Source organism: Eublepharis macularius, chromosome 4 (genome assembly GCF_028583425.1).
Source record: "Eublepharis macularius isolate TG4126 chromosome 4, MPM_Emac_v1.0, whole genome shotgun sequence".
NCBI lineage: Eukaryota > Metazoa > Chordata > Lepidosauria > Squamata > Eublepharidae > Eublepharis > Eublepharis macularius.
In genome coordinates this window covers 27,282,463-27,343,410 of record NC_072793.1, presented here as the reverse complement: position 1 = coordinate 27,343,410, position 60,948 = coordinate 27,282,463, and the positions used below count along the sequence as shown (strand labels likewise).

The following is a 60,948-nucleotide window of genomic DNA, read 5'->3' as shown; positions in this document are numbered from 1 at the left end:
AAACAGCAGTAAAAATAACAAAAGGAAGTTAGAGACCAGGGTCGAATCCACATTACTCATTCTAAGTCGCATGTTCCCCGCATTCCCCACGCAATCCCGAGTGCAGGTCACATTACCTCATTAAACAGATGCATTTCATTCGCATTTCTCCCGAATATGTGGTCACAGGTTTTCAACGGGAGTTTCACGGTGGCCGTGAACGGGCCAATGCACAATTTACGCGGTTTTTTTAAAAACCACCCCCCTTCCTGTCTCTCCGGCCGTTCCGAGAGTTCCTATTGGCTGATTCAACTTGCAAGTGCTCCGTAGTCTGCAAAAGACTGTTTTTGACTTCATAGCATTGGATTTATTGATTATGCTGTTTCTGAATCAAATCTGGTAGTTTGAAAAATCATTTTGGGGTGAATCCATCCTCAGAACGGACTCGCGAAACTTCCTTTTTAACTGTTTTTTATTTTTTTTATTTTATATTACTGTAATATCGAAATTACGAAATATTGAAATAATGACACTCCAAGGAAGTGAAACTTCAGTAAAATTCAGGCACTGAACTGTCCTGCATAGGAAATGCCCACGAAAGCTTCCCACATGCTTCCAAATTTCCAAAAAAGAAACGGAAGAGCCATCAGTGCTGTCAGTGGGGGAAAGAGAGGCATCATTATCTTCAATGATGTTTCTTTATAAGGCAAGATTGAAATAATGAAAAAGTGCGCTCAAAAATTTTTTTAAAAAAATGGGCGGGAAGAAAAGGTCCCGCCCAAAAAAGCGGTTTTCGAGCGGCCGTGTGACCGGAGGGACGCGCGAGAAAGATGGATCGGAAGCAGGAATGTGAACGAAGAGGAAAAAATTGCGGATTGGAGGCAAACGGAAGATATCCAATAAACATGCGGGTAATGGGTGAATGTGGATTCGACCCAGCTCATCCCCTACCACAAATTTTGTTAGTCTTATAGGTGCTATTGGACTCTTGCTCTTTTCTATTTCTACAGACAGACAAACAGGGCTGCCCAATGTTCCCTCTAAGCGGTGCAGTGTTGTGAGTCAGAAATCCAATTTGTGAGCAGCAACTTGTAAGTTGTGAGTGCGCCTTTTCGAAAACCAGAATCCATTTGATTAAAAGACTTTTGATTTAGGTTGTCTGAGGCGTTGGTATTGGGTGCCATCAATATGTTGATGACACCCACTTAGGCATGTGGTTCTCAAAAGCTTATGCCTCAATAAAGTTGGTTAGTCTTAAAGATGCTACTGGATTCTTTACTATTTTGTAACTACAGACTAACACGGCTAACTCCTCTGGATCTATGGAGAAGAAGAATTGTGCATCATCCAGCCCTGCAATGCACTCACTCTCTGGCTATTCCCTTCTATGTTTTATATAAAAAGGTGTTGTGAAGCATGCCTGCAAATGGCTCAGACACCATTTCTTTCCATGTGCATCAGTCTATTGCCAGTTTTCTTTGCATTTTGGGCAACATCAGGCAGATGAGCTTCAGTAAGGGTTCCTCTTTGCCCACAAGCAAATCCTAAACACAATGTGATGTGCAGTCATCCCTCCCTCTACCTCTGCTCTGTTGATTGGCATTTCCTGTCTCTTCTGTGGCCAGGTCTGCAGAAAGAAGAAGGAAGCTGGCTGAAGTTGCAGGGGGAGCACCTATTTAGCTTCCAGCTGAGAGCTGCTCATTGGAACAGCCTAGAACTGGCCTTTAGTCAGGCTTCATGGCTTTAAAACTCTTTCCCTTTCTCTTTGTGAGTTATGGTCATGGAATCTTTGAAATGAAATTAAGTCATAAAGCATAAAGTCAGCATTGAAGTCCTGCCTTCTCCTTGCTTGCCATTCTGTTTTATTACACTGTATTGCAATGATCTATTCTCCCCTGAAGATATAAGCAGAATGCCATTGATGTACAAAAATACTGGTAAAACTGAGGCCGCAGCTCCCCACTCCCCATGGAGTAATTTAACTAGAGGACAGCCTGTCTTACCAGCACGTGTAAAATTTCCAGATTCAGACCCTAGCTCTGTCATGAATTTCCCTTTCCATGCAAGTCTTTGTGACTGGGAAGTCAATTTTTTGTGTGCATGTAAAATAGATTTCCTTAGTCATGAATTTACACACACACAAAAAGGGTATTTCCCTACCTGGAGCTGGCAACCCTAGGAGTGTGAAACACCACCGCCATCTCCTCCTCCTCCTCCTCCAGCACCCGCGCTGGGCCAGAGAGGCTGCTCGGTGGGCTGGTGAGAAATAGCATGGGTGCCTGCCGCTGCCGCCGCCACCTTTTCCTACAGCACTGGGCCAGAGAGGATGCTTAGCGGGCTGGCAAAAGGCCTTGGGGATGCCCACCGTGGCTCCTCTTCCACACCCGGCAACGGGCCTGGGTAAGGCCACGCGGATGCCTGCCGCAGCTCTTTCCTCCGAGGGCCTGGGGAAAGGCCGTGTGGGCAGCTACCGCTGCGTCTCCTCCGGAGCCCAACGAGGGGCCTGGGAAAGGCCACGCAGGCACCTGCCATGGCTCTTCCCCCAGAGCCCAGCAAGGGGCTGGGGAAAGGCCGTGCGGGTGCCCGCCATGGCTCTTCTTCCAGACCCCGGCAAAGGGCCTGGGAAAGGCCACATGGGCACCTGCCATGGCTTTTCCTCCAGAGCGTGGCAAGGGGCCAGGGAAAGGCCATACGGGTGCCCACCATGGCTCTTCTTCCAGAGCCTGGCAATGGGCCTGGGAAAGGCCGCATGGGCACCTGCCGTGGCTCTTCCCCCAGAGCATGGCGAGGGGCTGGTGAAAGGCTGCACGGGCACCTGCTGTGGTGCTTCCTCCAGAGCCCGACGAGGGTTCAGGGAAAGGCTGCCTGGGTGCCTGCCGTGGCTCCACTTCCAGAGCCCAGTGAGGGGCCAGGGAAAGGCCGCGCGGGCGCCTGACACGGCTCTCCCCCCCCAGCCTGGCGAGGGGTTGGGGAAAGGCTGCCTGCTGCGGCTCTTTCCCCCCCAAGCCTGGTGAGGGGCCGGGGAAAGGCCGTGCAGGTGCCTGCTGCAGTGCCTCCTCCAGAGCCCAGCGAGGGGCTGGGGAAAGGCCACACCGGCGCCTGCAGCAGCTCTTCCCACAGAGCCTAGCGTTGGGCTGGGGAAAGGCTGCACGGGCGCCTGCCATGGCTCTTCTCCCCCCCCCCCCCCGCCAAGACTGACGAGGGGCCGGGGAAAGGCTGTGCAGGTGCCTGCTGCGGTGCCTCCTCCAGAGCCTAGCGAGGGGCTGGGGAAAGGCTGCACGGGTGCCTGCCGCAGCTCTTTCCCGAGCCTGGCAAGGGGCTAGGGAAAGGCAGCGTGGGTGCCTGCTGCGGTGCCTCCTCCAGAGCCCAGCAAGGGGCCGGGGAAAGGCTGCACGGGCGCCTGCCATGGCTCCTCTTCCAGAGCCCAGTGAGGGGCCAGGGAAAGGCCACGGGGGCACCTGACACGGCTCTTTCCCCCCCCCCCGCCTGGCGAGGGGCCAGGAAAGGCTGTGCGGGCAGCTGCTGCAGTGCCCGAGGGGCCGGGGAAAGGCTGCACGGGCGTACGGGCGCCTGCCACGGCTCTTTCCCCGAGCCTGGCAAGGGGCTAGGGAAAGGCAGCGTGGGCGCCTGCTGCGGTGCCTCCTCCAGAGCCCGGCGAGGGGCTCAGGAAAGGCTGCTGGGGCGCCTGTAGTGGCTCCTCCTCCAGCACGTAGCGCTCCGCACCTTCCCGGGAACCCTGCTGCCCATCCTGATCTAGCTCCTCGAAAAAGGAAGTTAAAAGCAGAACAGACGTTAAAGGTTGTAAAACAGGTGCAATCAGGATCTAGAATGAAAACCAGAAAGGCAATTGAAAGATACGTCTTCAAAAACCACTCCGAAATAAAGAAGTGTTCATTTCCTCCGGAAAGCACCGAGACGGTGGTATTAGCCCTACCGCAAGGGGAAGAAAACGGAACAAAAGAGTGGGGGGGGGCGCACCAACGAAAAGTACCGCGCAATTCAAGAGAGTTACAGCCAAGCCCAATGGGTATAAAAGGGATGTAACTGATTAGGAGAGCGTTAGTGTTCAGTAGTTAGGTGAAGCCTAACTAGGAGAGCGCCAGCTTGGTTTTGCCACCTGTCACTGAGAGGAAGGGTTGCTACAGCGAGGCGCAGGCAAAAAGCCGCCACACCTGTCCGGCCCAGAAACCTCGCCTCAGCCTCGGGAGGGCGCACGAGCTCTCCTCGCTTGCCCTCGGGGGAGGCCTCCTCCCTGGAGGCGGGACTTGCGGGCGCGCAGGCACAAGTCTGGGCGAGGCGGCCCCGGCGAGTTCCGGGCTCTCGAGAGCAACGTCAGCTTCATGGAGGGCGGCGGGGGCGCCTATGGAGCCGAGAAGGCTGGCGGCACCTTTGACCCGTGGCGCTTCTTGCAGCAGCCGCAGGTGGTGGTGCGCGTTCTTAGCGCGGTGAGTGGGGCGGGGGCTCAGCTTGAGTTGAGCGGCGGGAATGTGAGCACGAAGACCCCGCGGCCGCCCCGCTCTTCCCCCTTTCTCGGGTGGGGTTTGGTGCGCTTGCCTTTGCGCTTGGTGGGGGGGGGGGGGGAGAGCACAAGCTGGCTAAACTGGTTCAGGAACAGCGAAGTGGGACCATTTTGCTTGAGGGGCGCGCCGCTGAGTCAGGCACCTGTGCCGTAGCCCGCACACGGGCAAGGGGCGGGGAATGAGGTGGAAGAGCTCAGCGTCCTGCAGAGCCGTCTGTGGCCGGGCGGCTGAGGCAGGAGAAACTCGCAGCCTTGGGAGGCGTTGACTTGCTAGACGTCCGTCCCCAGCCAATGCTAGGAGGAGCTCACAGGTGCTTGGAAAGGGACCTGCGGCTAAGCGCGTCGGAAAGGGTCCAGCCAAGGGCGTGGGGACTCCCTCGGCGCGCCTCCCAACTAGCCGGTTGCGCGCCTTTCCGGAGCTGGGCTTGGTGAGCGCTGCGCCCTGCGAGCGAAAGCGCCTTCGCGCTCTGGCGGGCGGGCGGGCGGTGAAACCGAGCAAAGGCCGCGGCTTTCCGTGAGGGTTGAAGAGCGACCTGGTCATGTGGATGTCAGCTGATGGGCAGGGGGCGAAGGAGGCGGAGGGGGCGGGTTTCACCGCCTGTTTACTAGCTGGTGACAGACATGTGAGTCTGCTTTAGGCTTCAAGTTACTCTTACCGCCAGGCGCTTTCGTTTTTTAGTACACTTGGGGAAAATCGCTCCATGCCTGTTAACTTGGTTTCTTTAGTCTCTTCTCATTTTTCCTTGTCATAGGAATCATTTGTGATTGTGCCTTCAGTGTCTCACTTTTAAGAAGCTCCCTTAAGTATCTGACCATGGGATTCTACCCAGCATAACTTTAAGTTTGTTAAAATTTGTTTTCCTGAAGTCCATCCTATATGTCTGACTGTGTATACAACTTTTCCCTTCCCCAAGACTGTACATTCCAAAGCCACATAGTCACTGCCACCCAGTGTGCCCGCCACTAGACAGTGAGCAAGATGGAATGGGGTAGCTGCTAAGCTGTGCCTGCAATTTCTGTTTCCCCGAACGCCTTCTGAGGGCAGGGGATTTCTGTGCCCAATGTGTTTACGCTTCTGTTTCTGCTTATACTGGATCTGTCTAAGCACGACTTTTTTCACAACAGGGAGGAAGTATGCCTGGTTGTTGAACTGTAGCTAGGGCAGCAGTGACTATTTTGGGAGCTACTTTGTGTTCTGGGAGCCATTACATAAACATGGAGGATTTTTTTTTCCAGAAAGGGAAATTTGAATAAGGTTGCCCTTGCCTTGAAGTGGGCAGTGGTGCATCCTAAAGAAACCTATTTTGGATCCAGGGGAACTGAATCAGTGCTGTCCAGTCTCAAATGTACTTTTCTTGAGCAAGGTGATTGAACCAGTGGTGGCTGGGCGACTTCTGGGTTTCTTGAATGAAACAGATTATTTGGATCTGTTCCAATCTGATTTTCAGGCCTGGTTATAAGACTGAAGCAATCTTGGTCACCCTAGTGGATGACGTGCTGGGGAAGGGACAGGGGGAGATCAACCCTGTTAATTCTCCTGGATCTCTTGGCAGCTTTTGATACCATCAATCATGCTATCCTCCCAAAGACAATTGCGAGAATCACTAAGGGTTATTGTGGACTTTGTTGGAAATGTCACAGCATGGATGCAACATTCTATCATATGTGGTGGACCTGCAAGGAAACACGAAAATATTGGATAAATATATATGAAGAGATGCAAAAGATTCTTACACTTAGATTTGAATTAAATCCAAAAAGTATGCTCTTAAATATCTTACCAATTAATGTTAAAAAAGAACAGGGAGAGCTTTTTTGTTACATGGTGATGGCAACAAGAGTACTATTGGCAGCAAAATGGAAAACAGATTATTTGCCCTGATATGCTAGAGTGGAGTGGAGATCTATGAATATGCATCAGTGGCTAAACTGACTGCCTATTTACACAACAGAACGGTAGCCGAATTTTGGGGGAAATGGAAGGACCTTTATTATTTAGGCAAAAATTAACTAACATAGAAGTTTGTATAACTAAAATTAACCAAGAAGTGGGAAGGAGGGAAGGAGAATTATGCACCTGTGCTTAGGTATAATAAATTTAGAATGTTCTTTGTTTATTAAGTCAATGAAAGTTTAAATGTATTGCTTGTTTAACTCTCAAAACAATTCTATATATACTGTTCACACAAGATTGTATAAGTCTCAACACAATAAAAACTCGTATTTTGGATGGGGTTGCACCCTAAAGAAGCAAGATTGTAGCTTGGAGGTGCTGTTGCCTCCTTTTGGTTAAACAGGTGGTAGCAGTGGCAAGGGACATCTTTTACCAGCTCCACCTTGGTGAGCCAGCTGTGGCCCTCCGTGGGCAAGAAAGATCTTGTCACTGAGGTGCATGTACTGGTGTCATCTAGATTAGATTACTGCAATGTGCTCTATGTGGGGCTGCGCTTGAGGACTGTCCAGAAGCTACAGTTGGTACAGAACGTTGCAGCCAGAATGCTGACTGGCTCCAGTCTCGTTCTATTTCTACTGACACCCAATTCAAGGTGCTGGTATTGACCAAGGTGCTTCGGTCTGTCTTCCTCTGTCACTTTCTTTTAGCAGCCGGTGAAGATTTTTCTGTTTTGTTTGGTGTATCCCCAGTTGTTGTCAGAATTTTGTTAGTGGGTCGGAACCAGGCCTTTTTGGCCCATGTTAGAAATAAAGAACCAGCTAGAGTTTGGGAAAAAAGAAATCTTCCAAAAGCTCTGTCCCTGCAGAATAAAGTCGCAGTTCCTGGGAAGGTCTCACCCCTGCACAGGAAGCAGATAAGACCATAAAAGTTAATTGTTTGAGACCTCTTTAAGGGTCCTCTGGCCTTCTACATATAAATCACCAAAAGGGTAAACAACAAACAGCTTATCTTTAGGAAAACAAGGTGTCTAAAATCTTCAGCCAGTGAAGTGTGAACATTCCTGTGTAATTTACAATGTAGTCAAATACATATCAAAGATGCAGTCTATCACAGAGGTAAAGGATGTGTAGACCTGTGTTTACATGAAGGACTTTCGACGGAACTGTCTTTCAAGAACAAAGACAATGCGATTGATTAACATGTTAATGAGGCAAGTCTTTGATATTTCCCTATAAAAGAGGGATGGAACAAGAACTCGGTACCCTTCACTTGCCAACACGCAAAGGCTAGTGCTAGCCTTTGCGGCTGTGCAATGGGGGTGTCCCAGAGCTCTGGAATGGGGGGAGGGTAAGTTTTCTTTTCTGTAGTTATCTTATAATGTTGTTGTATTGTGCATGCTAACTTGTATTCTGTATCTATCTTCATAGTGCTTTAGTAGTCAGTAGGCTGGGCCCAAGTCTGGTGCCTTGCCCAACTGTTCTTTTTTATTATTATTATTATTATGTCTTTACAAATAAAAAACTTCCAGTCTCGCATAAGACCTTCTCACTGCTGACACATTATTCTCAGCAGAGACATCAGTTTAGTACTAGGGAAAGATCAAGTGAGGTTGCACTCTTTACATGCCTATGGTAAGAGGCAAACCCAAGCAGCTGGTGGACTAGTCCCTGGTTGCAGAGAGCAACAAATTTCCACAACACCAGTAAATACTGTTTTAGTGTTTTCAGTCAGTCAACTTTTGTTGGCATTAATTGGCACAGTAAATACAGAGCAAGGTACATAAACATAAAACAGACTAATTTTGAAAATGTTCCTGATGCAGTTTTGTAGCCATATAAAGAAACGTTACTCTGTCAGTGATATTAGGCAGGGAGTCATTCAAAAGGCGATGGACCTTTAAGGAATCTGAAAGGTCCCTCATACTATGTTTTCGTGTTTTAAATATTCTAATAATGTTTGTTGCCATGGGGTCTTATTTGAGTGGAAAAGCTGCATATAAATGTTTTGAATAAATAATATAAATCTAGATAGTACTGCAGAACCATCTCATTTAGGCATGGTATCTAACACTCGACTGGAGATATTGCTTCTCTTTTCCTGGGTGTGAGATAAGACTTCTGCAGCTATATGGGGTTCTCCAGCTCTGTAGTTTGTACTGAATGAGAGCAACCATATAACCTTCCAGTATAGGCAAAGACACATGAGGATCTTGCAAGAATAATGTTTACATAAGTACTTGGGACTTGGGCATTTGAGAATTGCTAATGGCTCCATCCTGGTTGGGTTGTTCCTCTGAATTCCCTCTGCACATTGGAAGGTGTTAGCTTAGTATTCTTCTTTTGCAGGTGTTTGCGCTCATAGTTTTCTCCTGCATCATTGGGGAAGGCTACATCAATCCTCATTCATCAACAACTCTCTATTGCATCTTTAACCACAGTGAGGATGCCTGTCGTTACGGCATCGGAGTTGGTGTACTCGCCTTCCTGGCCTGTGTATTCTTCTTCATGGTTGATGCCTACTTCCCGCAGATTAGCAGTGCCACTGATCGCAAGTACCTTGTTATCGCTGACTTGGTCTTCTCAGGTATTTGATGCTCAAAGGAGTGGCCTGAAACAAAACTTCACATTTGTGCCACTTCTGTTCCTCTTCTCTCCCTCTCCAATGTCAAACAGTAGTCGCCCATGTCTTGTTTTCAGAATGACGTGTGTTTGAATCTGGCCTGGTGCCTGGGAGCCTGGTTTTTTTTTTAATGAATGAAAGTACCCTACAGGAGAAATGGCTTGAGTCCCAAAAACATTGTGATACTGCATTTCTTTGACAAGGGTGGTGGCTGAAGGACTGGGAAACGTTTGTTCTTCAGTATGAACAAGCAAGTTTCGTGCCCTGAAGAAAATGGCAGCAGTTGCTTGAGTGAGGCTGCTAGGCCGTGTTAAGTGTACCAAGGGAATTTGCTTCCTGAAGAGGCCAGAGAAAGGCCTTTATGTGAAACCTGGGACTGAGCTAAGTAGGACACAAAGAAAAATGGTATCTGCATACTTTTATGTGCCTAATTAGAGAATGAGTCAAGCTTGCTCAGGATAAAATTTCCAGACAAGTTGGATTGTAGTGGAAGCTGGGTGAAGGGAAGCAATAGCTGTAATCCCCCACAAGAGGGAAACAAGAAAGAGGAGAGAGGTTTCAGTAAAGAATGCCATTAGCCAAGGCTTAGCAGGTTAGTGTGAGTAGTCCCTATATACTGTACATCTTTCCCATGAGCCTCCTGCTTCCAAACAGGTGAAGTTCCAGACTAGGGGTTAACAAAGGTGTCTATATACCACAGGGCTTTTTTACTGGGGAAAGAAGTGGGGGGCTCTCACCCAGGGCAACTCCCGGGAGGAGGTGGCACGCCTCTCACTACATGCACGTGCAGTGTGTACGTGTTCCTGGGTCTGCGTGATGATATCACTTCCAGGAAGTGACATCACATAGGCTGTGGCCACCCCAGGAGCACTCCTGTGCTCCATGGGGGGCCCAATTCGGCCCAGATAAGGTTAAATTTGGCCCACATCAGGCCTGAATTGGCTCAGAACTGGCTGCTGCACTGCGGGGGAGCACTCCCGGGCCTGGCCGCTGCCAGGCGGCAGAACCCTTCCCCACCTGGCAGCAGCCTGATCCTGGCCGTTTCGACCCTGATCCAGGCCCCAAATGGCCAAAACCGGCCGTTTAAAAAATACCCATGTGACTGGTGTATTTTAAAGAGGTGCCGGAACGCCATTCTGGGGCGTTCCGGGTTCCCAAAAAAAAAAAAAAAAAAAGCCCTGCTACTAATGCAGTTTTCTTATCTGTTCCTGAGTATTCTTTTTTTCTTCTTCTCAGCTCTCTGGACCTTTCTGTGGTTCATCGGATTCTGTGTGCTGACAAACCAGTGGGCATCAACAAAACCTGAAGATGTTCCATTGGGAGCTGATTCTGCTCGTGCTTCAATTGCCTTCAGTTTCTTCTCCATTTTTTCATGGGTAAGTGATGGTTATATTGTCTGGCCTGAGTTCAGGCTTAAGTCCTGCTGGCATTTGTCTACAGATTGTTGTACTGAATTGGGGATTGGATTAAAAACTGATGGCTCTTATATCAGTTTAGAACAGGCAGGACCAGTTTGAAATCTTATCTCTGCCATGAATTTGTCCCTTTCTTGGCTTTAGACTGTGATGTAGAAATAATACTGATCTATTTTATGGGGGAGGCCTGTTATAAGAATTACTGAACTGTGTGACATGTATGGAGTATGCTAAAAATGCTGCTTAGATGCTATTAGCTGCCTGACAGCTGTGGTGAAATGGCTGAAAATGAACAAATTGAAATTAAAGCCAGACAAGACAGAAGTGATGCTTGTTGAGAAGGTAGAGATCCTGAAGGACATTGTACTCCCCACTTTCAATGGAGTTCGTCTGATCCTTGCAGACTCAGTTAAGAGCCTAGGGATTATACTAGATCCAGCGCTATTACTAGAAAAACAAGGGAACCTCAAAAAATGCTTTTTACAACCTCTCCCTAGCCTTAAAAATGGCTTACCTCGACATGGCTGACATGGCCACCTGGATCCATGCTATGGTAACATCAAGACTTGACTATTGTAATGCACTATACATAGGTCACCCATCTAAACTAACTAGGAGACTCCAATTGGTGCAAAATGCTGCAGCTTGACAGTTATCAGGAGCGAGCAAGCTACCCATTAGTGCTCAGTTCAAGGTATTGGTTATCACTTACAAAACTCTTCACAGCCTGGCTCTGGCATACCCATGGGACCGCCTCCCTCCCTATGCTCCTCCGCAGCAGCTTTGCTCTTCCGAACAGGGTCTCCTGCAGGTGCCATCCTGCACAGCATCCCATACACGGGCTTTCTGTATGGTGGTCCTGAACCTGTGGTATGGCCTGCCTGAGGTCAGAAGAGCCCCCACTCTCTTGGCTTTCCGCAAGCAATGCAAAACCAAATTAATCAAAAAGGCTTTTTACTCAGATAGTATTGTATGGAGGGGATCTCAGATGATCCGCTGATGAGTTAGGAACCAGAGACCTCACCACTATGTTGTATTGGATTCCTGCTAATGCTATGTCTTTGTGAACTTGTATCTATTTACCCTATGGCACTATGGAAATGTTCCTGAAATTCAATGAATAGAAGATTGTTGGGAGTAGAATAGATCTGCACAAGAAGCTAAGTGTGAGGAGCCTTTATGTAGAAAAGAATGAGTCTTTATGTAGAGCACCATGATTTAAATCTAGTCTTACTGACTAGCGATTTAAATCGATTCAATTTAAATCAAATCCACCCTGATTCCAGTTGAGGGTCAGCTTCAAGTAACATTGTCCTGGTTTGTCCTACAAAGGCTCAGTGATGGGACTGGCCTATGTGAATCGACCCAGTTCTGGTTCACATGAGAATATAAATGTAAGACACACTCTAAAAATCCTTTGCCTGAGGAATAGGCCTTGGAGGCGGCTGCCTGAATTCTAACAGGCCAGCACAGCCTCTGCAGTAGATTCTTTTAAGTAAAAATCTTCAGTTCAAGACAGTAACGTTCTTCAACCCCCTCCTACTATGGCTGGCTGAGCACAGCAGTGGTATCTTCTTTCATTTCCTTCCTTTAACAGGATATTGTCTTTACTGTAGTTTGTCCTTAAGAAGTAGGCCTCCACTTCAGTCCTTTTGCCAGCCCTTGAAGACAGAGTAGAAAACCCTGAAGTCGAGAGAACCCCCAAACTGACAAATCCGATTCTGCTGTCATGCGCTCATTAATTTTGTTCTGGTGGAGCCTCTGAGAGGACAGCCACAGGAACATTGGTCAGACCCGTATTTTGAATTGGTAGTCTGGTGCGGAGCTTTGTTTTGTGGATCTGTTCAAATGAATTTAAGGTAGTGGTTGAAATTCTGTTCTAGTTAAGAGAAAAAAATGGTTTTGGCTCAGGTTGCTCTAAGACCTTGGAATCGCACTTGTTTTCTCTCCCAAGCAACTTTAGAGTGATTTCCTTTCTTGTGGACTAAACTGCTGTTCTTTCTCCACAGGGGACCCTGATCACTTTTGCACTTCAACGCTACCGCATGGGTGTGCAAGATTTTGCCCACAGTTACGTTGACCCAGCTCCAGGCCCTGCAACCCCCTACTCCAGCTATCCAGATGTCAATCATGAAAGCTACCAGCAGCCACCCTTCACTAACATGAGAGAGGACTCAGAAGGCTACCAGCCTCCACCCGTGTATTGATTGCTTATTACCATGGTCAGAGCAGCTAGCAGGGACAGCCGCATCAGTGCAGTTTATTCACTGCTTGGTTGGGGGAAGGGCATCCGCTGTTATAAAAAGGCAAGGGTGCCACGACTTTACGTGCATGTGTGTGAGAGGTTCTGAGATATTCCTGTTTTTTTGTCCTTTCTGAAAGTGGCTTCTCTTAAAGAACATGCTGCATGTTCCTTTCAGGTATGGGCAGCATCCTTTCGGCCTGTGCGTGGATTGTAAGGCATAATTGCTGAATCGGTGCAGTGGAATCTTCTCTCAAGAGTTGGCTACTGGACTTTCTTTTGCTGTCGCCAACTTATGAGCTGGGTGATAGTATTTTAAAAATGTGTCCAGCAGCAAGTAGAGGTCCACGTACCATGCCTTTGTTTCCTAGGGAGACCCTTAATGTTGCTCGTCAACATTTCCCCAAAAGTGCCATTAAGCCACTGCCTACGTAGCCTTTATTGTTACTGTATTTCCAGCTCTTGTGTAGGATTCAGCTCCCATGGCTCCTGTGGTGCTGCTTTTCTAGATTGCCTTCCTAGTTCTGCTTTTCAGCACCGCTGGATGAACTTGATACCAAAGCCTCGGTCTGCTGGGCCTTTTGGGTTCTGCAAAACCGTTTGCGTATAAAGGTTTGGATTTAACTACTGCACTATGAAGAATAGATGTTGACTGCTGTATATTTTGCCTATTCAATCCTGTTTCAAAAGAGAACAAGCTCCTCTCTGGATTAGGGTATTCGGATAGGGAGCCGCAGCTACTGATGCGGCTAAGCAAATTTATTATGAGAAGATAAAAAGTTATTCCTACTTTGGGACTGAAAAACAACTTCAAGCTTTCAATGCCAACCTCTCCTGGATAGATTTATAACAAGACTTGCAGGGAAACTTGCAGACTCCTTGCTCTATCCCTGCGAGCAGGTTGTGTCTAGTTATTTCCCACCCATGCTTGGCAGAGAAAAATTGCTTGCAAGTGGCAGTAAGCCCCACAGTGGGAAGTTGGGAGAGGGTTCAGAAGTGTTGAGCACAATGGAAATAAATCTGGTCACTTACACTGTTTGTCTTGTATTGTGGAGTCTGACTTGGCTTTGCATGGATTAGTGGAAATCATGTGACCCTATCTGAATGAGAATGCTTGTGGCAGTATAGCTAGGAACAAATAGTGTCTGTAGGGAACAAACTCTGAGCTCTCAGAAGCTTCCACTACAAGGAAGGGTAGATTAACAACATCCTGCTTTTCCGATATTTTCCAAGGAAGTATGTTATTGTAGCTATTTGTCTATTGAAGCTCCTAGAGCAGAAAACACATAAATATTCTTAATACCCCCTAACTACTCTGCTTGTCTTGGAAATTTCCCAAGTAAAGTAGTCTTTGGCCTAAATGTCCCAATTTTTTCTAAGTACATTTCTGGTTCTGACAAAGGTACTAAATTAGAAATCAATGATATCCCACTTAAAGTACAGACACTAGGAGTGCATTTAATCGTCACCAGATTATTTAATAATATTATTAAGCTAATTTAATTATTTAATAAGATCAGCCAGTCATCAAAATCGCCCTACCTTTGAATTAATACTACGGAAGAAAGTACTGTCTTCCTAATATAGGACCAACAATTGCAGGATATAGTTAAGTGCAGAGGTGTCAGCTGAAACAGATGCAAAAAAAAAAAAAAAAAAAAACTGTCGCCATACTCAGCTGTCAACTAGATGAATCTTTAAGAGGATATACCAGAAGGGAAAGAATTGCCATTATACAGACAACTAACAAATGACAGTAGCAGTATCGGTCAATCTGAATAAATTAAAGGTAACAGCCAGATTCAGAACTTCAGCCAAAGTGGTACCATATGTAAGAATATAGACCATTCATTTTATGCATAGATACTCCAGTCAGCGTCCAGTGGCATCAGTGGGCTGAAAACTGGAGTAATTCGATACAGGATTGCACCGCAACTCAGTCAAGCTTTTCTCCAAACTTCAGATACAGGGAAGCAGCGTTATAAAAAGGACTTTCTTCACTTATCAAAGTTTGCAAGCATCACAAAAGAACCACCTTTTCTCATAATGAAAATGAAGTACAGTGGGATTCATATACAATGGCAATCAATGTTTTTGTTTAGACAGCCCAGTCACTCCATAAGGAGTGTTAGAGAGTTCAGTGCTGGAGAAAGGGGTTTATTTTTTAAAAAAGCTGACTCAATGAAGAGGAACACCCGAGGCAAGAGCAAAGTATAATTAATGTCCTGCTTTTACTATAAAACAGGTCCTGCTAGTGAACCTGGCCTGTTCCAGACTGTCTGGACAGTGAACCCCTAAAGCAAGTAAAAACAGCAGGCAAGATTCATAGATGAAAACTCCAGCTTTGAAAAGACAGCAACAGCAACATTTGAAAATGTTCCTCAGATAGCAGGATCTTTGCTTAAACGAGGAAAAACTCGAGTGTGTGCTGCATTGTGCTCCTGCCTTATTTTTCCCTGCAAACTTTCTTTGCTTCTAGTGCCTCACGATTAATGCTGTGAGGTAAGGCCACTGAGTAGGTAATCTTGCTTCCTTTCACTTTGATGGACTCCACTGCATGATCTGACGGACAGCCAAGACCTTCCTGGAAGCCGTAGTCTCTAATGGTTTGTTCCCTCCTGGTAGATTCTCTCTGTTCTCAAGCACAGGCTGGTGCGATCGCTTCTTGAAATAACAGACGCGGCAGACAGAATGGTATTTGTCTGCCCCTCCAATCACTTCTACCTGGTTGGGCACAAGAAAGACTCAAATTCATTTCCAGTTACAAAAAAACATTCTTCAGGTAGTCTATATAGTACGCACTTCTGTCACAGATGACAACCTTTCTAAGTAATAGTCTTACCTCCTTTTCTGTTCCAAGCCTCTTTGTGTAAGAGGCCTCACGATAACACTCCATACAGACAGCATTCAATTTTACTACACTCTCTGCTAAGGGGACCAGCTGCAAGATGTTGCCAAAGGCCTACAGTGGGAAAGCCAGAGATGATATATGTAAAGGACACAAGCAAGTCACAAGCTACAAGGCGTACACAAAGTTGGGTCAGTTTACCTTCCTCTGGAAGGTCCCATCAAGGGCTGCAACAATGACAGTCTTCCCTTTGTTTGCCATTTCCTCACAAAACTCTACAATGTCTGGGAACTGAAGAATGAGAGGAAAAATTGAAGTTAATGTCTCGTTGCAACAGATAGTCCTCGAAAACTAGTACATAGCACTGTATTATTCTCTCTCTACAATTCTGCTGGGAGGGAAGTATTTATCCAAAAGGACGATGACCTTGAATGCAAGATGATTCCCCTAAAGTTGATTAATGTACATAAATTACTTGTAAGCAGGACTTTTTTTCAGCTGGAATGCAGTGGAACGGAGTTCCAGAACCTCTTGAAAATGGTCAGCTGGCTGGTGGCCCCGCCCCCTTATCTCCAGACAAAGGGGAGTTTAGATTGCCCTCCGCACCAAGTGGCGCAGAGGGCAATCTAAATTCCCCTGTCTGGAGAGCAGGAGGCGGGGCCACCGGCCATGTGACCATTTTCACCGAGGGCAAAAACTCCTCCCTTGTTCCAGCTGACCAAAAGTGACATCATTGTGCAGTCCTGAGTTCCACCACCTCTTTTCCCAGAAAAAAAGCCCTGCTTGTAAGTGAATTAAAGGCAGACACCTCTTTTTTTGGATGGTAGGTGGGGAAAAGGCTTGAATTTTATGACTGCATTCTGTACACATTTCACTCTAGCCACCATGTAGCTCACTCCCTCTGCCTCTAGAACTTTGGCTTACAAAAAAACAATGGCTTACAATGGGCTCTTGTGCAAACAGGAGTGGCTAGTGGCAAAAGAAAGTGAGCTGGGCTATGGAAAAAGACCAAAACACACACACAATGCAGTCATAGGATCCAAACCCTAGTGTTTCTTTCAGGTAAACTGGATGAGATAGGGATATGACCAGGAGTATTCTTACAATGTTCCTTAAAATCTATATCTGAAGCCACTTTGGTTTTCCATCTTGCATACTAATAGCTAAGTGGTAAAGATCTGAGGATACTTAAATCCAGAGATTAGAGCCATGAACGGACAAGGCAGCTCTTCTGACACATCTGAAAAATACCCCAGGTTTGCAGAAAAATCTAAATTTTAAACATATATATATATATATATATATATATATATATATATATATATATATATATATATATATATATATATATATATATATATATATATATATAATTTTTTGAGGGTTTAAAAAAACCCAAACTGTTAAAATGAGTGCCTGTAGTTTTAACCAGATGCTCTCCCTAGCTGTTGCTAGACAACCATAAGAGTTCAGCCAGTATTCCAGACTTTATTTCTATCAGTAAAAGACGAGAGGCGACAGGGCCCTTTTCAAGGCTGTTTTGGCCTTTCAGGGGAGACTCATTGAGGCAAGGCCTGGCAGCAACCACCAAGTAACTTGATAGCACATGACTCATCCAGGCCTGGCTGCTTGCTGCTCTTCCAACAGCAACCCTCCCTCCAAAGCCAGTGTGGTGTAGTGGTTGGAGCTTCAGAGAAGGCTCTGGGAGACCCACTCTGCTGTGGAAGCTCATTGGGTGATTTTGATCCAGCCACTCACTTTCAGCCTAACCTGCCTCTCAGGGCTGTTGTGAGAATATGGAGGCAAGGAGAATGATGTAAGTGGCTTTGTGGAGAAAGGCAGTATATAATTGAAGTAATTAAGAAATGCAAGTGAAGACGGGGAGCAGATAAAAGGTGTTTGGTGGGTCTGAAGGGCAGAAGGCCAAAGGGAAAGGTGAACCTACGGAGACTGACTGGAGGGAAACAAGAAATAACATGGGAAAGAGGGTAACAGAAAAGTGAAGTCCTTGCAAGGTCCCCATTAAGCAACTGGGCCCAGCTCAGCTGGTACCACACAACTGGGCCATAGGGGAGAGGCTGCTGGGAGAGGAAAGGGGGAAAGGTGACGACAAGGGAACAAAGGTGGATGAGAAGGAGAGAAGGAAGCAGGGAAAGGGGAAGAGGGTATGGTGGGAGAGGGAAAAATGAGACAACCCGCCGCTGCCCCCCCCCCCAGCAAATCCATGTGAGTCCCCCACTTGAACTATTCTATTGCTGAGTATCTTCCACTCTTGGCTGCTGCAGAGCAACTCATCCCTTACAACTAATAGGAAAAATTGGCAAAGGATAGTAGCTGCATAATAGTACCAGTACCCTTAATCCATTGTTAGCTTTCTGTTACTCAAGACACTACAAGTAGTAGTGTCCCTGCATCCCTCATGCTCTGGAGGGTGAATTTTGTTAAAGCCTCTCTAGGCAGGAAGTCGGCGGCATTGGTAGCCAGATGGTTGCTTATTTTTATACAGCAGGGCAACAAAGTTAGGTAATGCTGAAAGAGCTGCTGGTAGGGGAAAGAAATAGCTATTTGGCAAACTGGCTCAAAGTTGCTATTTGTGGCAGCAGGAGTAAAAGATGAGCAAGGGGCCTATTTTCTAAGGGATACATATTATACATTTAACAACAGTCCCAACTGCAGCATCACTGTGTTGGAATTGCCAAAGACTAATTAGCTGCTCACTGTTCAGACAATACGGGATGCCAACCATTCTTCTCTTCCTGTCCTCGCCCCCGCCACATTTCCAGTTTTGGAGAGGGGTGATGCTAATGCTAGGCTTAGCTCATGGCCTGAGAATTGCGAGCAGTAGCTACAATGATTTTTTTTTTCAAAGTAGCTATTGCATGGTTCTTAGTCACTCATTTCTAGCTAATGAGTCCAGGACTGCTTCCACATGAAGATGACTCCCTGTGTAGCCCTTGCTGCTGCAAACATAAAGGCATTTGCAGTGATAACAGAAACCCACGCAGTGTTCCCTGCGCTGTCCCCACATCAGCTTGTTGCAACCACCATTTCCTCCCCCTTCACCAGATGGCTTTGTTTAGATTTCATTTCAACAAAATCTTGATTTGTTTAAAAAGCCCGAAGAAGCAGTCTTCTGGTGCATGGGGGAAATGGTACCCAGGGGAGCCAAGGCAAAGAAAATAGTGCTGATGTAGCCAAGATCTGCAAAAATAGACACCTTTCTACGCACACAAGGCACTTCGATGGCAGGCTCTCAAAAAACATCTTACCAAACCAGGTTTGGGAAAGATCACAGCAAAGCAGGGGGAAACTGAGGCAGGGCAAATATACAATGTTTGTATCTATTTGTATAATACAATACCATGTGGAGGCTCTGTAACGAGCTTTTGCCTGTGTCTGAAACTAAGCTTCTACTTAACCAAAAGAAAGATGTATCTTTTCTCTTGGAAAGCTTTCAACAATTAGTTTTCAGACCTGTCAAACAACTAAGTTCTTTGAACCACCTGTTTATCAGTACATTTATTTTATATAGGGTTCGATATTACTTTGCAACTCCTTATCAAACACAGACACCTGTCCAGAGTTTATTTCACTTTATTGAAAATGCACCCTAGTTTTTTAATGAAGCAAGTAATTAAAATATAAATGGTTATTAATATAAATCCTATAAAAACAGAACACAGAAAGGCAGTAAGAAATAAGTTTGCTAACGTTTCCTAATTAATTCTAAGTTTAACATGATCAAAGTTTCTATGAAATGCATAGGTAAAGATAAATTCTCACCTAAATTCTCTCAAGAGATTTCTTCCATCAGAGCTCTGACATTCTATCTGAATTTGCATTTTTGTAAGTCATCATATGCAAGTATGTAAGAGCTTTTCATGTGATAGCACAAACAAACGATAATTGGTCTGATGCTTCATTGAATATTCATAGTTTCTATTGTATAACCTTCCAATTAGTAAAAATGACGCTATACTCAAACTTGCAAAACAAAACTATACATCTCTGAGAAATGTCAGAAAAAGTTGAAGAGATCACTATTGGTTGAATCTCTGATAGAGGAACATTAATCTCGAAAGTCCACTATTTTAATTAACTGTCAAACGATTAAAGCACACCTGTTAGAATTACCTAACAGAAAAAAACAGATGGTTCATATAAAGTTTGAAAGTTCATCTAGAATACAAGTAAATGGCCTAGTATTGCTTAGTATTGCTTATTGTCATGTGCTTTTATCTATACTGGTGCAACAGCTCCCCAAAAACAATGGAGCTCAGAGAATCACAGAGTTGGAAGGGGCCATACAGACCTTCTAGTCCAACCCCCCTACCCAATGCAGGACGAGCCTCTTCTTGAAAACTGCCAGTGAGGGGGAGCTCACCACCTCTCTAGGCAGCTGATTCCACCTTTGAACTACTCTGACCACGAAAAAGTTTTTCCTAATATCCAGCCGGTACCTTTCTGCATATAATTTCAGCCTGTTGCTTTGGGTCCTATCCTCTGCTGCCAACTGGAACAGCTCCTTCCCCTCTTCCAAATGACAGCCTTTGAAATACTGTACAGAATCCAGCAAAATAGCAGTGTGGAAACAGCCCTAGTCTAAGGCAAGTAGATTTTTTTAATATTAGGAGTAGGCTGTCATCAATTTCACAAGGCCATTAAAAATCCCTACAGTTCACCAATGTGTTTTACATTTACAAAGAGGATGTAAAAAATCTCTCATTGGTTGCGGAAGGGTCCCCCAATGTAGTGTCCATGGATGCTCACCAGCACTTCCCCTGGTTCCCACTGAGCTTTTCAGAAAGTGGTTGTGGCCACTGTAGGACAGGACTTGTTACTGTTTGCCCTCATTTAAATAAAAGGGTTTTCCATGGCTGCCAATATCAGCTGCAGCCACTGGAAGATCATATGGACTGGTAAGCAGCTGAACTTGTGAATCCATTTCTCCTTCAGGCTTTCCTTCTTTTCCTTCTCCTATCTCCACTTCTTTTCATCCCCATCTACTACTCTTGTGCAAAGGGAGGAGGCGGTATTGTGTTTGGCTCTGCCTCCTAACAGTGGACAGTGAAGAAAGCTGACAGGAAGAAAACGGATTCATTTGAAATGTGGTGCTGGAGGAGAGTTTTGCAGATACCATGGAGGGCCAAAAAGACAAATAAGTGGGTTCTAGATCAAATCAAGCCTGAATTCTCCCTAGAAGCTAAAATGACAAAACTGAAGCTATCGTATTTTGGTCACATCATGAGAAGACAAGATTCTCTGAAAAGTCAATAATGCTAGGAAAAGAGGAAGACTTAGAGCAGAACCACAAGTGACAAAAGGCACAGGTTGGACACTTGTCAGCTTCCCTCAAGTTTTGATGGGAAATGTAGGCAGCTTGGCGGAATGTTGGACAAGTGACAGTTGAAAAGTCCATTGGACAGCAGTCAGAGAGCGAAGCTGCGAGACCAGGATGCCTACATTTCCCATCAAAACTTGAGGGAAGCAGACAAGTGTCGAATCTGTGCCTTTTGTCACTTGTGGTTCTGCTCTTAGAACGAGGTGGCTTGACCGCCACATCCTCCAGTTTGCAGGATCTGAGCAAGTCTGTTAATGAGAGGACATTTTCAAGGTCTTTCATTCAGAGGGTCGCCATAGGTTGGAGATGACTTGATGGCGTGCGCATGCACGCACAGCCTTCTGAGGCAGTTCAGGCATAACTAAAGATGCATTAAGTGATCCACCACATACTTTCTTAGCTTACGAACGTAAGTATTATCTTTCTAGGTGAGACAAAAGTCTATTAGTATTTTTTTCCAAAAATGCCAGCAACCATAATGTAGTCCACCAAAAATTAGCCAGCAGTGTATCCATAGTCTACCTTCTGTAGACCCATCTTCTACATGCTGCTAAATTAATGGCTAATTTAACCTTGCATGTTGCTCTACTGAGTGAGTTAACTCCCTCACCACCATGAACCTACTTGCAGCATCCTGGGTACTAGAAAGGCATACCATATGGCCAGGGCTTTTTTTCTGGGAAAAGATGCGGTGGAACTCAGTGGGTTGCCAGCACAGGACCACACAATGATGTCACTTTGGGTCAGCTGGAACAAGGGGGGAGTTTTTAAAAGTTTAAATCGCCCTCAGCAAAAATGGTCACATGGCTGGTGGCCCCACCCCCTGATCTCCAGACAGAGAGGAGTTCAGATTGCCCTCTGTGCAGTGGCGCGGAGGGCAATCTAAACTCCCTTGTCTGGAGATCAGGGGGCGTGGCCACCAGTCATGTGACCAACCATGTCCCAGCTGAATATGGCTGTTTGTAGTGGAAATATCCTTAGAATGAAACAAAGTAAGTGTTTCTTAAGCAAGAACATTGATTCATATTCCTTTATCACTTTCATGTAGAATCCCATACAACCCTGAAGCAGAATTAGCAATATTTGACTGTTCAACTGAAGGCAAATTAATATAAAGAACTTACAAACTGGCCCTCATCAATGCCAATCACAGCGGAGCTGACAGCCTCTTGATGTATATCTTTGAGGCAACAAGCAGGCAAGGCCTCCATAGTGTTCCTGTCCAGAAAAAAAGAAATGTTTGTGACAACAGAATGGCTTGGTTCCAGGTTTTCAGTCTCTGCATCTGGAGAACTGTTACACAACTGCAATCTAGCTTTGAGAAAGCTGTTTTAAGATAAGGCAGAATCACAAGTCTAGGTACTGAAACAATACAAGTCCTGTTCACGTGTGTATATCTGTGTCTAAGAAAGCCAACGAGTGTTGTTCATTTTACAAATAAAAGGGGACTAGTGCCTGTATAAATAAGGGGTTTATGATCACATATTCAGCTCTACATGCATTGGATGTTACATAGATCGTACATAGATTATACGTTCACTGTAACTTGTCAACAAGGCTATTACGTACAGCTTTAAATAAAATGATAGTTTTGTATATTTATAAGAAGTACAAGCCAGTGTGGCATAACGGCTAAGCTGCTGGATTGACACTGAGGAGACCCAAGTTCACAGCTTCACTCCACGATGAAGCCGACTGAATGACTGCAGCAAGGGCACCCCTCTCTCAGCCCGACTTCACTGGGTGGTTGTGAGGATAATGGAGGACTATATACCTTGTCCCAAGAAATGATTGGCCCCTAGTTTTCTTTGCATGTACACTTACCATAGATAAGTATCAACGTTTTATATAAAGTGATATAGAAGGCTGAGCTTGCTGAGGGGTTCACCATGTTAAAGAAAGCTTATTAGCAAAAGGAAACTTTGGGGAATCACAAACTTTATTTCAACTTGCCTGCACAGGGATGTGTAGCAGGTGGAGAGAAGAGCCAACTACTGCATGACACGGGATTGATTTGTGTCACAGAAGGAACTACGCCCCCTTGCAGTGGCATCATTGCACACAGCCAAGCACTCAATTGTCAGCTAAGAGTTCTAGTTTTCACAAGATTGGCCCAGCACCCCCCCATACTCCATGAGACTGCTTGTCTGTGCTCATGGCTGCATATTAAACTTTGTGTAGGGCAATCTAGACTATGCATGTTACAGAAAATAAGCGCAGATAAACGGACAACGACAGTACTCTACCTACATTAACCTAATAGTGTTCATTATGAAAAACAGAAGATGAGGGCCTTATTGTTGGGGTTTTTTTTTTGCTACAAGCTTGTTTTGCAGCCTTAACCTATGTTTTCTCAGAAGTAGCTCCAAACGGAACTTAATCCGTCCTAAGTGTTCATAAGACTGCAGCCTTAGTATTTTCTACCTGTGCAATAAATGACATATTTACAGATTTGTGTAATGTTCTTTATTCTACTTGGTTAGCCATGGAAACGTTACAAACATTTAAAGAACACTGGAGTCCTGATCACTAAGTTTTCAGATGCAAACTTCTTGTGTGGTATAACCAATCACGTGTAAAGTGCGTGCATAAGCCTTGCCCCCCAAAGTAATGACTTTTGCTTCCTCCAAGAACAGTATCAGGCTTTTCTTTTTGTAAGTAAACTGCCCCTCCTTCCCACTTACCAAAAGACACAATTATAAGCAATTTACCTGTCATGCGTGGAGACTCCATTAGTACAGTAGCGTGTATCCTTGGCATACTTGATCAGAAGGCACTTGTACTGCGCAATTTGGAACCGACGGACCCGGCGCATGAGTTCAGTGCTGCAAAGAAAAAGTGGAGAATGGTCAATGGCAGATGACGCCCAGGAGACTTTCCTTTAATACTGCATTTTTTTCCTGCCAACACATAGGGCTGCCCTTAAGAAGTGTTCAGAAACTTTGGTTACTGCAGTGTAGATTTTGACTGGAGTTGGTCATAAGGATCATATCACTCCAGTCTTGGTCCATCTACACTAGTTCCCAATTTGTTTCCTGATACAGTTCAAGGAGCTGACCTTTACAGCTCTAAATGGTTAGAGACCAGTATAACCAAAGCACCATCTACTCCCTTATGAATCTATCTAACCATTACAGCCATCTTCCAAGGCCTTGTGACCCGCTACGGTCATCAAAACTCTCGCTTTCCTCAGGGAGTCTCATCTTTCCCCTTTGGCTGCCATCTTCAAACAGTGGGTGAAAACTTTCATTTCGTTTGGTGTTCCCTCAGTGAACCTTCCTTCATGTCCGATATTTTAAACTGTTTTGTTTTGTATTTTAATTCTGGTTTTAATGATGGGTTCTTTGGGTGGGTTTAAAATATGATTTTATTGTGTTCGTTTTAATTTGTTGGCCCTTGTGGGGGCAGAAAGGCAAGATACAAATTTTGTAAAATAAATACAATAGAGAAGATGGTAATATCAGCCTGGGTGCAATCCCTAGGAACCACTCATGGCTCCAACAGAAAAGAGGGTTCAGAGGCAGTCTGCTCTGTTTGGAATAGAGTAGTGGTGGTCAAATTAGTTAGAAACTATGATACAAGTCAGTTCCATAGTATAATACAGAGACCTAAGCATGCCGGAGTACAGAGTACCCTTTGTATGGTTTTGCTTTGAGAGCTGGAGAGCAAGCAATGGCACAACACTGAAGAAAGAGCTCTATGCCACAGGTAGGCACACATTCCCCATGCCACTTGCGGCAATGACGCTGTAGCTACAGAATACCAGTCACAATAATCAGGCTAGCAATTCTAATTAGGAAAATAGTGTTTTGTACTTTCAAATACCTTTTCCCGGAGAACATGGGTCCAAAGATGACCTGGAGAGGGAACAAAAGATAAACTGAGTCAGGCACATCTTTACCAAATATGCTACAAACTGGTTGGACTGTTTTGGAAACATGATGGCATAGTCAGACCCTTGTCCAATTCAGGAAAACTCTTCCAATGTTTTTGAGCTCTTTGGTAAAGCACAAACTTACCTACAAAACCACTTCCCCAGGCTGCCTTTACTAACACTCCATCTGACCAAATATTATTAACTTATTGATATGACTAGTTTTGATGGATGACTTACCCGGGAGACCCCCCCCTGCGCTGCTATGGAAGCTTGCTGGCTGATCTTGGGCCAGTCACCCACACTCAACCTAATCTACCTCACAGGGTTGCTGTGAGGATAAAATGGATAGAATGGTGCAAACCGCTTTGGGTACACACAAGAAAAAAGTCAGTAGATAAATGAAGCAAATAAATACATCGTTTTGCTTTTATTATTATTATTAGGTTTTGATCGCCACATTGGATGTTCTTTTCGGAACAGGAGGCGAGATATAAATCCGCTAAATAAATAAATGCCCTGTCTGCTGCTCAAATCCAGCAAGCCACCCAGATCCTACTATCCTATCCATTCCCCCCATCCCTCCTTCCCAGCCCTGTCACAGCCAAGGACCCTGGAAGCGACCACTATTCGCGCCCCAGCCACATCACTTCCTTCCTAAACTTGAGAAAATCCTTAGATTGTATTAGAAACGCTCCCTGCCCGCCCGTCCGCTTACCTGTATCTGGCCGCGAGCCTTGCAGGGAGACCCTGGCTGCACCCCGGGCATCATCAAGCAGCTCATAATTCCGATGCCCGCCACCGGTTCCTTCTCGGGTCAGAATCAATAAAGCCGGTCTCTGGCGCGCGGGCGCCCTTCTTGCTACTCGAACGAAGACTCGTCCAATCAGAGCACAGGGCGCCGAGCAACGGGCAATCAAAAGAATCTCCGCCCTGCCAGAGGCTTGGCGGGAAAGGCTTTGAGATGCAGCCGCCGCCCGGCCTGCTGCTCCCGACATGCTCCGCGAGACAGTTTGTTCGGGGACAGAATGGGAGCGCGCGCGCTTCCAGGGCCGCCCCTCCCCCCCGCTGCAAACTTAGAGAGTCTCTCGCGCTTTGAGGCTGACGGTGCTGTGATTTATTTATTTTTTGAGCCTGATAAAAGTTCATTGCTTGGGATGCAGGCGCCACCGAGAGAACTGATTTCGAAAAGGCACCGGATCATTTACAAGTTGCGAATTCACATAACTGGAAAATGCAGGAGGCTCAACCGGCTGGTGTACAGAGAGCCCTTTTGTTAGCCTAGTGTTCAAAATCTGGAAAATAAAACCCCTGCACAAAAGAGATTTCGCATTACCGGTTACGGCTTCAGTTTAAACAAAATTAGAACAGGAACAATAACATAACACCGTTTGTACAGGGTTTGCATATTATGCGAGAAAGACGTAAACAAGAACAACAAAAAAGAGATTCTACATTGTATCAGCCCAAACTGACTCAAGGTAACCATCGGTTATATCCCATTAAACTCCCTTGCATTGGTGGTAGGGTAGGCCAACACAACTCAGCGAGATAGTGCAGGAGGGATAGAGCTGCGCTGGTACCATGAGTGCATCAGCACATTTATTTATAAATTATATCATTTATAGTATGCCTTTCTCACTTGAGATTCAAGGCGGAGTACATAGCATGAGATTAGAACGATCAGTGTCGAGGACATTCCATAAACAATGTCAGGATTTTACAAAGAGCATTAGCAAGAGATCCAATACAGAGTTGAAGAAATACTGAAACAACATAATTCTAGGACTGGCATTAGACCGTATGAAGCACAGTACATATTTAAAGCAACAGATAATATGTAAGGCAACATAGTGGTGAGGTCTATGGTCCCTAACTCATTAGTAAAGCATCTGAGGACCCCTCCCTACAATACTTCTGTCCTATTTGAGTAAAAAGCCTTTTTGAATAATTCCGTTTTTCATTCCCATCATTATTCCCATCAGTACTACCACAGAATGGGTTAGAGAAATGAGAATGCCCTGGGACTCTGGGAGCAATAACCGGCTGATCCTAACCATGAAGCCAGGACATCTGGCTTCGAGACCATCGATTGCCCAAGAGTAACAATACTTACAAAGAAATGGCATATATGTAAAACCGTCCCATGAGAGTTACTTGTGTTTTTAGATTTACCAGCATTGTGTCTCAGAACTTTGGACAAAAATGCCCACTAGTTAGCTCTTACTGTAAATGTGGCAACAGAGACAAGGCATCCCACCAAGTAAGCAAGGAGGGGAGAGCTCACAAAGGAACCTCTTCCCTGAGAGTATTACTCTTAAATATTATCCACCCATCACCTGAAGAATGCCACAGTATGCAGAGTACTCTAACAACCATGTCCACAGAGTGTCTGCTGGCCCTTTGGAAAAAGGGGAGACCATACACTGGTTTAATAATCTTGCCTTATAGCAGTCTCCACACAAAGGACACAGAGTTTCTACCATATGACGATCTCCTATCTAAGGAAGGGAGCTCTGACTCCAGAAAGCTCATACCTTGGAAATCTAGTTGGTCTTTAAGGTGCTACTGGACCCAAATCTTGCATTTCTACTACAAACCAACATGGCTACCCATCTGAAAGTACCATTTGTAAGAAAGCAAGAAATGGCTCTTGCGTCTGACCACAAACCTTTCAGTTCAGTGGAGTTTCCACTATTCAACAAACTGGTAGTGAGCAGTACAACAGCTCTCATTCATTCTTTACAGTCATGGCATATGATAGTGAAGACTAGACAGCGTTCCAACACAATTCCGCACAATGACAAGATTAATATTGTCTCATAATAACAGAGAAACTGTGTGTGTGTGTAATGGGACATCAATGATCTGTTCCACATTCTGATGTTTGAGTGTGTTGGTTTAGTATTATGGGGTGGAGTCTGTGCTGGCTGGTTCTTTATGTTAGTTAAAATTGTAGACTGGATGAGCTCCCTTGTCCTGAAATCAGTAGCTCCCTTCCCTGTATCTCCTTGCTAATAAATTGATGTTGTTATGAACACACGTCTTTGAGTGGGTGTCCGTGTCCTGATTCACGAGCAAAAGTGGGAGTAGCTTTATTTTCACTGTATTCTCAATTTTAAAAAAACCTCACAAGGTGGTTTCCAGTCAGCAATTTATTTCAGATTTGTATTCCGCCCTCCCCCTGTGGACAGCCTTCACAGGGAGGGTTAAGATTTATACACCCCTTTTTCCAGGCCGACAGAGGCTCAGCCTCAGCCATATGCCTGGCGGAACAACTCTGTCTTGCAGGCCCGGCGAAAAGATAGTAGGTCCTGCCGGGCCCTGATTTTAGCAGACAGAGCGTTCCACCAGGTGGGAGCCAGGACCGAAAAGGCCCTGGCTCTAGTTGAGGATAGGCGGGCCTCCTTATGGCCAGGGACTACCAACAGCTGTTTATCCCCTGATTGGAGTGTCCTCTGGGGATATTTTATTTTAAATAAATAAAAATATTGTACAGATTATATACTATACTATTAAGATACATAAAGCAGTAGCACCTAAATTAGGGCAGGTTAGAGCAAATCCAACAGCAATAAAATAGTTGTAAAAAAGTATAATAATAGTTTCTTTCCACCCCACATCAGAGATCTGTGCTCTTCTATACTTGGGTAGACTTTCTATCTGTAAATACTAACAGAATACCTTTGAACTGAACTAAGAGTCTGCATGAAGATTGCAAAATAGGTTACCAGCCTCCTGATGCGGCCTGCCTGTCCTGGAGATCTGGAACTACAACTGATTTTGAGACTACAGAAAACTGTTCCCCTGGAGTTTTGGAGGGCAGACTCATATGGCATCTCCCCCCCACCCCCCACCCCAATGAACTCCATCTCCTCCCCAAACTCTGCCTTCCCCATGCACTACCTCAAAATCTCCAGGAATTTCCCAAGCTGGAGTTGGTAACTCTATAAAGCATACTGGGAAATAGGAACTGCCATGGGTTGGTTGAAGCAAAAAAGTTCCATTCTTTTGCAAGTTTATTTTTTAGAGCATTACCTGACTATAAAAAATAATTCATCCTCAATGTGTGTATGGATTTTAGCTTGCATCAGGAGAAAGACAGTTTACTTAGCTTTCCTGGGGTGTCTGTTCCAAGGCAACCAATGAGCATACATGTGACCTGTATCTCCTGGGAGTCATGCTTAGCATCTGTTTCTTATATACTAATAGCCAAGTGGCCCCGATCTGCAGATATTTAAACTTGTGGATTGGGGCCACTTAGAGCCAAGCTACAATGACGCCTGACACAGGTTGGACACTTGTCAGCTTCCCTCAAGTTTTGATGGGAAATGTAGGCGTCCTGGTCTTGCAGCTGTAATGGAGAGCGAAGCTGTAAAACCAGAACACCTACATTTCCCATCAAAACTTGAGGGAAGCTGACAAGTGTCCAACCTGTGTAAGGCGCCACTTGTAGCTTGGCTCTCAGAAACAAAAAGATGTTTGTGTAATCTTGGGATACTGAAACCCCTTTTTAAACAACCCAAAGCAAAGCATTTTCTGCATTGGTGCAAAAAAGGCCTTTACCTTTGTCAAAGTCCTGGCGGAGGCAGCAGAGACGCCAACTGTGAGAGGGAGACAGGTGGGGGGAAGCAGCTCCTTAGAATTCCCTCCCATTTCTCACCCCCCCCCACCGCAATTTTTAAACTGCTACAATTGCCTGTAAAATGGAAGCAGGGGCAGCCAGCCAGCAGAAAGTAAGCTTTTAGGGGATAGCAGAAGGTCAGCAAGTTAGGGGAGGAAAGGAGGGAGAAGGGAAGGAATGCAGTAAGGTGCATGGGGGGAAATTTACAGGGTGGGCACGAGAGTTCTAGGGAAGGATGGGTGGGTGGCAGGGTGCCCCTTTTCATTCACACCCCTACCAAATGCTTTCCCCCTTTTCCTCTACCCCCTTCCACATAACCTTCCCCTTTGCAACCCCCTCCAAAACACCCTTTCCCTTTGCCCCCCTCCCAAGGACCCTTCCTCTTTGCCCTCATCAAACAGCCTTCTCCTTTGCCCCCTCCTTCCTCCCCTTCACCCTCCTCAAAAATGTTCCCCCTTGGAGGGGGCGCAAAGGGGAATGGTGTTTGGAAAGAAGAAGGTAAAGGGGAAGGCTCTCTGGAAAGGAGGGGGGCAGAAGCACAGTGTGGCTCCCTGGAATTTCCCACCCATGCACATTTTTGTGCGGCCCCACTTGTTTCACTCTTGGGATTGCTGACATAGCTCATGAACTAAGTAAAGGTTACAGGGCAAAATTCCTTCTTCGGTTTGCTGCTGAAGGTTGAATTTAGTCATGTGATTCTATAGCTCTAGTCTAGCGGCTCTGCCGCTCGCAGCTCCCACAGATGTAAGCAATACAAAACAGCCCCCATCTGCAGTGGTGACATGGGAAAGTGGCAAGAAATGACAAAGGAGGTAACAGAATTTGTTAGGCGTAAATTGTGTATTTGCATGTGTTTTGCAATTACTGGCACAGGCAAGAGATGAGGCTTCTTTTAGAAAACAATGTAGCTTATTTTCAAAGAGTAGCCATTTAATGTGGAATTACCATGATTAGTTTTTAATAAAACAGGTCAATATCATAGGCAACCTGTTGTAGTTCAGTGCTTTCTGTGTGGTTTTCTGCTTTTTTTTCTAAACCTGATTTCCAGTAATTTTCTAAAATGTGGTTAGTAGTATGTGGCCTGTCAAAGTACTATGTTTTCAAAGGAACTTTGCCCATGTTCTAGAATGGGACTCAGTCCTGTTGTTGAAAACAGAGTCCCAGTGAAGTCTTGGCATAAAATAAATCAAGGGGTGTGTGTGGTGGGGAAGATTAGTAAAGTATTTTCTTATGCAAGAGGATGACAAAAAGATTTGGTGGGGGGGGGGGTTGCTTTTGTGAAGTGTGCTAAAGATAGGGGGAATCTAAAGTAAATTTAATGTGAAGAAAGTAAACGTAGGTTCTCCTTGGCCATAGCTTGTTGGGGGTGTGTCATTTTTTGATGTATAAAAAAGTGCTGGGACCTTAATCTGTGCAGGAAGATATGCCACACTCTGCAAACACTGCTTCTTAACTCTAAGTCTGTGAAGGAAAGGAAGAGCTCAGTTCTTTGTTGGTGAGGGAAAAGCACCCTGCATATACCCAGGGGTATTTTATTGTACCCTGTCATTGCTGCTTAAAATTATGAGGCAGGAGTGCACTGGCTGATGTCACTTATTGATCTCAGTGTTCCTCAGAATCTGTGAAATAGGACCAATGTGCATATATGGGTTTGACTCACATAATTAATCTCGCCCCCTGTAGCCATGTGTCCATGTGTTTTTCTGTGTGTGGCACATTTGAATCTGTATTGTGTTACCCCTGCCATTATCTGCCAAGCCATGTCCACAGGCTCTGTGGAATAGTGGGGGTTGTAATAGAGTCGTAATTTCCTGTAGGTAGTGGAGGGGGAAAGGAGCACAGAAATAATTCATTTGTGGGCAACCTAGCCATTCGTTTGAAACAAACAAAAATTCCTCATTGCCAAATATTAAGGATGAGCTCTATAATAGTAATCTTCAAACTGTGTCCTAGGGAGCCTTCAGGTTCCTCAGAAGTTTGTTGTGCATTTGCCAGTGTCAAAATGGGTAATTCCCTGAAGTACAACATATGTTTCTTTTATTATTTCAACATTTATAGCTTGTTTTTCTCTTTAATGGGTACCTGAAGTAGCTTACATTGTTCTCTGCTCCTCTACATTATCCTGAACAAAAACAACCCTGTGAAGTAGACTAGGTTGAGAGAAACTGACTGGCCTGAGGTCACAGAGTACTTTTGTGTCAGAGTGTTGATTCGGCCTTGAGTTACACCATGCTGGCTTGCCCACTGCTGTGGAGCTTTCCCTCAGCAAGCGATCTTGTGGGAATTGTAAGCCCACTTTCAGTTCATAGGCCAAGCTACAAGTGACGAATGACACTTGAATGGCAAGTGAACAGACCCTGTTCACTTGCGCTCCACTTGCGTGATCTAGTGGAGTGCAAGTGGAGCGCAAGTGAACAGGGAGGAATACATGTGAGAGCGGGACCACAAGTGACGCCTAACACAGGTTGGACACTTGTCAGCTTCCCTCAAGTTTTGGCGGGAAATGTAGGCAACTTGGCGGAATGTTGGACAAGTGACAGTTGAAAAGTCCATTGGACAGCAGTCAGAGAGTCAAGCTGCAAGACCAGAACACCTACATTTCCCATCAAAACTTGAGGGAAGCTGACAAGTGTCCAACCTGTGTCAGGCGTCACTTGTGGTCCCACTCTCAGTCTGTTCACTTGCCGTTCAAGTGTCATTCATCACTTGTAGCTTGGCCCATAGTGGCCCAGTTAGCACCCTGCATGAAGTGGAAGGATTCTCTGTAACTTGAGTAACTTCCATTAGCTAGTGTGCAGTATCCCTTAATGGACAAATGTGATGTGGAATTGAATTGGCCAGACAATACTTGATGGTGTCCTCATGTCCTCTACAGGTATGCTGATGCCATTTTAAAGTGATTTTAAAATGCTGTAATGGCCTGGTTCTGATCAGCCCACAGTGTTCCTGACTGAGGCACTCTTGTTCCTCCCCCGCCTCACCTTTTCAAGGGCTAAAACAACTCTCTCTGCGTGTGGCTATTTTGGTACTTGAAAAGGCATGGGAGGGGTCAAGATCACCTCAGCCCACCATGCTGTGGGCCTGCTTAGGACTGGACCTTCAAGTCATTTTAAAATCACTTTAAAATGGTGTGGTCTCCATGGTGGACACAAGACATGATGGTCAAGTTTAGCCCTAAGTAACAGTGCAATCCTGAGTTACACTGTAATTCTGCTTATGATCACACTATAAGTTACTGTTTTCTCTTACAGAGCTATTTCCTCTTTTAACTTCCTGCTACCTTTAGCCAGGCCTGTTGCAGAGATGGGGGAGGGGGCACGCACAGACAGGCTGTTGAATTTTTGTTTTTGAAACACGTGTATTTGCTACAAATGTAGCTTGAGTGTTTCCAGACACATGCATTTTCCAGCTAAGAAAAATAAAAACCCATTGTAATTTTTCAGCTTTTTGCAAACTTTGTGCCTGTAACTTGGAATAGTTGTGCCTTGTCTGTGATCCTCCAATCTGGCCAGTAATTTACAAGACTAGTTGAAACATAATTCTTATCTCCCTGTTCTCTTTTAATATATAACCATTTATCAGTTCTGGTTTGGGATTAGAGTCCCTTCTGAATCTGCTAGTGCTTCTCTGTCCTGTCCTAGTTTTGTTGTTTCTGGGCAAAAAAAAAAAGGTGGACGAAGGTGTGCGTGTGTGTTACTGGTGTGGCCATATTAGCCATATTCTCTCTCTTTGCAGGAGCTGGAAACTCAGTACTCCCCTAGCAAGTGGTCTCCAAGGGTGGTCAAGGATGTGATTGAGGCTCATATAGAGGCAACAACTGACGGTAAAGAGTCTGGGGCAGTTGGAGACTGAGAGCCAAGCTACAAGTGACGCCTGACACAGGTTGGACACTTGTCGGCTTCTCTCAAGTTTTGATGGGAAATGTAGGCATCCTGGTCTTGCAGCTGTAACAGAGAGCCAAGCTGTAAAACCAGGACACCTACATTTCCCATCAAAACTTGAAGTAAACTGACAAGTGTTCAACCTGTGTAAGGCATCACTTGTAGCTTGGCTCTAAGACTCAAGCTAGACATGATGTTTTTTAGGGAACTGGACTGGGGTTCTCCTGATCCAATTCTTTCGCTGCCTCTACATTGCAGCAACATGGAACTTACTTCCCCAAACAATAAAGGCTGGATTCAGATTGAGACTGTGGCACTGGGGGGGGGGGCAGAGGACCTTCTGCCTCCTCCATGCCATTTTAAGGAACCCAAATGACTCCAAGGGGCGCTGCAACAGTCCTGTAGTGAAACCAGTAACACCCCCTGGGGCAATTTTGGCTCTGGAGGCAGAGTCCCTCCTCTCCGGGTGCTGCAGTCCTGATTCAAGTCAGGCCGTGCAGTGCCTGGGGAAGTAAGCTCACTTTACACACCATGTGGCTGTGGGGAAGGTAAGTGGGGTCAGGGGAACCTCAACTTGACTCTCTAAAAAGTCATGTGTAGTTTACGCCTTAACAAAGTGCAAAGTGGGAGAGGCAGAAAGCCTCCAGGTTCTAATAGAGCACCTAGTGCCTGGGGGTTTGGAGGCTTCCTGAGAAAGAATGTGGGTGGCCTTTGATCTGAGCAACTAAGAGCCAAGCTACAAGTGACTTTTTTCACACGTCTTGTTCTTGCAAGTTTTCCTGGGAACTGAAGTCCCAGTGTCCTTCCCCTCTCTGTTAGAATCGCTGCCTGAAGAGCCAGAGAAAGCCGGCTACAGCAGCAGCTTTTGCAAATCCAGAGCAGCTCCCCGGGAGCAAGATGCTGAGGGAAAAAGCTGCAGCTGCCCACCCCCAAAGAGCAGGCTTGTGACTGAAGGAACGATTTTCAAAAGCTGCTGCTGCAGCCGGCTTTCTCTGGCTCTTCAGGCAGCGATTCTAACAGAGATGAGAAGGACACTGGGACTTCAGTTCCCAGGAAAACTTGCGAAAACAATCAAGTGTTCTATGCATGAAAAAAGTCACTTGTAGCTTGACTCTCAGAGCCAAGCCACAAGTGATGAATTACACTTGCCTGGCAAGTGAACAGACGTGTATTCCTCCCTGTTCACTTGCCAGGCAAGTGTAATTTGTCACTTGTAGCTTGGCTCTCAGGCAACACTTGAGTTCTTGACTCAGGGTGCATTGTCCCTTAACACCAATGAGTTACGCTTTTAATATTAAAAGGTTCTGTGCATGAGCTCTTGCTCTGTTATGGAAATTCTTGTTTTTTAAAAATGACATCTGGCCATGTGGGAGTATGTCTGTGTTTATGTCTGTGTTTGTTTGTGTGAGAGAGAGACTCCCTGTAGAAAGAGCTAGAGGGCACACTTTCTGGAGACAAATGATCAGCCTTTTTCCTGCTGGGATTGGCTAGCATGGCAAAACCTACTTTGATTTTCCTCACACCCTTGTAGGACAATGTGTAGTTCTAAACATTACTGTATGGACCAGGGGTCCCCAACATCATACCTGTGGGCACCATGACACCCTCCAAGCCCTTTCCTGGTGCCTGCTAAGTGTTTTTAAAACATGGGCAAGGCCAGCTGAGGCTTTTGCACAGCAAGGCTTCTGAGAGCCAAGCTACAAGTGACACCTTACACAGGTTGGACACTTGTCAGCTTATCTCAAGTTTTGATGGGAAACTTAGGCATCCTGGTTTTACTGCTTGGCTCTCCATTACAGCTGCAATACCAGGATGCCTATATTTCCCATCAAAACTTGAGGGAAGCTGACAAGTGTCCAACCTGTGTCAGGCGGCACTTGTAGCTTGGCTCTGATTGGCCATTGGAGATTTGATTGGCTGTGCAGATTTTTAAACATGTTGCTTTGGCAGCAGCTGCTACTACAGTACAAGAGTCTTCACTGTGTGACTGAAGAGAAGCTATGGCAGCCATTTTATGACTGGGTCTGCCTCCTGAGGCAGCCATTTCGTAACTGCATCCACAATGCTTCGGGTTGCCAGGTCTCTCTCACCTCCTGCTGGGAGGGTAGCACCTGGGAACCCTGACCATGCTGTCAGAATCCCAAAGTTGCCCACAGGTTCAAAAGGTTTGGGAACCTCTAATATTAGGCTTACCATTCCTCAGTGGGGGTGAGGGATTCCCTTCACCCAGCCTTCACCCCCTCCTCCCACCTCTCACCTAGCTGGTAGGGGGAATAAGAGTACAGGAACACAGTGCTAGCAGCGAAGTGTGCTCCCATGTGCTCAGCACTCCTGCACACTCCTGCGTCGCACGAGGAGTGACGTTATTCCTGGTGCAATGCAAAAGTAATGGGTCACACCAGGGGCCGATTGAGTGAACATTGCCCCCAGATTTAGCAATTTTCACTCAATAGGATTGGGTATGATCCATTATTTTCATTTCATGCCAGGAATGATGTAAATCCTGGTGCGACATGGGATTCTCCGGAGCACACACATGCAAAGCGAGTGGGAAAGGTAAGTCCCCCCCCCGTGCAACTCCCCATCCCCCAGTTTGCCCCCCCTCTAGGGACCTGGCAATTCTACCTGGTATAGACCCTTTCCTCTGAGAAATGTGGGAGAGGTGCCCAGATATGATGATATGGTTGTTTTCTTCACTCTGCAGCTACCTGCAAAGCCCAGGCTGCCACCCAGACTCTGTTGAATGTCCCTTATGGGCTTGGAGAGGGAGAGAAACTTGATGTGTATCTTCCTAAAGAGCCATCTCAAAGTAAGAACTCAAGGGATGCCCTGGAATGAAAGGAACAGGGAGAAGCGAAATGGTGGTATGCTCGGCTGTGACTAGAAATGTCATATTTCTGGGATAAAAACCTGTTTTTCCCCATTCCCACTCCCCCTGGAAAAATGGGAATTTTGGGGGAAATTGAAATACATACAATACTTTCCTGTGAAACCTAGAACTGTTTTGTTGCTATAACACCATGTAACACATAATTTATAATAACATATAAAATTGTATTAATAGGAATATTTATGGAATTTAAAAGTATGAATGCCATAGTTTTTAATGAACAAAATAGGGCCGATTCCAGACGGCCCTCCCCATTGCAAAACGTCGTGCGTCGTCGTGCAGAAAACATGAAATATCGCGTTTTCTGCACGACGACGCGCGACGTTTTGCAATGGGGAGGGCCGTCTGGAATCGGCCTAGCATGTAGACCAAATATTTAAGCAGAAGAAAGCTTCCAATTGCTACCGCCTATATGTTCTTACCATATTTCATTTATTCTACAAGAAAAAATTTCTTTTTTTTTCATTGCTCCCTCCAAACGTTTTGGGTTTTCCATCAAAAAATTTGGACTAACACCTTGCCTTAAAAAGCATTTCTTTTATTCCAAAATGAAAAAAAATAGTTTTTTAAGGGTTTCTCAAAATTTCCCAATTTTTCATTGATAAAATCCTCAGACCGTTTCACACTATACATTATGAGTGATTAAAACCTTGTCTTAAAAAGAGGTTAACTTATTTGAAAAAAAAATCATAAGATATTTTTAGGGTTCCCTAAAATATCACAGTTTCATCACTGAAAAAAATGAAAAGAAGTCCTCAGGGGGGAAATGGGGAGGAAACACCCTCCCCCCTGTTTTTTCTATTTTTCTTCTGGACCTTCACATCTCTAGTTGTGACTAAGAGCCAAGCTACAAGTGCCGCCAGACACAGGTTGGACACTTGTCAGCTTCCCTCAAGTTTGTAATGGAGAGCCAAGCTGTAAAACCAGGACGCCTACATTTCCCATCAAAACTTGAGGTAAGCTGACAAGTGCCCAACCTGTGTAACGCGTCACTTGTAGCTTGGCTCTGAGAGCTATCCTGGGAGAAAAAAGGGGAAGAAAGGGAGTAGGGCAGTACAGCAGTGCTAGGTGGTGGGCTTTGCTGCTTGTTTATCCACTGCATCTCTTTTCAGCCTTTCCCCTGGTCATCTACATTCATGGTGGCTACTGGCAATTGCTGAGGTGAGTGCTGTACGGTCCTTATGCAAAGAAGAGCAGTGGCCCTGGGCTTTTGACCGTAGGACTCAAAAGGGAAACCTCCTCAGCCAATAGAACTCCCCACCTCTTCATGGGACTCCTATTCTCTCTGTTCTAATGCTAGTGATGGATAGTGACCATTTCCCCCTTTTTGTCTTCCCACTTCAAGCAAAGACGTTTCGGGCTTTGCTGCAGGGCCTCTAGTGACCCATGGCATTGCCTTGGCTGCAGTAGACTATGACGTGGCCCCCAAAGGTAAGTGATTCTGGTGGAAGCAGTTTCCCCCCTCCCAGCTCTACTCTCATTACCGTATCATGGAAAACTTGAATTTTTGTGCTTTTTACCCAGGCAGGCTGGAGGAGATGGTCCAACAGGTGCGGCGTAGTGTAGCTTTTGCAGTTCAACAATATACAGGGATCAGGTAGGAGCTACATACATGCTTTTGAGCTGCTACATGTCTCCATGTAGCGGTCTGGAGAGGGCGAGCCCTATCCTATCCAAGTCCAGCAAGGGGCTGCTAGAGACCTCTGCTACAGTGCTGTCCTAGCTTCTTCTCACAGGCTCATTGCAACTCCATCTCATTTGCTCTTAGTGGTATTTATTTGCTTGGACATTCTGCAGGAGCTCACTTGGCAGCCATGGCGCTTTCCACAGACTGGACAGAGTTTGATGTTGTGCCAAACATCAAAGGTACTTGGTTGGAAGACATCCGTCCCCTTATTCAAACCTTTTGAATCTGATATTCCACACCCTCACTAGCATTCTGGAATATTAGATAGAGTGTCCTTAATGGCAGGAGTTGTTCTAACATGACTTTCCCCTTACGAAGTCTCTATGGGTTTGGCTGTTTTCCAGGAGCCTTTCTAGTGAGTGGTTTGTATGACCTGGAGCCTATAATACACACCTATGTCAATGATGTACTGCACACAAGTTGGTGAGTGTTGCATCTTGGAACAGGAATGCTAAGCTTATGGAGGACATAAAAACTGCAGTGGGCTCCTTAAGATGGTGATGGTGATGATTTATGTCATTTATAGTCCGTCTTTCTCACTGAAACTCAAGGCGGATTACACAGTATGAAATTAGTACTATCAGTATCGAGTAAATGTCAATACAGTATCAAGGACATTTCCATAAATAATGCCATGGGGTAAATAGATACAAGTTTAAAAGACATAGGCTGTTTCCACACGGCTTACCTTGTTCCGGAAAACAGCGAAATCTCACACGAAAGCTCGTGAGAAAACGCTGTTATTGTGTCTTCTTGCGCAATAACAGCGTCTTCTCATGCGATTTTATGCGAGATTTTGCTGTTTTCCAGAACAAGGTAAGCCATGTGGAAACGGCCATAGTATTAGCAAGATTATTATGCTCCCCCTCCCATGCTTGGTTCCATAGTTTACTATTGATAGCAGCCCACAGCAAATGAATGGGTTACCAACATCTTTGCAGCCCAGGCACTGTGGCCTTTCAGCTCCTTGCTCATGAATAAGCACACGGAGTGCTAAAGAGGTTGCTGTATACAATCCACAGATGATTGTTTGGCCTCCTGTCAGCTGAATACCTCTGGCTTAGGGCCTCATTACACACAGGCTGAGCACAGATACTGATGGTATGACAAAAGGCGTATAGTTTTGTTGAAGATGTGTATAATCACATTCATACATCACGTCTGAGTTCTGTTCTATTGTATTCCCCTAGGTTGCCACCAGTTAAATTTCAGGCTTTTATCACCAAATACATGCAGTCCCCAGACTGCTCATCTGTCTTTGCTGTCCCTTAGAATCTGTCCACATGCACATTTTGCCAGCTGTGCTTATGTTTTGCCTTTTTCACATTTCTTATCAGGATATTTTAATGCAATCTTTTCGCTTTTCGCTTCACTGCACGCACATGCGCACATGCACATTCTTCTATATAAATGCTTGTAAAAACAAGTTCTGTACAAAATTTGGTATTCCCTTGTTTTATCAGAAGCCCTGCAAACTCCATCCAACTGTGCCTTCTTCTGATCTCTGCCCTGCTTTACCTCTTTGTCTTTTCCTAGGGAAGTGGCCCAATTAAACAGTCCTTTGCGGTGTGCCCCTAAGTTGGAGGGCAGGAGGGGATGCCCTGTGCTGATTGCTGTGGCACAACACGACTCTCCTGAATTTCGCAGACAGTCCTGGGAGTATTGTGAGGTGCGTTGGGAACTGGGTCAAAGGGTCAAAGGAGGCTGGGTCAAACAGTCAAAGGAGGCTGGGTCAAAGGGTCAAAGGAGGCTGGTCAGAGTCCCTTTATTACCAAAGTCTTGCAATTCCTCACATATTGGTGGTGTGCTAGTCAGTTAAGAATTAGATTGAAAAAGCCAATGATGCAAATAACAATCAAACAGACTGTTTAACAAAGACTTGGTTACACTCCTGTGAGCAAATGTATGGATTGGTCTTTGTGTCCATATTTTGGTGCGTGGACTTTTGTGTGTGAAACGATGTATAATGTACAACGTTCTTAATGTTTAGAAGTGATTCTTAGAATGTTTTATAGAAATCACTGTGTTTGAAGAATTGCTTGTGCATCATCCCCTTAAGCTAGTCTCCTTGGTGAGATTGATTAGTGGATCTAACTAATCCCAAGTAAAGCTCCATCTCTGATGTCAGAAACTATTGCTACCAGTTAGAGAACTATTACAGGACTAGCAACAAAGCCCGCTGTAGGAAAAAATACAATGGGCTCTAGAAAGGCGAGGGTGGGCAGGTAAGCATTGCGTCCTCCTCCATGACTGATCCCAGCCGGATGGAGGCAGGGGCGCAGGCATTGCCACCTCCTCCGCACCTAACCCCGGCTGAGTGAAGGGGAGGGTGGGCATTGCCGCCTGCTCCGCACCTGATCCCAGCTGGTTGAAGGAGGGACAGGCTTTTCCACCTGCTCTGCTCCTGATTCCAGCTGGGTGAAGTGGGGGTGGGCATTGCCAACTGCTCCACTCCTGATCCCTGCCAGATGAAGTTGGGGGTGGGTACTAACTCCTGCTCTGTGCCTGATCTACGCTGGGTGAAGGGGGATGGGCATTGCCTCATGCTCCACTCCTGATCCTGGCTGGGTGGAGGGCGGGCATTGCCCACCTGCTTCACGCCTGTACCCTGCTGGGTGAAGGCAGGGGCAGGCAGTCAAGCAGTCAAGCAAACCTTTATTGGCATATATAAAATATAAAATTTTAAATACAGAGACTCCATACAAAATGAGATAAGGCGGGGACAGGCATTGTCACTTGCTCCGCTCCTGATCTCTGCTGGGTGAAGGGGGGGCAGGCATTCTCACTTGCTTTGCTCCTGATCCGAGCTGGGTTAAAGTGGGATGGGCATTTCCACCTGCTCCGCTCCTGATCCCAGCTGGGTGATGGCAGGGGGGGGGGCATTGCCACCTGCTCTGCTCCTGATTGCAGCTGGGTGAAGGCAGAAGGCAGGAATTGCCATCTGATCCACTCCTGATCCCAGCTGGGTGAAGGTGGGGCAGGCATTGCCACTTGCTCTGCTCCTGATCCTAGCTCAGTGAAGATGGGGAGTAGGCATTGCCACCTGCTCTCCTCCTGATCCCAGCTGGGTGAAGGCAAAAGACTTGCCTTGCCACCTGCTCTGCTCATGATCCCAGCTGGGTGAAGGTGGGGGGCAGGCATTGCCACCTCCTCCTGATCCCAGTTGGGTGAAGGTGGAGGGTGGCCATTTCCACTTGCTCTGCTCCTGATTCCAGCTGCGTGAAGGCAGGGGGCGGGCATTGCGGCCTGCTCTGCACATGATCCTGGCCTGGGCTTCCTACCATGGTGCGCTCTCTGAAGGTCTAGCTGCCTCATCTGGACTTCCCTCCACAGCAGCGCCCTCTGGTGGCACACCAGGGTAGGAAGTGAGTTGTCTTGAATACGCTTAGCCTTTTATATAGTAGGATGGTTCCTCCATATTAATGGCTCTACATTTCTGTTACAAAAAGGGACTGTGGCCCAAACTGGTTGTCCTTTGTCAAAAAGGGATTATTTGTCCAGGTAGCCCAAATGTAGACTGGAAATGTTATTCTCCTGTAAGTCCCAGAGGTCCAAAACCCCAAATGCTCTAGGTGACCCTCTTGAGCCATATTGAATTTTGGGGTTCTGTTACATATAGTATTTAGGGTTATATAGATCAAACTATTTGTCCGAAAAGTGAGTGTCTGCCTGGGCTGCGACTCTTGCTTACTCCTTGCTTAATTCTTAAATAAGGTCTTTTATATTCTGCACTTAGCATTATTGGTCTACCTATCTACCATGGCTCTTACTTGTCTACCGGGTGTATGTATGGGTAAACCACCACTCTGCCTCCAAATCCTAGTTGCCTAGCCTTCAAACAAATGCATTTCTAGGTACCAGCAGCTACTAGATTCAAGATAGTTTCCTTAGATGCCTTCTGCTTCCTCGCAGGCGCTACGCTCAGCTGGCTGGAGTGCCTCCTTGCTGGACATTGCAGACACAGATCACTTTGATGTGGCTGAGAAACTCTCCCACGAGGACTATCTTCTCACACAGGTACAAAACTAACTAACGGAACTCACGCTGCCTCTCAAGATTCTGTGATTCATTTGCATGGCATTGAGAACTGATAATGGTAGCTAGTAGCAAGCAAGCCTTCCGAAGATGCTCGTACAAAATTATTGGACTTTCTATCAATGTAAAATGTGTCAACCGAGGGTCAAGTCAGAAATGGAATGGACAGTGAGGCCCCCTGCATACAAAAGCCTTTCACCACGTGAGTTACTTTTCCTGAGTGGTGTGTTTGCATGTTGCTAGATTATTCTCACACAGTGATGGTCAATGTGGTGGTGATGATCCCAAGATCTTGCTCATCCAAGTGTCACCATCTCTACCAATGAAGTTCTGATCAAGCACAAAAGATAACTGGCACTGGCCATGTGATTGGAATATTCATCCACACCCCTGCCATGGCATGGGATTGTCCCATAAAGAAGTGGCTTTTGTGCTGTGTTTGTGTGTGTGTGTATGTGTGAGTGAGTGAGAGAGAAAGAGAGAGAAACTGACCCCTAACTTTAGCTTTACTCTTTGCTTCTTGCACTTATGCTTTCTCTGAATTCCAAAATAGTTAATTTCTTTGCCCTTTCCAAATACTTACACAGTCTGTTCAACAAAGACATATATAACTGGAACATGCTTTCTTCTTGATGTTTCAGGTTATTTTGCATATGATTTCAAGAGACTGATGGGTTGGAAAGAGATGAAGCCCTCAACCCCAAATCTTTCTGCACCTTCGATGATCATGCTGCGTCGTTCATGTACACTTGTCCTACCTCCAATGTGTTTCTGCCAGTGCCTTCATATTTCAAACTGAGAATGGACTTCTCCATTCTCCAAACTTCACTCTCCTTTCTCGACAACAATTGTAGTCAATCTGGAGATTTCTTTCGAACAGACATGAAATGAAATGCTGACGCCTACTCTTTCTGCTTGATTTTCTCCAAAGTATTGTTGAAGGGAACATAGTTCCTTTCTTGCGGACTGCATGAAAATTACATGGAGACAGCCTTTCAAGAAGACTTTGGATTCCTCCCTCCTGATCCTGTGAAAAACTTCCTTCCAGCTTACTGAAAACATTAAAATAAAATTAGAGCATAAATTGCAACTGCATTCCTGTTATAATTCACCCAGGAGCTGGTCTGGAAATGAAGCTGAGTACATAATTGCTGCATAAATCTCTACTTTTCCTTATTGTACCAGCAGCTAGCTGAAGGGGGGTTTCTTAGCTGCATGCTTTTCTCTGAAACATGGGGCCCATATCAAGCTGCTTAACACTCAGGCAGATCATTCGTCCATTTAACCTGTTACTGTCTACTGCGGCAAAGCAATTCTGAGGTTTTTCCCAACTCTGCTACCTGAACATTTAAAAAAAAACAATCCGTAGATCCCAGAGACTGCTGCCTTCTGCATGCAAAGCATATGCTCTTTAGCTGGGCCCTCATAAAATGTTCAGTAGGGGCAAGTTCCCTTCCCTCTTAGCACAATGCAAAAGGAGTCTTGAAACAGACACATAGGAAGCAGTAAACTGTGAACAGAGCCCATATGCTCAGAGGAACGTTACAGAATGTGGCGTCAAGGAAGTTTCTGTTGTGGAGCACTCAATAGGTTTTAGAAGAACGTAGGAATTTATAACACAATTGCCACTCTAACAATACTGGAACAATGTATTGTCGAAGGCTTTCACGGCCGGAGAACAATGGTTGTTGTGGGTTTTCCGGGCTGTATTGCCATGGTCATGACATGAGAGATCTCTGTCTTTTGGTGCTACACCTCTGAAGATGCCAGCCACAGCTGCTGGCGAAACGTCAGGAACTACAATGCCAAGACCACGGCAATACAGCCCGGAAAACCCACAACAACCATAATCCTGGAACAGTCTGTTCTTGAAGTTTTTTATGCCTCCTGTTTGAGTGACTGAGAGAGACACTTGTATCCTGATGACCCTTACTGGGTAATGCCCGTTGTCATGGCAGTCCTCTTCTTTGCTAGGAATTGAACTAATGATTATGTGCATGTTTCTCCCCTTTCTGCATTTGGGTAAATGAGGGCTGGCCAAAGTATATTGAGAGTAGCAGAACAGGTTAGAGAGCCAGATTAGGATCTGGAAGACCCAGCTTCAAATCTCCACTCTGCCATGAAAGCTTGCTGGATGACCTCGGGACAGTCATATTCTCTCAGCTTAACCTACTTTACAGGGTTATTATGAAGATCAAATGGGGGGAAGGATAATGATGTGAGCAAATTGGGGACAAAGGCAGGATATAAATAAATAAATAACATATACATGTCCTTAAGACTGTGGATGCTTCAAACTGGAACTAGACACTGCTCTAAGCTACTTTAAAATCTGGTCCACACTTACATTGTTAAAAAAAATAAAAGAGTCCATTAGCGCCTTTAAGAACTTTATTGTTCTCTTCATCAGAAAAACTGTGGTTCTCGAAAGCTCATGCTACAATACAGTTGGTTAGTCTTAAAGGTGCTACTGGACTCTTTACTATTTTGCAACTACAGACTAACACGGCTAACTCCTCTGGACTTATATTGTTGTTTTTTGAATGCGTGGGGGTCTTCTCTTCCTTGTCGCACTGGGAATGATGTCATTCCAAGAGCGACAAGGAAGAGCCCAAGAGCACGCACGTGCAAGGTAAGTCCCACCTCATGCCTCCCCCCGGTGACCTGCCCCCCCAATCTCCCAGGTTGGACTCCAGGGGACCTGGCAACCCTTTTTAGAATTTTGAGATAGGGTGGTGAGTACTATCACAAAATGGCTTCCATAGGCTGCCCCAGGTGTGGGGCCAAACAGAATACCTCCCTCCTTATACCTCCTAAAAAGAAGGAAATCCTGAAGGGGGAAAACCTACTTGCTTATCAGTCCTCCTCATTCTCCTTTAGAAAACTCTTGGGTTTGTAAGAGGAAAGCCAATAACAAGCCCTGCCTTACAGTGGCCCCACCCACTTTCTGAAAAGATAAGTGGTTGCAAGAGGAAGTAACTCATGGATGCCACGGTGCACACAGACACCATACCGGGGAAGCTTGCTTTACATTATCTCTGGTTAGGCATGCATAATAGCAAAAGTTGATGTTTTAATTTGCGCGGCGGGCCGGGGGGCAGCGGGGGGAGCTGCGCAGCCGCCGCCCCCGGGGGGCCCTGGCCCACCGCGCAGCGGGCCAGGGGTCTTGGTCTTGGTCTTGGTCTGGGGATGGGGAATTTTATTTTTAGCAACCTCTTCTACATGCAAAACTTAAAACTTTTGTGGTACAAAGTTGTAATGTTATAAAATGGTAAAAATTTCATAAAATTGTAATTTTACTAACAATCCAACTCAAATAAGTGTATAGATAATTCAAACAGTATCACTTATATAATCATATTAGGCATAAATATTAAACATAACTTTTAAACATTAAGTAAAAAGTATTAAATACTCAGTGGAGATGGGTTGAAGGTTTTATCTGAAATCCTGACCAGCTTGAAACCTTCAAGTGAGATCTGAAAACATGTTTCTCTGTTTTAGAGAAACTGTTTGTCAGTACAAAATAAACGGGATGGATGTTTTTGTTGCACTCTCCTCAGAATATAAATGTTTATTTAAATAAAACATAGAAAAATAGAACAGATGAACACAACAAGAATTAAGTTTCCTAACATTTCTTAATGAAATCTAACTCAGTCAGATTAATGATGAAATGCATTCAAGTTACCGTAGCACGTATTACAAGGGTAAGTTCCCTGCCTAGATCTTCATGAGATTTCTTTTGGCCAAAACCCTGATCTGCTATTTGGATTACCATTTTTATATATTATCTTATGCAGAAATCTAAGATCTTTTCATATGATAACATAGATAAATATCAAACCAATCATAATTTAATTTTTTTTACTATTTCCAATCATGTGACATTCTACCTAGCCAAAAGTACCACTATGCCCAGCTGCAAGATAAGAGAGATGGATAGTAATTTAATTATTTTTTACTATTTCCAATCATGTGACATTCTACCTAGCCAAAAGTACCACTATGCCCAGCTGCAAGATAAGAGAGATGGATAGTAAAAATGACAGGAAAAGTTACATGACTAGATCATCCTTGGTCTCTGCTAACAATTACAGAACATTTATCTGATACTGTTCGCTATTTTTAATTGGCTGTCAAAGATAAAGAAGCACCAGTTATACACCATACTGGAAAAAGAACTACAGTGAAGTTTATACAGCGTTATTTAGAATGCATATGTTTCACTAAGTATGTGTTCTAAACCATAATCAGCAGTCTACTGGTTTGAATCCCACTACTGACATGAGCTCAGTAGGTGGCCTTGGGTCAGCCACTCCTCAGCCCCAGCTCCATTGTGGGGATAAGAATAACACTAACTTGTTCACTGCTCTGGGTGAGGCGCTAATATGTGTAAAAGAGCAGTATATAAGCACAGTTATTATTATTATTTATATTTCCATGACACCATCCCTTGACCTGTGAAATTAAGTATTTTGATAAATATGAAAGTGATACAAAATATAAATGCATTGCATAATGTGTGAGTGTACATATACAAACTTTAAAAATCGTATTGGATAATACCGCAAAGCTTGATTACTGAGAAAGCTGCTTTTACTGCTTTCAGTGTGGAGAGCTGCTTGTAGATCAAAACAACCTGGCGAGCTGTCTTCATGCAGAGTGCACTTGATTCTCTTGGCTTTCAATTCTGCTTTCGTTCAGCATGGGTAAATCAATGTGTCAGCAGTAAACATTTATATCACTCCTCTCTGAATGACCTTTTAAATTTTACTGCCTATCGTGTCAAAGCAATTAAAATTAACAATACAGTTACTAAGCTAAGATCAATTAATGGCTCTTAGGCTTTATCTATTGATCTAGTGACATCTTCAAAACCCACTGGTAACAGACTATACATACTCCTCTTCTATCCACAATATATACACAAGGATTGATTACATATTCTTATCTTCTAAATTACATATTTAAATGACATATTCTTATCTCCTAAATTAATTAGTCAAACTCTTTACATCAAGGATTGGTGACAAGTTGTGGACAGACTATGCTTGGACAGAAGGTACACTGAGAATAAATGACATCAAACAAATTGGAAACTAAATAAATCACTTTTATTTAACAAAAATTTCTTCTGAAGTCTCTTTAGAAATTAAACAATAGAAACAAATAAACTATGTGGCATTCCTCAAATCCACGTGTAGGATGCTATGGAAGTGGTACTTAGAGGGAAATTAATCTCCATTGCCTCCTGTCATGAAGAGCAAAAAGAAAACATTAGAAATGAAATGATATCTAGAATAAGAAAACTAGAAGATGAACACAAAAAGGCCGCCCAATCTATAAACTTACTTGCTTGAAATTAAAGGAAAAAAACCTCCTCACATTCTATACAAGCTATTAAAGGCACCCAGGAAAAACTCAAACTAATTCTGTAAAATTAGCCGATGTATCTGCTGAATACTACTAAACCATTTGTACATCAGACAATCCTGACACTAATCATATTTTAAATTATTTATCATCACAGGAAATTATTTGGAAAAAAACTCACAAGAACATAAACAATATCTGGACCAACCAATCACAACAGAAGATGTTACAGTCACTATCAAATCCTTGAAAAAAATAATAAAGCTTCAGACAGGGATGGATTCCCTGCCAAATTTTTACAAAAAAATACATTCATCTACTTTCAACTCCACTAACTGCCACATGCAACTCTGTTATGATAGGAGGTAGCATCCCTCTATCTTGGTCAGAGGCTGAAATAGTAGTTACTCCAAAAAAGGACAACGATATTACAAATACTAAATCTTCTCAACCAATACCCTTACTGAATCAAGACCAAAAGATCTTTACAAGCATAATTGCCAAAAGATTTTCTAAATTTAAATAACCAACTACATTCACCTTGACCAGACTGGCTTTATGCCAATAAGGAATCTTTTTGACAATACACGTAACACTTTAACTATAATTAATTTCTGTGAAGCATACAAAACCCCTGCATTACTTCTGGCCTTTGATATAGAGAAGGCATTTGATTAAGTGGAAATACCATATCTAAAAGTTTTACTTCAAAAAATGGGTTTTGGTGACCAATTCTAAAATGCCATTAATGCTCTTTGTCTTTCTCCAAAAGCTACAGTTAGGACTAACAATGTACATTCGATAGATATCCATATAGCAAGGGGAACTAGACAAGGCTGTCCCCTTTCCCCATTTCTGTTTGCTATAACTATAGACAGGGCCGGTGCTACCATTAGACCAACTAGGCAGCCACCTTGGGCACAGATCTCAAGAGGGGCATAGTTTTATACAGATTACTTTCTTGAAAAAAATGCAACTAAGGAAACCTATTGAGCACCCCCTAAATGGTCCTGTCCACAGACATCAAGCAGCTCAAAAGCTCACTGTAACATTTATTTATTTATTTATAGGGATGTGCGTTTCGGCATTCAGAATGCCGAAAGAATGCCGAAACAAAAGTGTTTCGGCTTCTTTCGGGGAATGCCGAAACGTTTCGGGGAATGCCGAAACGTTTCGGGTAGCCGAAAGAAAAAAGCCGAAACGTTTCGGGATTCTTTCGGCTTTCTTTCGGCTTTTCAATGGGAAAACGCCTCTGTCTTCCCGGACGTCTGGGGGAGGCATTTTCCCACCGAATAAGCCCAAAATTGGTGGGGACCTTCCTCTAACCCTTCTCTAACAACCACCCAAGTTTCAGACAGATTGGACTTTGGGGGGCCATGTTATGGCCTCCCAAAGCAGGTCCCCCCATCCTCCCATAAGAAAGCGAAGGAGCAGCATATTGTTAGCATGCTGCTACTCATCTTCTTCATTATTTCCTATGGGGAAAAAATGAAGAAGCAGGCTTCCTTTGCCAGGGGTGGCATTTTGCATGCAAAATGCCCCCTTACCCTCAGGGGCCCTTCTCCCACCCCTCCTCCCACCCCCCACCAAGGCTCAGCCTGCTCCCACTTGGGGGGGCCATTTCATGGCCTCCCCAAGTAGGTGCTCTAATCTCTACCACTGACAGCTGGGGGAGGCTTGTGTTGCCAGGGGTGGCATTTTGCATTCAAAATGCCCCCAAGCCCTCAGGGGCCCTTCTCCCACCCTTCCCCCCACCCCCCACCCAGGCTCAGACTGCTCCCACTTGGGGGGGCCATTTCATGGCCTCCCCAAGTAGGTGCTCTTTTCTCTACCACTGACAGCTGGGGAAGGCTTGTGTTGCCAGGGGTGGCATTTTGCATGCAAAATGCCCCCCAGCCCTCTGGGGCCCTTCTCCCACCCTTCCTCCCACCCCCCACCAAGGCTCAGACTGCTCCCACTTGGGGGGGGCATTTCATGGCCTCCCCAAGTAGGTCCTCTCAGCCCCTAAAGTCCACCCCTTACAGCCCCACACAAACCCAATTCCCCCCCAGCTGCCACACACAGACCCAAATCCCCACATTAGCCCCTCACAGACCCAAATCCACCCCCACCTGCCCCACACCCATAACCCCAGGAACAGGCTGGCAAAGGCCAGCCCTCTCCCTTTGTTCCCTGTGCTGGGAACTTCTAAACTCGCTTTCCCTGGGCAATTCTGCACAGCCCAGGGGTGCCACAATGGTGGGCACACTTCTGAGTGCCAGCTGGTCCCTGTGAAAGAGCACCTGAACCACAGACACCCTCCCTCAAATTCCCCCACCACCTACAGAGATGGCTGGCCAGCCAGCCCCATTGTTCCCTATGATGGGAACCAACTGCACAACAAAGAATAAAACAAGAACAACACAAAATAAAGTTTTAAATTTTTTTTTCTCCCTTCCAAAGTACAAGTAGGCAAAGCATTATGACACATTACACCAGCAGTCCCCCACACAGAAAAATTAAAACAAAACTCACTTAACATCAGAGAATCACAAAACACGATTCCTGTCAAAAACACTTTATTTCTTGAACAGCTTTAGGTTACACAGCAGGGGGGAACACCAAAGGGCATGGCAGCACTATCTTACACAAAAATAACACAACTCACTTAACATCAGAGAATCACAAAGCACAATTCCTGTCAAAAACACTTTATTTCTTGAACAGCTTTAGGTTACACAGCAGGGGGGAACACCAAAGGGCATGGCAGCACTATCTTACACAAAAATAACACAACTCACTTAACATCAGAGAATCACAAAAACACAATTCCTGGCAAAAACACTTTATTTCTTGAACAGCTTTAGGTTACACAGTAGGAGGGCACAACAGGGCATGATAGCAATGTACTACAAAAAATAATACAACCCACTTCACCGTTTTTGACAGCAATTGTGTTTGTGTGATTCTCTGATGTGAAGTGAGTTGTGTTATTTTTGTGTAGTACACTGCTTTCCTGCTCTGTGGTGGCTTCCTACTGTGTAACCTAAAGCAGTTACAGAAATAAAGTGCTTTTGACAGCAATTTTTGGGGTGATTCTTTAATGTGAAGTGAGTTGTGTTATTTTTGTGTAAGATACTGCTTCCATGCCCTTTGGTGTTCCCCCCCTGCTGTGTAGCCTAAAGCTGTTCAAGAAATAAAGTGTTTTTGACAGGAATTGTGCTTTTGTGATTCTCTGATGTTAAGTGAGTTGTGTTATTTTTGTGTAAGATAGTGCTGCCATGCCCTTTGGTGTTCCCCCCTGCTGTGTAACCTAAAGCTGTTCAAGAAATAAAGTGTTTTTGACAGGAATCGTGTTTTGTGATTCTCTGATGTTAAGTGAGTTTTGTTTTAATTTTTCTGTGTGGGGGACTGCTGGTGTAATGTGTCATAATGCTTTGCCTACTTGTACTTTGGAAGGGAGAAAATAATTTTTTTAAAACTTTATTTTGTGTTGTTCTTGTTTTATTCTTTGTTGTGCAGTTGGTTCCCATCATAGGGAACAATGGGGCTGGCTGGCCAGCCATCTCTGTAGGTGGTGGGGGAATTTGAGGGAGGGTGTCTGTGGTTCAGGTGCTCTTTCACAGGGACCAGCTGGCACTCAGAAGTGTGCCCACCATTGTGGCACCCCTGGGCTGTGCAGAATTGCCCAGGGAAAGAGAGTTTAGAAGTTCCCAGCATAGGGAACAAAGGGAGAGGGCTGGCCTTTGCCAGCCTGTTCCTGGGGTTATGGGTGTGGGGCAGGTGGGGGTGGATTTGGGTCTGTGAGGGGCTAATGTGGGGATTTGGGTCTGTGTGTGGCAGCTGGGGGGGAATTGGGTTTGTGTGGGGCTGTATGGGGTGGACTTTAGGGGCTGAGAGGACCTACTTGGGGAGGCCATGAAATGGCCCCCCCCAAGTGGGAGCAGTCTGAGCCTTGGTGGGGGGTGGGAGGAAGGGTGGGAGAAGGGCCCCAGAGGGCTGGGGGGCATTTTGCATGCAAAATGCCACCCCTGGCAACACAAGCTTCCCCCAGCTGTCCGTGGTAGAGATGAGAGCAGAGCACCTACTTGGGGAGGCCATGAAATGGCCCCCCATGTGGGAGTAGGCTGAGCCTTGGTGGGGGGTGGGAGGAGGGGTGGGAGAAGGGCCCCTGAGGGTAAGGGGGCATTTTGCATGCAAAATGCCACCCCTGGCAAAGGAAGCCTGCCTCTTCATTTTTTCCCCATAGGAAATAATGAAGAAAGATGAGCAGCAGCATGCTAACAATATGCTGCTCCTTCGCTTTCTTATGGGAGGATGGGGGGACCTGCTTTGGGGGGCCATAACATGGCCCCCCAAAGTTCAATCTGTCTGAAACTTGGGTGGTTGTTAGAGAAGGGTTAGAGGAAGGTCCCCACCAATTTTGGGCTTATTCGGTGGGAAAATGCCTCCTCCAGGCGTCCTGGAAGACGGAGGCATTTTCCCATAGAAAAAAGCCGAAAGAATGCCGAAATAATGCCGAAAGAATCCCGAAAGCCGAAAGCCGAAAGAGATTCTTGTTTCGGCTTTCGGCTTTAACGATAGAGAATCTTCTTTCGGCTTTCTACTTTCGGCTATAGCCGAAAATTTTTGGCTTGCACACCCCTATTTATTTATTTGATTTATACCCTGCCCTCCCCACAGATGGGCTAAAAATACATTAAAAATACATTAAAATCACAGAAACATACAATCAATAATATTTTTTAAAAAATGATTAAAATACTCCAGAAGCAGGCTATTTAAACAAATATTGGGAGTCCGTATACAGGCATGGCAGATGGCTGAGGGCAGCTCCGGAAGAAATGGTGGTCTTAGATGGAAGAAAAAGGACACTCGCTGGCACTCAGCCAAAGGCCCAGCAGAACATCTCCGTTTTACAAGCCCTGCAAAACTGTAACAGGTCCCACAGGGCCCAGATCTCCAGCGGGAGAGCATTCCACCAGGCCAGGGCCAGGGCAGAAAAAGCCCTTGCCCTGGTTGAGGCCAGATGGATGTCCTTTGGGCCAGGGACCACCAGGAGTTGCTTGTCTGCAGAGCGCAACACCCTGCAGGGGACGTAATGGAGGAGGCGGTCCCGCAGGTATGGAGGTCCCAGTCCATGAAGGGCTTTAAATACCAAGGTTAACACCTTGAACCGGATCTGGAACTCCACTGGAAGCCAGTGCAGCTGGCACAGCACATGATGAATGTGCGCTTGGATGGGCGTTCCGGTAAGGATGCGTGCCGCTGCATTCTGGATCAGCTGTAACTTCCGGGTCAGGCCCAAGGGCAGTCCAGGATAGAGTGAGTTGCAGTAGTCTAGCCTGGAGGTGACCGTTGCATGGATTACTGTGGCCAGGTCCTGGGGTGAAACATAGGGCGCCAGTTGCCTGCTCTGTCGAAGATGAAAAAAGGCAGACCTGGCAACAGTCATCACCTGGGCCTCCATTGAAAGTGTAGCATCCAAGGTCCCGCCCAGATTCCTCACCATCAGGGAAGGTTTCAATTGTACCCCATCAACAGCTGGGAGCCGGTTCCCAGCTCGATTGCCCCATGATCCAGACACAGAACCTCTGTCTTCAGGGGATTCAATTTCAGGCGACTCTGATGTAACCATACCGTCACAGCCTCAAGACCCTTGACCAAGGAATCCAAAGCAAGATCGGACTGGCCATCTGTAATGATTCCAAGTAAATGTGTGCATGTATCTTTAAATGCTTGATGAGATAGGTGAAGAGTGGGGGGTGAAGGACATGGATGAGTGAGTGATATGATTGGTTGAGGACTGAGAGGGTGGGCGGAGTGAATGCAGTTTGAGACTGAGAGTAGAGAGAAAATTTTTAGTCAGAAGAAAGCAGGCTAGCTGTGTGCTGCCTGAATATGTTGAAGTGTTTTTGAGAGAAATATAACCTGTGTGGAACCTGAACTGAGCATGTTTGTGAAAGGACACTCAGTCAGGGAAAGAGAGGCCAGCTGTGTGAATGAGAGTAAATGAAGTAACTTTAAGAACCGAGAACTACGTTTATGAAACCGATACGCTTCTTGACTAAATAAAAGTTTATTTTTGTTTTGATATATCCCAGTGTAGCTGTCATTGCTATATCCCATTCCTATCTTCAGGGCCACATAGAACCACGAAGGAGCCTGATGCTTAGGAACGTTACCAAAGGGAAAATGTAAATAAAATATCTTGGAATAAAATATTTCTGGTGGCAGCAGACTACCCAGAGGGTTAAGGGATAGATTAAAAGAAAAATCTACCCTAGAGAAAGTAAAGGTCATAACACCATCCATCAGCAGATAGAGCTGAGTGTCATCCGCATACCGGTAACAACCTAGCCCAAAGCTGTGGGCTAACCGGGCAAGGGGGCACATATAGATGTTAAATAGCATCGGGGAAAGAATTGCCCCCTGAGGGATGCCACATACCAAAGAATGGTAAGCAGACATCTGTTCCCCGAGTGCCACCCTCTGTCCTAGATTGTGAAGGAAGGAGTTCAGCCATTGCAGGGCTGGAGTTCAGGGGTGTGTGATTTAGGGTGATCCAAAGATTGTTTTGGGTTTCAGAGGGCTTATATTTTCACTTCTTTATTCAAAGCCATGTCTAATACTGGGTGTTTGGAGACAGGCCACATTCGAGGCGTTAGGTCCAGAACCAGAGCTGGATCAGCACCAGCACATGTCCACTTGTAGGGGACAGGCTCTGGAGTTCAGGGGTGTGTGATTTGGGGTGGTCCAAAGATTGTTTTGGGTTTCAGAGGGCTTATATTTTCACCACTTCCTTATTCAAAGCCATGTCTAATACTGGGTGTTTGGAGACAGGCCACATTCGAGGCGTTAGGTCCAGAACCAGAGCTGGATCAGCACCAGCACATGTCCACTTGTAGGGGACAGGCTCTGGAGTTCAGGGGTGTGTGATTTGGGGTGGTCCAAAGATTGTTTTGGGTTTCAGAGGGCTTATATTTTCACTTCTTTATTCAAAGCCATGTCTAATACTGGGTGTTTGGAGACAGGCCACATTTGAGGCGTTAGGTCCAGAACCAGAGCTGGATCAGCACCAGCACATGTCCACTTGTAGGGGACAGGCTCTGGAGTTCAGGGGTGTGTGATTTGGGGTGGTCCAAAGATTGTTTTGGGTTTCAGAGGGCTTATATTTTCACTTCTTTATTCAAAGCCATGTCTAATACTGGGTGCTTGGAGACAGGCCACATTCGAGGCGTTAGGTCCAGAACCAGAGACTGGATCAGCACCAGCACATGTCCTCTTGTAGGGGACAGTCTCTGGAGTTCAGGGGTGTGTGATTTGGAGTGATCCAAAGATTGTTTTGGGTTTCAGAGGACTTATAGTTCCCCACTTCCTTATTCACAGCAATGCCTAATACAAGTTTTTTCCAGGCAGGCCACATAGGAGGCCTTAGGTCCAGAACCAGAGACTGGATCAGCACCAGCACATGTCCTCTTGTAGGGGACAATCTCTGGAGTTCAGATCTGTGTGATTTGGGGTGATCCAAAGTATTTTTCTGCTGCAGCTGCCGCCCCTTTCTTCTTATTGAATTGTTCTGGGGACATCCTATTTTGAAGCTGTTTACTCAAGATCTGGGTTTTGTAGGATGACCCAGTATAGGTCCACTTAAGAGTGCTGAGTCTTCTGAATATGGAGGTGTATAATATGTGCCCCTGCAAACTTCATTTTGGAGTTACAGCTTTTCAGTTTTCCCACAATATTTTTCTTTGGCTTTGCGAATAACAAATAAGGAACTGCAAATAAGGAACTGGGAACCAACTTCAGCTTCGTTAGACGGCTGGCATTTCTTTCCTTTTTGACTCTAATTCCGCTCCTCGTTTTTGGCCATACACTTTTTGCATTATATGGCCCAGCCTTTGGCCCATGAAGCTATCTACAACAATAAATACATTTGTTTTTCAGGGACTACAAGACACCTCCTATTTTTTTATAATTTCTTGCTGAACAACCCCTTCTCATTTAATCTACTCGCAGTAACCGCAGACACTACATTCCCCAGAATTCTCGGCGCCAGCAGGAGCGGTATAACCCAACATGCTCCGCGGCTTTCTGAGCCTTCCCCGCCGTCGTTTGAACGCCTCTGAATTCGCGATGGCGGCGCAGTTGCCTGAGCGGTTGAAGCCGTTCTTGGCCGAGTATCGCGTCGAGAGTTTTCAGCAGTGGCCTTTCAACGACGACTGTCTTTGCACTCCCGAACGGGTAAGAGGCGCGTCTCTCTTAGGGGGAAGAAGGCACCCCTCGGGGGCTGCCGGGGCTTCGCGCTTTGCTTTCCTTTTTCAGAGGTGGGTGTGCAAGAAATGGAAAGCACCGCCGCCTCCTCTTGGTAGCGCTTTTCTGTACGTCCCCGAAGAGGCTTTTCAGAGGTGGGTCTGCCTCCCCTTTTCCCGCCTCAGCAAAGAAATAGAGCATAGCCGCAAGTGCAAATAAGTCATTTTTGTGAACCCAGCTAAAAATCAGGGTTGCTGCCCAGTTATAAGCATGTTGCTTCGGAAGGAGGTCCCGCATTTAGGGTTGCAGCATTATTTTACGTTCTTCCTCACTTGGGGAGAGGATTTGGCTTTGTGGCGGAGTCCTTTGTATGCCCAATACCCAGCTTCAGCCCCTGGCTTCTTCTTTGGTTAAAGGGCCTTGTCTGCCCGAAGCAGTTCAGAGTGGCATGCATAGCTCCCCCTGCTTATCTTATACTCCCAACATCCCTGCAAGGTACAACCATCGCTTCATGCTGTCAAATGTTAGTCCTAGAATTGATTATGTTTTGCTTCAGTATCTTTGTTATGTCTTGGATCCTTGCTAATGCTATGTCTTTAAACTTGTATATGTTTACCTTATGGTATTGTATTGAAATGTACGTACTTGATACTGACTGTATTAACCTCATACTGTGTAATCCGAATTGAGTCTCAGTGAGAAAGGTGGACTATAAATGACGTAAATAAATAAATAAGGTAGGCTTGGCAAACATTTTTGTACCTGTAGTTTTAAATCTTTTAAATTTTTTAATGTTAAAAACAGTGTTTTTAAATTGAGAAACTGTACATTTTAACATCTATGAATGTAATCTGCCCTGAGCCTGCCGGTGTGGGGAGGGCAGAATAGAAATTGAAAGAAAGAAAGTCTCAGGTCATTGAGTTAATTTTATAGTGGCCTAGGTCTCTCTGTCCAAGTGCTGCAGAAGACCTTTCTTTGCCTGAGACCCTGTATACCTGTTGTCAATCTGAAGAAGCAGTACTGAGCTAAGTGGACCCAATGGTCAGTTTTTGTATAAGTTGTGAAAAATAACTATATCTAATTTTGCATATGACTCTAGATGCAAATTGTTGAATTTGTAGGTTTGGGCCACATACAGAGGAGGTAGGTCTTTCTGTAAACTTGGGGGAACTAAAAAAAATCTTAAATCGGAACACCACGGGGCCAAAATAGTTTTAAAATACAGAGATTTCACAGGATTTCTTCTTGGCAGCCATTTTGGATTGCCTAGGCAACTCTGGTAATTCATTATCTGCTGCACTTGCACTTCAACACTAAAAGTGAATTGGGGAATGAAGGAGGGGGCACAAGACAAGGAAGAGGGGGGCAGGGAAGGAAATATAAATGGAGCAAATGATGGGAAATGAGGACTCGAGGGAGTCAAGAAAACATGGAAAACAGAAAAGGCTACAAGGTTGGGAAGGGATGGGTGGATGGGAGGGAAAATGACAAATAGAATGAGACAGAGATGGATGGGAGAGAGGGAAGGAACCACAAGAAGGAGCAGAACTGTGAGGGCTACAATAGGGAGGGAGGGGGAACATGGAGATACATGGGGGGAGGGGGAGGTTCCCTTGGTGAATCCTTATTGGAATCCCACTTGTAGATACAGGCTTGTTCTAATTGATAAAGTAGAATTCTTTAAGACTGGCTTAGGCATGTATTTGTAATCCAGGGTAAATTTACACACTTGATCTTAGCCAAAAGGCCGAGAAGTGATACCAGGGTAAATTTAGTACCTGTGTATAATTCTCATGCTCTGTCAAAATATCAGAATGTCTAATATTGCTATATCCAGCAATATCATGGTTGCTGGTTTCTGACTTCTTGGTGTTTGACATACCTGATTTTTGAAATTCTGGTGGTGTGTTTTTTGATGACTACCAGATACTCAGGCTTCACCAATCTTATATACTAATAGCCAAGTAGCCCTGATCTTAGGATACTTAAAGCTGGATATCGGAACCATGAACGGATAAGAAAGCTCTTTCTACACACTTGAAAATACCCCAATTTTGCAGAAAAATCTGAAATAAAAAAAAAATTGAAGGAATTGAAGTATTGAAGGAATAGAGTATCCTGAGAGATACTGCCTCAGTGTCTCCACTTTGGGCGGTGGAGACTTTCAGCCATAAAATCTCTCCTGCAAAACAAAACAGAGAACCACTGTGTAGCATTCAATAAACGATATTATGTGCAATAAATATAACAGTAAGTAATCCACAGGCAAAAGACACTTGAATACATAAAACAAGCACCAAAGAGAAGTATCTGGCAACTCTATGAAATTTAACAATAATATCTAATGACAGGCTCCCCGTTTCTTGTCCTGTTCTGGAAAGCATCTCTTTCCTCAGGTTATATTTTTATTTATTTATTTATTTACGTCATTTATAGTCCACCTTTCTCACTGAGACTCAAGGCGGATTATACAGTATGAGATTAATACAATCAGTATCAAGTAAGTACATTTCAATACAATACCATAAGGTAAACATATACAGGTTTAAAGACATAGCATTAGCAAGGATCCAAGACCTAGTAGAAAATACTGAAGCAAAATATTAGACAACATGGAGTGCTGGTTGTACATAGGAGTACATATTTAAAGCAGCAGATAATATATAAGGCAAAAATGGTGATGAAGTCTATGATCCCCGACTCGTTAGTGAAGCATCTGAGACCCCATCCCTACAATGCGGCCCTCCCATTTGAGTAAAAAGCCTTTTTGAATCGTTCGGTTTTGCATCATTTACGGAAAGCCAGGAGAGTGAGGGCTCTTCTGACTTCCTCAGACAGGTCATTCCACAGGATGGGCCACCACAGAGAAAGCCCGTGTATGGGCTGCTGCTGACTTCACCTGTGTGCTGCCTGGTACCTGCAGGAGACCCTGTTCAGATGAGTGAAGCTGCCGTGGAGGAACATAGGGAGGGAGACGGTCCCATAGGTATACCGGACCAAAGCCATAAAGAACTTTGTACGTAATAACTAATTCCTTGAACTGAGCACAGTAAACGATGGGTAGCCAGTGGAGCGACTGTAGGATGGGAGTGATGTTCATGCTCCTCGCTCTTGATCACAATTGAGCTGCAGCATTTTGCACTAATTGGAGCCTGCTAGTTAACTTAGATGGGAGGCCAATGTATAGAGCATTACAATAGTCAAGTCTTGATGTTACCATAGCATGGATCCAAGTGGCCAGGTCAGCCATGTCAAGATAAGAAGCCATCTTCCAGGCTTGGGAGAGGTTGTAGAAAGCATTTTTTGCCGCTGCCTTAACTTGTTTTTCTAGTAATAACGCTGGATCCAGTATAACTCCATGGCTTTTAACTGAGTCTGCAAGGGTCAGACGAACTCCATCGAAAGTGGGGAGTACAATGTCCTTCAAGATCTCTGCCTTCCCAACAAGCATCACTTCAGTCTTGTCTGGGTTCAATTTCAATTTGTTGTTTTTCAACCATTTCACCATGGCTGTCAGGCAGCGATCTAAGATTTCCACTGCATCCTGTAGGGACCTGGATAGCGAGATACGACGTGTTCTTCACTGCAAGGTGATGATTTCAGATGGTAGGAACCTAATTGATCAGTAATAAACATAATTATCAACCAGTGTCATTAGCTTCATTTTTCAAAATAAATTCAAACACCACACTTGATTTAAGCACTTTACCGTGCCTACAAATAGTAATATCCAAATGTATTAATTTTCAACAGTCATAGTGATTCTGAAATACAAATAGCTATGTTGGGACCATAAGATTCAATATTAATAGGTGGAGTCAGGCAAGAGACTTCCAAAAGAAAAATTTAAATAGTACATACCATCTAGTAACGAAGGCCAATCAACTTCTAACAGTCTAAGCTTCCGTAGTTTCCCAGGGTTGGCGTCCTGTACTCAGTGTAATCTCTTCACAGTAAAAGGGCTCAGCCAAATAAACATACATAAATTTACATAAAATCTCTCCTGGGCTTCCAACTAAGAAGTTTCAGATATCTGATGTATCCTTGTTGAATAATTCTCTTTGGGAAGGGGTTTGTGACTCAGTGGTAGAGCATTTGCTTAGTGTGCACAAGGTCCAAGGTTCAATCACCCGCATCTCTGTCTAAAAGACTCACATGGTAGGTGATGTGAAAGACCTCTGCCTGAGACCTTGGAGAGCCGCTGTTAGTTTGAACAGACAATACTGATCTTGATGGACCGATGGTCTGATTCAAGGTAAGGCAGCTTCACGTGTTCATGTGTTTGTTTTCAAATTCAGATGGCAAAAGCTGGCTTCATTCACTGTCCTGGTGACAATGCCCCTGATGTGGCCCAATGCTTCTTTTGTTTTAAAGAATTAGAAGGATGGGAGCCCGATGATGACCCCATGTGAGTATCTTACAATTAGATCCTTATATGTTAGCCCGGATCCTGGTGCCTAGGATGAAATATATTGATGTTGCAATGCATAGCATTTTGTTGATGTTACAATCATGGGTCTAAGCTGGTGGTGGTCTGTTTAACTTGTCTTAGCTTTTGAAAAACGGTCACAGTACTGTTGTTAAAGGGGCAAGTAATGTAACTGGTCATTGCTGGATTGCCCATCCGTAGCAGGTGCTGCATGGAACGAACAACATTTGAGGGCAGATTAGTCTGTGCCAGCTTTCTAAGACAACTGCATGTATGGCACTAACCTGGCTGAGTCCCCATGGATGCTCTGTAAGCTAGTAGCGATGAGGCCTCTCTGTTGAATTCCCTTTTGGGATATGCCAAGGGAAATGATGTGTCTAAAAGCCTTGGAATTGCTTGGCTGCTGAATCTGGTGTTTTTCAAGTGTGATGAGAAATGTTTTATGATACATGGTCTCTTGACACATCATGGGGGCTGATGGTAAACATAAATTGGCAGCCGGAAAACTTCTGACGTTGCTAAGATCTGACTCATTCATCCTAAAGATCGGGTCTGGGAGAGTTATTCCTTGTTTTTTCAGCTCTTTAGGATCTCATTCTTAGAATGCATCCATAGTTCCCTAACTTGGAGGAAACACATAGGCATGCAGTCCGTGCACTACAAGTCCGTGTTAAGAATTGACTTGGCTTGAACCAGCAGTTAAAAGGATTGGCTTGTGAAGAAGCGATGCGAAACGGGTTGTTTTAAGGGCTGGCGCACCTGCTGCCAATTTCCCTGGGGCACTGCCAACTTCTCTGGAGCACTTCTCCCAGTGGACTCTTTTTGTTGGGCTTCTGCTTAAAGAACACAAAATGGACATATGAGTTTTTCTATGAACTTTGATACTTACCTTTCGACAAGCATTGGTTTGGATTGAATTTGGATTGTGGCACTGACCAATTCAAAGAAATTTACTAATTGGGGTATTTTTGAATGACAAGGAATAGATAAATGAGAGTCTTTGATGTATATGATATATTTAAGAGATTCTTTGATGTATAGGATATATCTAATGAATTTGTTT

General features: G+C 45.0%; 4 protein-coding genes across 4 annotated transcripts in view; 3 read left to right on the top strand and 1 right to left on the bottom strand.

Annotated features, from left to right (window-relative positions):
• The first annotated feature begins 4,247 nt into the window (after nucleotides 1-4,247).
• SYNGR2 (synaptogyrin 2) lies at nucleotides 4,248-13,706 on the top strand. The gene is made up of 4 exons (XM_054977509.1): nucleotides 4,248-4,424; nucleotides 8,738-8,975; nucleotides 10,248-10,387; nucleotides 12,436-13,706. Exons 1-4 carry the CDS (start codon nucleotides 4,320-4,322, stop codon nucleotides 12,631-12,633), a joined length of 681 nt encoding a protein of 226 aa, XP_054833484.1. The 5' UTR covers nucleotides 4,248-4,319; the 3' UTR covers nucleotides 12,634-13,706.
• A 1,426-nt stretch (nucleotides 13,707-15,132) lies between these two features.
• Nucleotides 15,133-25,575, bottom strand: TK1 (thymidine kinase 1). The gene is made up of 7 exons (XM_054977724.1): nucleotides 25,450-25,575; nucleotides 24,683-24,714; nucleotides 23,569-23,682; nucleotides 21,982-22,075; nucleotides 15,718-15,807; nucleotides 15,511-15,630; nucleotides 15,133-15,392 (listed from the first exon to the last, which is right to left on the bottom strand). The coding sequence occupies exons 1-7, from the start codon at nucleotides 25,513-25,515 to the stop codon at nucleotides 15,204-15,206; spliced, it is 705 nt and encodes a 234-aa protein (XP_054833699.1). The 5' UTR covers nucleotides 25,516-25,575; the 3' UTR covers nucleotides 15,133-15,203.
• Nucleotides 25,576-30,038: 4,463 nt separating this feature from the next.
• AFMID (arylformamidase) lies at nucleotides 30,039-42,926 on the top strand. Its single transcript, XM_054975325.1, has 11 exons — nucleotides 30,039-30,167; nucleotides 33,091-33,178; nucleotides 35,941-36,045; nucleotides 37,239-37,287; nucleotides 37,472-37,557; nucleotides 37,651-37,723; nucleotides 37,895-37,992; nucleotides 38,158-38,236; nucleotides 39,350-39,482; nucleotides 41,726-41,830; nucleotides 42,490-42,926. Exons 1-11 carry the CDS (start codon nucleotides 30,138-30,140, stop codon nucleotides 42,517-42,519), a joined length of 876 nt encoding a protein of 291 aa, XP_054831300.1. The 5' UTR covers nucleotides 30,039-30,137; the 3' UTR covers nucleotides 42,520-42,926.
• A 12,388-nt stretch (nucleotides 42,927-55,314) lies between these two features.
• Nucleotides 55,315-60,948, top strand: part of BIRC5 (baculoviral IAP repeat containing 5) — a 6,698-nt gene continuing 1,064 nt past the window's right edge. Inside the window, exons 1-2 of the mRNA XM_054977874.1 lie at nucleotides 55,315-55,447; nucleotides 59,755-59,864. Coding sequence (XP_054833849.1) covers nucleotides 55,340-55,447; nucleotides 59,755-59,864 — 218 coding nt within the window. The 5' untranslated portion in view covers nucleotides 55,315-55,339. The remainder of the gene's footprint in view (nucleotides 55,448-59,754; nucleotides 59,865-60,948) is intronic.

Coding starts and splice junctions, on each gene's coding strand:
- SYNGR2 (XM_054977509.1), top strand. CDS start 4,320: ATGGAGGGCGGCGGGGGCGCCTATGGAGCCGAGAAGGCTGGCGGCACC. Junction 8,976..10,247: donor CGCTGACTTGGTCTTCTCAG/GTATTTGATGCT, acceptor TCTTCTTCTCAG/CTCTCTGGACCTTTCTGTGG. Junction 10,388..12,435: donor TCTTCTCCATTTTTTCATGG/GTAAGTGATGGT, acceptor CTTTCTCCACAG/GGGACCCTGATCACTTTTGC.
- TK1 (XM_054977724.1), bottom strand. CDS start 25,515: ATGAGCTGCTTGATGATGCCCGGGGTGCAGCCAGGGTCTCCCTGCAAG. Junction 22,076..23,568: donor GGAGTCTCCACGCATGACAG/GTAAATTGCTTA, acceptor TTTTCTGGACAG/GAACACTATGGAGGCCTTGC. Junction 15,631..15,717: donor ATGGGACCTTCCAGAGGAAG/GTAAACTGACCC, acceptor TTCCCACTGTAG/GCCTTTGGCAACATCTTGCA.
- AFMID (XM_054975325.1), top strand. CDS start 30,138: ATGGGAAAGTGGCAAGAAATGACAAAGGAG. Junction 30,168..33,090: donor GGCAAGAAATGACAAAGGAG/GTAACAGAATTT, acceptor CTCTCTTTGCAG/GAGCTGGAAACTCAGTACTC. Junction 36,046..37,238: donor TCCTAAAGAGCCATCTCAAA/GTAAGAACTCAA, acceptor ATCTCTTTTCAG/CCTTTCCCCTGGTCATCTAC.